The sequence below is a fragment of the Chionomys nivalis genome, chromosome 25, assembly GCF_950005125.1.
Source record: "Chionomys nivalis chromosome 25, mChiNiv1.1, whole genome shotgun sequence".
Lineage (NCBI taxonomy): Eukaryota > Metazoa > Chordata > Mammalia > Rodentia > Cricetidae > Chionomys > Chionomys nivalis.
Window position 1 is genome coordinate 41,073,356 of NC_080110.1, and position 72,089 is coordinate 41,145,444.

Sequence of the window (72,089 nt, forward strand, 5' to 3'; positions counted from 1 at the left end):
AGTTCAAACAGTGCTTTCACACGTAGCAAACCACTGCTTGTCTTTCCAAAGAAACCCATGTGCATTTCTTACTAAAGCTTTCGTGAAATTAATAAACTTTGGAAAGAACGCGATTATCTTTCAAAGTAAAGCTTGTACTGAGAACAGGAAATCTGATCTCAGTTCAAACAATGCTTTCACATGTAGCAAAACACTGCTTGTCTTTCCAATGAAGCCCATGTGCGTTTCTTACTAAAGCTTTCGTGAAATTAATATACTTTCGAAAGAACGCGATTATCTTTCAAAGTAAAGCTTGAACTGAGAAAAGGAACACTGATTGAAAGTCTAACAGTGCTTTCACACGTAGCAAACCACTGCTTTTCTTTCCAAAGAAATCCATGTGCATTTCTTACTAAAGCTTTAGTGAAATTAATAATCTTTAGAAAGAACGCGATTATCTTTCAAAGTAAAGCTTGTACTGAGAAAAAGAATACTGATCTCAGTTCTAACAGTGCTTTCACACGTAGGAAACCACTGCTTGCCTTTCCAAGAAAACGCATGTGCGTTTCTTACTAAAGCTTTCGTGAAATTAATAAACTTTCGAAAGAACAGGATTATCTTTCAAAGTAAAGCTTGTACTGAGAAAAGGAACACTGATTTCAATTCTAACAGTGGTTTCACACGTAGCAAACCACTGCTTGTCTTTACAAAGAAACCCATGTGCGTTTCTTACTAAAGCTTTCGTGAAATTAATAAACTTTCGAAAGAACGCCATTATCTTTCAAAGTAAAGCTTGTACTGAGAACAGGAACCCTGATCTCAGTTCTAACAGTGCTTTCAAACGTAGAATACCACTACTTGTCTTTCCACAGAAACGTATGTGCCTTTCTAACTAAAGCTTTCGTGAAATTAATAAACTTTCGAAAGAACGTGATTATCTTTCAAAGTAAAGCTTGTACTGAGAAAAGAAACACTGAACTCCGTTCAAACAGTGCTTTCACACGTAGCAAACCACTGCTTGTCGTTACAAAGAAACGCATGTGCCTTTCTTACTAAAGCTTTCGTGAAATTAATAAACTTTCGAAAGAACGCGATTATCTTTCAAAGTAAAGCTTGTACTGAGAACAGGAACACTGATCTCAGTTCAAACAGTGCTTTCAGACGTAACAAAACACTGCTTGTCTTTCCAAGAAAACGCATGTGCGTTTCTTACTAAAGCTTTCGTGAAATTAATAAACTTTCGAAAGAACGTGATCATCACTGAAAGTAAAGGTTGTACTGAGAAAACAAACACTGATCTCAGTTCAAACAGTGCTTTCACACGTAGAAAAGCACTGCTTGTATTTACAAAGAAACGCATGTGCGTATCTTACTAAAGCTTTCGTGAAATTAATAAACTTCGAAAGAACGCGATTATCTTTCAAAGTAAAGCTTGTACTGGGAAAAGGAACACTGATCTCAGTTCTAACAGTGCTTTCACACGTAGAGAACCACTGCTTGTTGTTACAAAGAAACGCAAGTGCATTTCTTACTAAAGCTTTCGTTAAATTAATAATCTTTAGAATGAATGCGATTATCTTTCAAAGTAAAGCTTGTACTGAGAACAGGAAATCTGATCTCAGTTCAAACAGTGCTTTCACATGTAGCAAAACACTGCTTGTCTTTCCAAGAAAACGAATGTGCGTTTCTTACTAAAGCTTTCGTGAAATTAATATACTTTCGAAAGAACGCGATTATCTTTCAAAGTAAAGCTTGAACTGAGAAAAGGAACACTGATTGAAAGTCTAAAGTGCTTTCACACGTAGCAAACCACTGCTTTTCTTTCCAAAGAAATCCATGTGCATTTCTTACTAAAGCTTTAGTGAAATTAATAATCTTTAGAAAGAACGCGATTATCTTTCAAAGTAAAGCTTGTACTGAGAAAAGGAACACTGATCTCAGTTCTAACAGTGCTTTCACACGTAGGAAACCACTGCTTGCCTTTCCAAGAAAACGCATGTGCGTTTCTTACTAAAGCTTTCGTGAAATTAATAAACTTTCGAAAGAACGCGATTATCTTGCAAAGTACAGCTTGTACTGAGGAAAGGAACACTGATCTCCGTTCTAACGGTGCTTTCACACGTAGCAAACCAGTGCTTGTCTTTCCAAAGAAACCCATGTGCGTTTTTTACTAAAGCTTTCCTGAAATTAATAAACTTTCGAAAGAACGTGATCATCACTGAAAGTAAAGGTTGTACTGAGAAAAGAAACACTGATCTCAGTTCAAACAGTGCTTTCACACGTAGAAAAGCACTGCTTGTCTTTACAAAGAAACGCATGTGCGTATCTTACCAAAGCTTTCGTGAAATTAATAAACTTTCGAAAGAACGCGATTATCTTTCAAAGTAAAGCTTGTTCTGAGAATAGGAACAGTGATCTCAGTTCAAACAGTGCTTTCACACGTAGCAAACCAATGCTTGTCTTTACAAAGAAACCCATGTGCGTTTCTTACTAAAGCTTTCGTGAAATTAATAATCTTTCGAAAGAACGCGATTATCTTTCAAAGTAAAGCTTGTACTGGGAAAAGGAACACTGATTTCAATTCTAACAGTGTTTCCACACGTAGCAAACCACTGCTTGTCTTTCCAAAGAAACGCATGTGCGTTTCTTACTAAAGCTTTAGTGAAATTAATAAACTTTGGAAAGAACGCGATTATCTTTCAAAGTAAAGCTTGTACTGAGAAACGGAACACTGATCTCAGTTCTAACAGTGCTTTCACAAGAAGAGAACCACTGCTTGTTGTTACAAAGAAACGCATGTGCATTTCCTACTAAAGCTTTCGTTAAATTAATAATCTTTAGAATGAATGCGATTATCTTTCAAAGTAAAGCTTGTACTGAGAACAGGAAATCTGATCTCAGTTCAAACAGTGCTTTCACATGTAGCAAAACACTGCTTGTCTTTCCAAAGAAGCCCATGTGCGTTTCTTACTAAAGCTTTCGTGAAATTAATATACTTTCGAAAGAACGCGATTATCTTTCAAAGTAAAGCTTGAACTGAGAAAAGGAACACTGATTGAAAGTCTAACAGTGCTTTCACACGAAGCAAACCACTGCTTTTCTTTCCAAAGAAATCCATGTGCATTTCTTACTAAAGCTTTAGTGAAATTAATAATCTTTAGAAAGAACGCGATTATCTTTCAAAGTAAAGCTTGTACTGAGAAAAAGAATACTGATCTCAGTTCTAACAGTGCTTTCACACGTAGGAAACCACTGCTTGCCTTTCCAAGAAAACGCATGTGCGTTTCTTACTAAAGCTTTCGTGAAATTAATAAACTTTCGAAAGAACAGGATTATCTTTCAAAGTAAAGCTTGTACTGAGAAAAGGAACACTGATTTCAATTCTAACAGTGCTTTCACACGTAGCAAACCACTGCTTGTCTTTACAAAGAAACCCATGTGCGTTTCTTACTAAAGCTTTCGTGAAATTAATAAACTTTCGAAAGAACGCCATTATCTTTCAAAGTAAAGCTTGTACTGAGAACAGGAACCCTGATCTCAGTTCTAACAGTGCTTTCAAACGTAGAATACCACTACTTGTCTTTCCACAGAAACGTATGTGCCTTTCTAACTAAAGCTTTCGTGAAATTAATAAACTTTCGAAAGAACGCGATCATCATTCAAAGTAAAGATTGTACTGAGAAAAGAAACACTGTTCTCAGTTCAAACAGTGTTTTCACACGTAGCAAACCACTGCTTGTCTTTACAAAGAAACGCATGTACGTTTCTTACTAAATCTTTCGTGAAATTAATAAACTTTCGAAAGAACGCGATTATCTTTCAAAGTAAAGCTTGTACTGAGAACAGGAACACTGATCTCAGTTCAAACAGTGCTTTCACATGTAACAAAACACTGCTTGTCTTTCCAAGAAAACGCATGTGCGTTTCTTACTAAAGCTTTCGTGAAATTAATAAACTTTCGAAAGAACGTGATCATCATTGAAAGTAAAGGTTGTACTGAGAAAAGAAACACTGATCTCAGTTCAAACAGTGCTTTTACACGTAGAAAAGCACTGCTTGTCTTTACAAAGAAACGCATGTGCGTATCTTACTAAAGCTTTCGTGAAATTAATAAACTTTAGAAAGAACGCGATTATCTTTCAAAGTAAAGCTTGTACTGAGAATAGGAACATTGATCTCAGTTCAAACAGTGCTTTCACACGTAGCAAACCACTGCTTGTCTTTACAAAGAAACCCATGTGCGTTTCTTACTATAGCTTTCGTGAAATTAATAAACTTTCAAAAGAACGCGATTATCTTTCAAAGTAAAGCTTGTACTGAGAAAAGGAACACTGATCTCAGTTCAAACAGTGCTTTCACACGTAGCAAACCACTGCTTGTCTTTCCAAGAAAACGCATGTGCGTTTCTTACTAAGGATTTCTTGAAATTAATAATCTTTGGAAAGAACGCGATTATCTTTCAAAGTAAAGCCTGCAATGAGAAAAGGAACACTAATCTCAGTTCTAACAGTGCTTTCACACGTAGCAAACAACTGCTTGTCTTTCCAAAGAAACGCATGTGCGTTTCTTACTAAAGCTTTCGTGAAATTAATAAACTTTCGAACGAACGGGATTATCTTTCAAAGTAAAGCTTGTACTGAGAAAGAAACACTGATCTCAGTTCTAACAGTGCTTTCACACGTAGCAAACAACTGCATGTCATTACAAAGAAAAACATGTGCGTTTCTTACTAAAGCTTTCGTGAAATTAATAAACTTTCGAAAGAACGCGATTATCTTGCAAAGTACAGCTTGTACTGAGGAAAGGAACACTGATATCCGTTCTAACGGTGCTTTCACACGTAGCAAACCAGTGCTTGTCTTTCCAAAGAAACCCATGTGCGTTTTTTACTAAAGCTTTCCTGAAATTAATAAACTTTCGAAAGAACGTGATCATCACTGAAAGTAAAGGTTGTACTGAGAAAAGAAACACTGATCTCAGTTCAAACAGTGCTTTCACACGTAGAAAAGCACTGCTTGTCTTTACAAAGAAACGCATGTGCGTATCTTACCAAAGCTTTCGTGAAATTAATAAACTTTCGAAAGAACGCGATTATCTTTCAAAGTAAAGCTTGTACTGAGAATAGGAACACTGATCTCAGTTCAAACAGTGCTTTCACACGTAGCAAACCAATGCTTGTCTTTACAAAGAAACCCATGTGCGTTTCTTACTAAAGCTTTCGTGAAATTAATAAACTTTCGAAAGAACGCGATTGTCTTTCAAAGTAAAGCTTGTACTGGGAAAAGGAACACTGATTTCAATTCTAACAGTGTTTCCACACGTAGCAAACCACTGCTTGTCTTTCCAAAGAAACGCATATGCGTTTCTTACTAAAGCTTTAGTGAAATTAATAAACTTTGGAAAGAACGCGATTATCTTTCAAAGTAAAGCTTGTACTGAGAAAAGGAACACTGATCTCAGTTCTAACAGTGCTTTCACACGAAGAGAACCACTGCTTGTTGTTACAAAGAAACGCATGTGCATTTCCTACTAAAGCTTTCGTTAAATTAATAATCTTTAGAATGAATGCGATTATCTTTCAAAGTAAAGCTTGTACTGAGAACAGGAAATCTGATCTCAGTTCTAACAGTGCTTTCACACGTAGGAAACCACTGCTTGCCTTTCCAAGAAAACGCATGTGCGTTTCTTACTAAAGCTTTCGTGAAATTAATAAACTTTCGAAAGAACAGGATTATCTTTCAAAGTAAAGCTTGTACTGAGAAAAGGAACACTGATTTCAATTCTAACAGTGGTTTCACACGTAGCAAACCACTGCTTGTCTTTACAAAGAAACCCATGTGCGTTTCTTACTAAAGCTTTCGTGAAATTAATAAACTTTCGAAAGAACGCCATTATCTTTCAAAGTAAAGCTTGTACTGAGAACAGGAACCCTGATCTCAGTTCTAACAGTGCTTTCAAACGTAGAATACCACTACTTGTCTTTCCACAGAAACGTATGTGCCTTTCTAACTAAAGCTTTCGTGAAATTAATAAACTTTCGAAAGAACGTGATTATCTTTCAAAGTAAAGCTTGTACTGAGAAAAGAAACACTGAACTCCGTTCAAACAGTGCTTTCACACGTAGCAAACCACTGCTTGTCGTTACAAAGAAACGCATGTGCCTTTCTTACTAAAGCTTTCGTGAAATTAATAAACTTTCGAAAGAACGCGATTATCTTTCAAAGTAAAGCTTGTACTGAGAAAAGAAACACTGATCTCAGTTCAAACAGTGCTTTCAACGTAGAAAACCACTGTTTTCTTTACAAAGAAACGCATGTGCGTTTCTTACTAAAGCTTTCGTGAAATTAATAAACTTTCGAAAGAACGCGATTATCTTTCAAAGTAAGGCTTGTACTGAGAAAAGGAACACTGACCTCAGTTTAAACAGTGCTTTCACACGTAGCAAACCACAGATTGTCTTTCCAAAGAAACGCATGTGCGTTTCTTACTAAAGCTTTCGTGAAATTAATAAACTTTTGAAAGAACGCGATTATCTTTCAAAGTAAAGCTTGTACTGAGAAAAGGAACACTGATCTCAGTTTAAACAGTGCTTTCACACGTAGCAAACCACTGCTTGCCTTTCCAAGAAAACGCATGTGCGTTTCTTTCTAAAGCTTTCGTGAAATTAATAAACTTTCGAAAGAACGGGATTATCTTTCAAAGTAAAGCTTGTACTGAGAAAAGGAACACTGATTTCAATTCTAACAGTGCTTTCACACGTAGCAAACCATTGCTTGTCTTCACAAAGAAACCCATGTGCGTTTCTTAGTAAAGCTTTGGTGAAATTAATAATCTTTGGAAAGAACGCGATTATCTTTCAAAGTAAAGCTTGTACTGAGAAAAGGAACACTGATCTCAGTTCTAACAGTGCTTTCACACGTAGCAAACCACTGCTTGTCATTCCAAAGAAACGCATGTGCGTTTCTTACTAAAGCTTTCGTGAAATTAATAAACTTTCGAAAGAGCGCGATTATCTTTCAAAGTAAAGCTTGCACTGGGAAAAGGTACACAGATTTCAATTCTAACAGTGTTTTTACACGTAGCAAACCACTGCTTGTCTTTCCAAAGAAACGCATGTGCGTTTCTTACTAAAGATTTCGTGAAATTAATAATCTTTGGAAAGAACGCGATTATCTTTCAAAGTAAAGCCTGCAATGAGAAAAGGAACACTGATCTCAGTTCTAACAGTGCCTTCACACGTAGCAAACCACTGCTTGTCTTTCCAAAGAAACGCATGTGCGTTTCTTACTAAAGCTTTCGTGAAATTAATAAACTTTCGAAAGAACGCGATTATCTTTCAAAGTACAGCTTGTACTGGGAAAAGGAACACTGATTTCAATTCTAAAAGTGTTTTCACACGTAGCAAACCACTGCTTGTCTTTCCAAAGAAACGCATGTGCGTTTCTTACTAAAGCGTTCGTGAAATTAATAAACTTTCGAACGAACGGGATTATCTTTCAAAGTAAAGCTTGTACTGAGAAAGAAACACTGATCTCAGTTCTAACAGTGCTTTCACACGTAGCAAACAACTGCATGTCTTTACAAAGAAAAACATGTGCGTTTATTACTAAAGCTTTCCTGAAATTAATAAACTGTCGATAGAACTCGATTATCTTTCAAATTTAAGCTTGTACTGAGAAAAAAAACAGTGATCTCAGTTCAAACAGTGCTTTCACACGTAGCAAACCACTGCTTGTCTTTCCAAAGAAACCCATGTGCATTTCTTACTAAAGCTTTCGTGAAATTAATAAACTTTGGAAAGAACGCGATTATCTTTCAAAGTAAAGCTTGTACTGAGAACAGGAAATCTGATCTCAGTTCAAACAATGCTTTCACATGTAGCAAAACACTGCTTGTCTTTCCAATGAAGCCCATGTGCGTTTCTTACTAAAGCTTTCGTGAAATTAATATACTTTCGAAAGAACGCGATTATCTTTCAAAGTAAAGCTTGAACTGAGAAAAGGAACACTGATTGAAAGTCTAACAGTGCTTTCACACGTAGCAAACCACTGCTTTTCTTTCCAAAGAAATCCATGTGCATTTCTTACTAAAGCTTTAGTGAAATTAATAATCTTTAGAAAGAACGCGATTATCTTTCAAAGTAAAGCTTGTACTGAGAAAAAGAATACTGATCTCAGTTCTAACAGTGCTTTCACACGTAGGAAACCACTGCTTGCCTTTCCAAGAAAACGCATGTGCGTTTCTTACTAAAGCTTTCGTGAAATTAATAAACTTTCGAAAGAACAGGATTATCTTTCAAAGTAAAGCTTGTACTGAGAAAAGGAACACTGATTTCAATTCTAACAGTGGTTTCACACGTAGCAAACCACTGCTTGTCTTTACAAAGAAACCCATGTGCGTTTCTTACTAAAGCTTTCGTGAAATTAATAAACTTTCGAAAGAACGCCATTATCTTTCAAAGTAAAGCTTGTACTGAGAACAGGAACCCTGATCTCAGTTCTAACAGTGCTTTCAAACGTAGAATACCACTACTTGTCTTTCCACAGAAACGTATGTGCCTTTCTAACTAAAGCTTTCGTGAAATTAATAAACTTTCGAAAGAACGTGATTATCTTTCAAAGTAAAGCTTGTACTGAGAAAAGAAACACTGAACTCCGTTCAAACAGTGCTTTCACACGTAGCAAACCACTGCTTGTCGTTACAAAGAAACGCATGTGCCTTTCTTACTAAAGCTTTCGTGAAATTAATAAACTTTCGAAAGAACGCGATTATCTTTCAAAGTAAAGCTTGTACTGAGAACAGGAACACTGATCTCAGTTCAAACAGTGCTTTCAGACGTAACAAAACACTGCTTGTCTTTCCAAGAAAACGCATGTGCGTTTCTTACTAAAGCTTTCGTGAAATTAATAAACTTTCGAAAGAACGTGATCATCACTGAAAGTAAAGGTTGTACTGAGAAAACAAACACTGATCTCAGTTCAAACAGTGCTTTCACACGTAGAAAAGCACTGCTTGTATTTACAAAGAAACGCATGTGCGTATCTTACTAAAGCTTTCGTGAAATTAATAAACTTCGAAAGAACGCGATTATCTTTCAAAGTAAAGCTTGTACTGAGAACAGGAAATCTGATCTCAGTTCAAACAGTGCTTTCACATGTAGCAAAACACTGCTTGTCTTTCCAAGAAAACGAATGTGCGTTTCTTACTAAAGCTTTCGTGAAATTAATATACTTTCGAAAGAACGCGATTATCTTTCAAAGTAAAGCTTGAACTGAGAAAAGGAACACTGATTGAAAGTCTAAAGTGCTTTCACACGTAGCAAACCACTGCTTTTCTTTCCAAAGAAATCCATGTGCATTTCTTACTAAAGCTTTAGTGAAATTAATAATCTTTAGAAAGAACGCGATTATCTTTCAAAGTAAAGCTTGTACTGAGAAAAGGAACACTGATCTCAGTTCTAACAGTGCTTTCACACGTAGGAAACCACTGCTTGCCTTTCCAAGAAAACGCATGTGCGTTTCTTACTAAAGCTTTCGTGAAATTAATAAACTTTCGAAAGAACGCGATTATCTTGCAAAGTACAGCTTGTACTGAGGAAAGGAACACTGATCTCCGTTCTAACGGTGCTTTCACACGTAGCAAACCAGTGCTTGTCTTTCCAAAGAAACCCATGTGCGTTTTTTACTAAAGCTTTCCTGAAATTAATAAACTTTCGAAAGAACGTGATCATCACTGAAAGTAAAGGTTGTACTGAGAAAAGAAACACTGATCTCAGTTCAAACAGTGCTTTCACACGTAGAAAAGCACTGCTTGTCTTTACAAAGAAACGCATGTGCGTATCTTACCAAAGCTTTCGTGAAATTAATAAACTTTCGAAAGAACGCGATTATCTTTCAAAGTAAAGCTTGTTCTGAGAATAGGAACAGTGATCTCAGTTCAAACAGTGCTTTTACACGTAGCAAACCAATGCTTGTCTTTACAAAGAAACCCATGTGCGTTTCTTACTAAAGCTTTCGTGAAATTAATAATCTTTCGAAAGAACGCGATTATCTTTCAAAGTAAAGCTTGTACTGGGAAAAGGAACACTGATTTCAATTCTAACAGTGTTTCCACACGTAGCAAACCACTGCTTGTCTTTCCAAAGAAACGCATGTGCGTTTCTTACTAAAGCTTTAGTGAAATTAATAAACTTTGGAAAGAACGCGATTATCTTTCAAAGTAAAGCTTGTACTGAGAAACGGAACACTGATCTCAGTTCTAACAGTGCTTTCACAAGAAGAGAACCACTGCTTGTTGTTACAAAGAAACGCATGTGCATTTCCTACTAAAGCTTTCGTTAAATTAATAATCTTTAGAATGAATGCGATTATCTTTCAAAGTAAAGCTTGTACTGAGAACAGGAAATCTGATCTCAGTTCAAACAGTGCTTTCACATGTAGCAAAACACTGCTTGTCTTTCCAAAGAAGCCCATGTGCGTTTCTTACTAAAGCTTTCGTGAAATTAATATACTTTCGAAAGAACGCGATTATCTTTCAAAGTAAAGCTTGAACTGAGAAAAGGAACACTGATTGAAAGTCTAACAGTGCTTTCACACGAAGCAAACCACTGCTTTTCTTTCCAAAGAAATCCATGTGCATTTCTTACTAAAGCTTTAGTGAAATTAATAATCTTTAGAAAGAACGCGATTATCTTTCAAAGTAAAGCTTGTACTGAGAAAAAGAATACTGATCTCAGTTCTAACAGTGCTTTCACACGTAGGAAACCACTGCTTGCCTTTCCAAGAAAACGCATGTGCGTTTCTTACTAAAGCTTTCGTGAAATTAATAAACTTTCGAAAGAACAGGATTATCTTTCAAAGTAAAGCTTGTACTGAGAAAAGGAACACTGATTTCAATTCTAACAGTGCTTTCACACGTAGCAAACCACTGCTTGTCTTTACAAAGAAACCCATGTGCGTTTCTTACTAAAGCTTTCGTGAAATTAATAAACTTTCGAAAGAACGCCATTATCTTTCAAAGTAAAGCTTGTACTGAGAACAGGAACCCTGATCTCAGTTCTAACAGTGCTTTCAAACGTAGAATACCACTACTTGTCTTTCCACAGAAACGTATGTGCCTTTCTAACTAAAGCTTTCGTGAAATTAATAAACTTTCGAAAGAACGCGATCATCATTCAAAGTAAAGATTGTACTGAGAAAAGAAACACTGTTCTCAGTTCAAACAGTGTTTTCACACGTAGAAAACCACTGCTTGTCTTTACAAAGAAACGCATGTACGTTTCTTACTAAATCTTTCGTGAAATTAATAAACTTTCGAAAGAACGCGATTATCTTTCAAAGTAAAGCTTGTACTGAGAACAGGAACACTGATCTCAGTTCAAACAGTGCTTTCACATGTAACAAAACACTGCTTGTCTTTCCAAGAAAACGCATGTGCGTTTCTTACTAAAGCTTTCGTGAAATTAATAAACTTTCGAAAGAACGTGATCATCATTGAAAGTAAAGGTTGTACTGAGAAAAGAAACACTGATCTCAGTTCAAACAGTGCTTTTACACATAGAAAAGCACTGCTTGTCTTTACAAAGAAACGCATGTGCGTATCTTACTAAAGCTTTCGTGAAATTAATAAACTTTAGAAAGAACGCGATTATCTTTCAAAGTAAAGCTTGTACTGAGAATAGGAACATTGATCTCAGTTCAAACAGTGCTTTCACACGTAGCAAACCACTGCTTGTCTTTACAAAGAAACCCATGTGCGTTTCTTACTATAGCTTTCGTGAAATTAATAAACTTTCAAAAGAACGCGATTATCTTTCAAAGTAAAGCTTGTACTGAGAAAAGGAACACTGATCTCAGTTCAAACAGTGCTTTCACACGTAGCAAACCACTGCTTGTCTTTCCAAGAAAACGCATGTGCGTTTCTTACTAAGGATTTCTTGAAATTAATAATCTTTGGAAAGAACGCGATTATCTTTCAAAGTAAAGCCTGCAATGAGAAAAGGAACACTAATCTCAGTTCTAACAGTGCTTTCACACGTAGCAAACAACTGCTTGTCTTTCCAAAGAAACGCATGTGCGTTTCTTACTAAAGCTTTCGTGAAATTAATAAACTTTCGAACGAACGGGATTATCTTTCAAAGTAAAGCTTGTACTGAGAAAGAAACACTGATCTCAGTTCTAACAGTGCTTTCACACGTAGCAAACAACTGCATGTCATTACAAAGAAAAACATGTGCGTTTCTTACTAAAGCTTTCGTGAAATTAATAAACTTTCGAAAGAACGCGATTATCTTGCAAAGTACAGCTTGTACTGAGGAAAGGAACACTGATATCCGTTCTAACGGTGCTTTCACACGTAGCAAACCAGTGCTTGTCTTTCCAAAGAAACCCATGTGCGTTTTTTACTAAAGCTTTCCTGAAATTAATAAACTTTCGAAAGAACGTGATCATCACTGAAAGTAAAGGTTGTACTGAGAAAAGAAACACTGATCTCAGTTCAAACAGTGCTTTCACACGTAGAAAAGCACTGCTTGTCTTTACAAAGAAACGCATGTGCGTATCTTACCAAAGCTTTCGTGAAATTAATAAACTTTCGAAAGAACGCGATTATCTTTCAAAGTAAAGCTTGTACTGAGAATAGGAACACTGATCTCAGTTCAAACAGTGCTTTCACACGTAGCAAACCAATGCTTGTCTTTACAAAGAAACCCATGTGCGTTTCTTACTAAAGCTTTCGTGAAATTAATAAACTTTCGAAAGAACGCGATTGTCTTTCAAAGTAAAGCTTGTACTGGGAAAAGGAACACTGATTTCAATTCTAACAGTGTTTCCACACGTAGCAAACCACTGCTTGTCTTTCCAAAGAAACGCATATGCGTTTCTTACTAAAGCTTTAGTGAAATTAATAAACTTTGGAAAGAACGCGATTATCTTTCAAAGTAAAGCTTGTACTGAGAAAAGGAACACTGATCTCAGTTCTAACAGTGCTTTCACACGAAGAGAACCACTGCTTGTTGTTACAAAGAAACGCATGTGCATTTCCTACTAAAGCTTTCGTTAAATTAATAATCTTTAGAATGAATGCGATTATCTTTCAAAGTAAAGCTTGTACTGAGAACAGGAAATCTGATCTCAGTTCTAACAGTGCTTTCACACGTAGGAAACCACTGCTTGCCTTTCCAAGAAAACGCATGTGCGTTTCTTACTAAAGCTTTCGTGAAATTAATAAACTTTCGAAAGAACAGGATTATCTTTCAAAGTAAAGCTTGTACTGAGAAAAGGAACACTGATTTCAATTCTAACAGTGCTTTCACACGTAGCAAACCACTGCTTGTCTTTACAAAGAAACCCATGTGCGTTTCTTACTAAAGCTTTCGTGAAATTAATAAACTTTCGAAAGAACGCCATTATCTTTCAAAGTAAAGCTTGTACTGAGAACAGGAACCCTGATCTCAGTTCTAACAGTGCTTTCAAACGTAGAATACCACTACTTGTCTTTCCACAGAAACGTATGTGCCTTTCTAACTAAAGCTTTCGTGAAATTAATAAACTTTCGAAAGAACGTGATTATCTTTCAAAGTAAAGCTTGTACTGAGAAAAGAAACACTGAACTCCGTTCAAACAGTGCTTTCACACGTAGCAAACCACTGCTTGTCGTTACAAAGAAACGCATGTGCCTTTCTTACTAAAGCTTTCGTGAAATTAATAAACTTTCGAAAGAACGCGATTATCTTTCAAAGTAAAGCTTGTACTGAGAAAAGAAACACTGATCTCAGTTCAAACAGTGCTTTCAACGTAGAAAACCACTGTTTTCTTTACAAAGAAACGCATGTGCGTTTCTTACTAAAGCTTTCGTGAAATTAATAAACTTTCGAAAGAACGCGATTATCTTTCAAAGTAAGGCTTGTACTGAGAAAAGGAACACTGACCTCAGTTTAAACAGTGCTTTCACACGTAGCAAACCACAGATTGTCTTTCCAAAGAAACGCATGTGCGTTTCTTACTAAAGCTTTCGTGAAATTAATAAACTTTTGAAAGAACGCGATTATCTTTCAAAGTAAAGCTTGTACTGAGAAAAGGAACACTGATCTCAGTTTAAACAGTGCTTTCACACGTAGCAAACCACTGCTTGCCTTTCCAAGAAAACGCATGTGCGTTTCTTTCTAAAGCTTTCGTGAAATTAATAAACTTTCGAAAGAACGGGATTATCTTTCAAAGTAAAGCTTGTACTGAGAAAAGGAACACTGATTTCAATTCTAACAGTGCTTTCACACGTAGCAAACCATTGCTTGTCTTCACAAAGAAACCCATGTGCGTTTCTTAGTAAAGCTTTGGTGAAATTAATAATCTTTGGAAAGAACGCGATTATCTTTCAAAGTAAAGCTTGTACTGAGAAAAGGAACACTGATCTCAGTTCTAACAGTGCTTTCACACGTAGCAAACCACTGCTTGTCATTCCAAAGAAACGCATGTGCGTTTCTTACTAAAGCTTTCGTGAAATTAATAAACTTTCGAAAGAGCGCGATTATCTTTCAAAGTAAAGCTTGCACTGGGAAAAGGTACACAGATTTCAATTCTAACAGTGTTTTTACACGTAGCAAACCACTGCTTGTCTTTCCAAAGAAACGCATGTGCGTTTCTTACTAAAGATTTCGTGAAATTAATAATCTTTGGAAAGAACGCGATTATCTTTCAAAGTAAAGCCTGCAATGAGAAAAGGAACACTGATCTCAGTTCTAACAGTGCCTTCACACGTAGCAAACCACTGCTTGTCTTTCCAAAGAAACGCATGTGCGTTTCTTACTAAAGCTTTCGTGAAATTAATAAACTTTCGAAAGAACGCGATTATCTTTCAAAGTACAGCTTGTACTGGGAAAAGGAACACTGATTTCAATTCTAAAAGTGTTTTCACACGTAGCAAACCACTGCTTGTCTTTCCAAAGAAACGCATGTGCGTTTCTTACTAAAGCGTTCGTGAAATTAATAAACTTTCGAACGAACGGGATTATCTTTCAAAGTAAAGCTTGTACTGAGAAAGAAACACTGATCTCAGTTCTAACAGTGCTTTCACACGTAGCAAACAACTGCATGTCTTTACAAAGAAAAACATGTGCGTTTATTACTAAAGCTTTCCTGAAATTAATAAACTGTCGATAGAACTCGATTATCTTTCAAATTTAAGCTTGTACTGAGAAAAAAAACAGTGATCTCAGTTCAAACAGTGCTTTCACACGTAGCAAACCACTGCTTGTCTTTCCAAAGAAACCCATGTGCATTTCTTACTAAAGCTTTCGTGAAATTAATAAACTTTGGAAAGAACGCGATTATCTTTCAAAGTAAAGCTTGTACTGAGAACAGGAAATCTGATCTCAGTTCAAACAATGCTTTCACATGTAGCAAAACACTGCTTGTCTTTCCAATGAAGCCCATGTGCGTTTCTTACTAAAGCTTTCGTGAAATTAATATACTTTCGAAAGAACGCGATTATCTTTCAAAGTAAAGCTTGAACTGAGAAAAGGAACACTGATTGAAAGTCTAACAGTGCTTTCACACGTAGCAAACCACTGCTTTTCTTTCCAAAGAAATCCATGTGCATTTCTTACTAAAGCTTTAGTGAAATTAATAATCTTTAGAAAGAACGCGATTATCTTTCAAAGTAAAGCTTGTACTGAGAAAAAGAATACTGATCTCAGTTCTAACAGTGCTTTCACACGTAGGAAACCACTGCTTGCCTTTCCAAGAAAACGCATGTGCGTTTCTTACTAAAGCTTTCGTGAAATTAATAAACTTTCGAAAGAACAGGATTATCTTTCAAAGTAAAGCTTGTACTGAGAAAAGGAACACTGATTTCAATTCTAACAGTGGTTTCACACGTAGCAAACCACTGCTTGTCTTTACAAAGAAACCCATGTGCGTTTCTTACTAAAGCTTTCGTGAAATTAATAAACTTTCGAAAGAACGCCATTATCTTTCAAAGTAAAGCTTGTACTGAGAACAGGAACCCTGATCTCAGTTCTAACAGTGCTTTCAAACGTAGAATACCACTACTTGTCTTTCCACAGAAACGTATGTGCCTTTCTAACTAAAGCTTTCGTGAAATTAATAAACTTTCGAAAGAACGTGATTATCTTTCAAAGTAAAGCTTGTACTGAGAAAAGAAACACTGAACTCCGTTCAAACAGTGCTTTCACACGTAGCAAACCACTGCTTGTCGTTACAAAGAAACGCATGTGCCTTTCTTACTAAAGCTTTCGTGAAATTAATAAACTTTCGAAAGAACGCGATTATCTTTCAAAGTAAAGCTTGTACTGAGAACAGGAACACTGATCTCAGTTCAAACAGTGCTTTCAGACGTAACAAAACACTGCTTGTCTTTCCAAGAAAACGCATGTGCGTTTCTTACTAAAGCTTTCGTGAAATTAATAAACTTTCGAAAGAACGTGATCATCACTGAAAGTAAAGGTTGTACTGAGAAAACAAACACTGATCTCAGTTCAAACAGTGCTTTCACACGTAGAAAAGCACTGCTTGTATTTACAAAGAAACGCATGTGCGTATCTTACTAAAGCTTTCGTGAAATTAATAAACTTCGAAAGAACGCGATTATCTTTCAAAGTAAAGCTTGTACTGGGAAAAGGAACACTGATCTCAGTTCTAACAGTGCTTTCACACGTAGAGAACCACTGCTTGTTGTTACAAAGAAACGCAAGTGCATTTCTTACTAAAGCTTTCGTTAAATTAATAATCTTTAGAATGAATGCGATTATCTTTCAAAGTAAAGCTTGTACTGAGAACAGGAAATCTGATCTCAGTTCAAACAGTGCTTTCACATGTAGCAAAACACTGCTTGTCTTTCCAAGAAAACGAATGTGCGTTTCTTACTAAAGCTTTCGTGAAATTAATATACTTTCGAAAGAACGCGATTATCTTTCAAAGTAAAGCTTGAACTGAGAAAAGGAACACTGATTGAAAGTCTAAAGTGCTTTCACACGTAGCAAACCACTGCTTTTCTTTCCAAAGAAATCCATGTGCATTTCTTACTAAAGCTTTAGTGAAATTAATAATCTTTAGAAAGAACGCGATTATCTTTCAAAGTAAAGCTTGTACTGAGAAAAGGAACACTGATCTCAGTTCTAACAGTGCTTTCACACGTAGGAAACCACTGCTTGCCTTTCCAAGAAAACGCATGTGCGTTTCTTACTAAAGCTTTCGTGAAATTAATAAACTTTCGAAAGAACGCGATTATCTTGCAAAGTACAGCTTGTACTGAGGAAAGGAACACTGATCTCCGTTCTAACGGTGCTTTCACACGTAGCAAACCAGTGCTTGTCTTTCCAAAGAAACCCATGTGCGTTTTTTACTAAAGCTTTCCTGAAATTAATAAACTTTCGAAAGAACGTGATCATCACTGAAAGTAAAGGTTGTACTGAGAAAAGAAACACTGATCTCAGTTCAAACAGTGCTTTCACACGTAGAAAAGCACTGCTTGTCTTTACAAAGAAACGCATGTGCGTATCTTACCAAAGCTTTCGTGAAATTAATAAACTTTCGAAAGAACGCGATTATCTTTCAAAGTAAAGCTTGTTCTGAGAATAGGAACAGTGATCTCAGTTCAAACAGTGCTTTCACACGTAGCAAACCAATGCTTGTCTTTACAAAGAAACCCATGTGCGTTTCTTACTAAAGCTTTCGTGAAATTAATAATCTTTCGAAAGAACGCGATTATCTTTCAAAGTAAAGCTTGTACTGGGAAAAGGAACACTGATTTCAATTCTAACAGTGTTTCCACACGTAGCAAACCACTGCTTGTCTTTCCAAAGAAACGCATGTGCGTTTCTTACTAAAGCTTTAGTGAAATTAATAAACTTTGGAAAGAACGCGATTATCTTTCAAAGTAAAGCTTGTACTGAGAAACGGAACACTGATCTCAGTTCTAACAGTGCTTTCACAAGAAGAGAACCACTGCTTGTTGTTACAAAGAAACGCATGTGCATTTCCTACTAAAGCTTTCGTTAAATTAATAATCTTTAGAATGAATGCGATTATCTTTCAAAGTAAAGCTTGTACTGAGATCAGGAAATCTGATCTCAGTTCAAACAGTGCTTTCACATGTAGCAAAACACTGCTTGTCTTTCCAAAGAAGCCCATGTGCGTTTCTTACTAAAGCTTTCGTGAAATTAATATACTTTCGAAAGAACGCGATTATCTTTCAAAGTAAAGCTTGAACTGAGAAAAGGAACACTGATTGAAAGTCTAACAGTGCTTTCACACGAAGCAAACCACTGCTTTTCTTTCCAAAGAAATCCATGTGCATTTCTTACTAAAGCTTTAGTGAAATTAATAATCTTTAGAAAGAACGCGATTATCTTTCAAAGTAAAGCTTGTACTGAGAAAAAGAATACTGATCTCAGTTCTAACAGTGCTTTCACACGTAGGAAACCACTGCTTGCCTTTCCAAGAAAACGCATGTGCGTTTCTTACTAAAGCTTTCGTGAAATTAATAAACTTTCGAAAGAACAGGATTATCTTTCAAAGTAAAGCTTGTACTGAGAAAAGGAACACTGATTTCAATTCTAACAGTGCTTTCACACGTAGCAAACCACTGCTTGTCTTTACAAAGAAACCCATGTGCGTTTCTTACTAAAGCTTTCGTGAAATTAATAAACTTTCGAAAGAACGCCATTATCTTTCAAAGTAAAGCTTGTACTGAGAACAGGAACCCTGATCTCAGTTCTAACAGTGCTTTCAAACGTAGAATACCACTACTTGTCTTTCCACAGAAACGTATGTGCCTTTCTAACTAAAGCTTTCGTGAAATTAATAAACTTTCGAAAGAACGCGATCATCATTCAAAGTAAAGATTGTACTGAGAAAAGAAACACTGTTCTCAGTTCAAACAGTGTTTTCACACGTAGAAAACCACTGCTTGTCTTTACAAAGAAACGCATGTACGTTTCTTACTAAATCTTTCGTGAAATTAATAAACTTTCGAAAGAACGCGATTATCTTTCAAAGTAAAGCTTGTACTGAGAACAGGAACACTGATCTCAGTTCAAACAGTGCTTTCACATGTAACAAAACACTGCTTGTCTTTCCAAGAAAACGCATGTGCGTTTCTTACTAAAGCTTTCGTGAAATTAATAAACTTTCGAAAGAACGTGATCATCATTGAAAGTAAAGGTTGTACTGAGAAAAGAAACACTGATCTCAGTTCAAACAGTGCTTTTACACGTAGAAAAGCACTGCTTGTCTTTACAAAGAAACGCATGTGCGTATCTTACTAAAGCTTTCGTGAAATTAATAAACTTTAGAAAGAACGCGATTATCTTTCAAAGTAAAGCTTGTACTGAGAATAGGAACATTGATCTCAGTTCAAACAGTGCTTTCACACGTAGCAAACCACTGCTTGTCTTTACAAAGAAACCCATGTGCGTTTCTTACTATAGCTTTCGTGAAATTAATAAACTTTCAAAAGAACGCGATTATCTTTCAAAGTAAAGCTTGTACTGAGAAAAGAAACACTGATTTCAGTTCAAACAGTGCTTTCACACGTAGAAAACCACTGCTTGTCTTTACAAAGAAACGCATGTGCGTTTCTTACTAAAGCTTTCGTGAAATTAATAAACTTTCGAAAGAACGCGATTATCTTTCAAAGTAAAGCTTGTACTGAGAAAAGGAACACTGATCTCAGTTCAAACAGTGCTTTCACACGTAGCAAACCACTGCTTGTCTTTCCAAGAAAACGCATGTGCGTTTCTTACTAAGGATTTCTTGAAATTAATAATCTTTGGAAAGAACGCGATTATCTTTCAAAGTAAAGCCTGCAATGAGAAAAGGAACACTAATCTCAGTTCTAACAGTGCTTTCACACGTAGCAAACAACTGCTTGTCTTTCCAAAGAAACGCATGTGCGTTTCTTACTAAAGCTTTCGTGAAATTAATAAACTTTCGAACGAACGGGATTATCTTTCAAAGTAAAGCTTGTACTGAGAAAGAAACACTGATCTCAGTTCTAACAGTGCTTTCACACGTAGCAAACAACTGCATGTCATTACAAAGAAAAACATGTGCGTTTCTTACTAAAGCTTTCGTGAAATTAATAAACTTTCGAAAGAACGCGATTATCTTGCAAAGTACAGCTTGTACTGAGGAAAGGAACACTGATATCCGTTCTAACGGTGCTTTCACACGTAGCAAACCAGTGCTTGTCTTTCCAAAGAAACCCATGTGCGTTTTTTACTAAAGCTTTCCTGAAATTAATAAACTTTCGAAAGAACGTGATCATCACTGAAAGTAAAGGTTGTACTGAGAAAAGAAACACTGATCTCAGTTCAAACAGTGCTTTCACACGTAGAAAAGCACTGCTTGTCTTTACAAAGAAACGCATGTGCGTATCTTACCAAAGCTTTCGTGAAATTAATAAACTTTCGAAAGAACGCGATTATCTTTCAAAGTAAAGCTTGTACTGAGAATAGGAACACTGATCTCAGTTCAAACAGTGCTTTCACACGTAGCAAACCAATGCTTGTCTTTACAAAGAAACCCATGTGCGTTTCTTACTAAAGCTTTCGTGAAATTAATAAACTTTCGAAAGAACGCGATTGTCTTTCAAAGTAAAGCTTGTACTGGGAAAAGGAACACTGATTTCAATTCTAACAGTGTTTCCACACGTAGCAAACCACTGCTTGTCTTTCCAAAGAAACGCATATGCGTTTCTTACTAAAGCTTTAGTGAAATTAATAAACTTTGGAAAGAACGCGATTATCTTTCAAAGTAAAGCTTGTACTGAGAAAAGGAACACTGATCTCAGTTCTAACAGTGCTTTCACACGAAGAGAACCACTGCTTGTTGTTACAAAGAAACGCATGTGCATTTCCTACTAAAGCTTTCGTTAAATTAATAATCTTTAGAATGAATGCGATTATCTTTCAAAGTAAAGCTTGTACTGAGAACAGGAAATCTGATCTCAGTTCTAACAGTGCTTTCACACGTAGGAAACCACTGCTTGCCTTTCCAAGAAAACGCATGTGCGTTTCTTACTAAAGCTTTCGTGAAATTAATAAACTTTCGAAAGAACAGGATTATCTTTCAAAGTAAAGCTTGTACTGAGAAAAGGAACACTGATTTCAATTCTAACAGTGCTTTCACACGTAGCAAACCACTGCTTGTCTTTACAAAGAAACCCATGTGCGTTTCTTACTAAAGCTTTCGTGAAATTAATAAACTTTCGAAAGAACGCCATTATCTTTCAAAGTAAAGCTTGTACTGAGAACAGGAACCCTGATCTCAGTTCTAACAGTGCTTTCAAACGTAGAATACCACTACTTGTCTTTCCACAGAAACGTATGTGCCTTTCTAACTAAAGCTTTCGTGAAATTAATAAACTTTCGAAAGAACGTGATTATCTTTCAAAGTAAAGCTTGTACTGAGAAAAGAAACACTGAACTCCGTTCAAACAGTGCTTTCACACGTAGCAAACCACTGCTTGTCGTTACAAAGAAACGCATGTGCCTTTCTTACTAAAGCTTTCGTGAAATTAATAAACTTTCGAAAGAACGCGATTATCTTTCAAAGTAAAGATGTACTGAGAACAGGAACACTGATCTCAGTTCAAACAGTGCTTTCACACGTAACAAAACACTGCTTGTCTTTCCAAGAAAACGCATGTGCGTTTCTTACTAAAGCTTTCGTGAAATTAATAAACTTTCGAAAGAACGCGATTATCTTTAAAAGTAAAGCTTGTACTGGGAAAAGGAACACTGATTTCAATTCTAACATTGTTTTCACACGTAGCAAACCACTGCTTGTCTTTCCAAAGAAACCCATGTGCGTTTCTTACTAAAGCTTTCGTGAAATTAATAAACTTTCCAAAGAACGGGATTATCTTTCAAAGTAAAGCTTGTACTGAGAAAGAAACACTGATCTCAGTTCTAACAGTGCTTTCACACGTAGCAAACAACTGCATGTCTTTACAAAGAAACACATGTGCGTTTCTTACTAAAGCTTTCGTGAAATTAATAAACTGTCTAAAGAACGCGCTTATCTTTCAAATTAAAGCTTGTACTGAGAAAAGAAACACTGATCTCAGTTCAAACAGTGCTTTCACACGTAGAAAACCACTGCTTGTCTTTACAAAGAAATGCATGTGCGTTTCTTACTAAAGCTTTGGTGAAATTAATAAACTTGCGAAAGAACGCGATTATCTTTCAAAGTAAAGCTTGTACTGAGAAAAGGAACACTGATCTCAGTTCTAACCGTTCTTTCACAAGAAGGAAAAAACTGCTCGTATTTACAAAGAAACCCATGTGCGTTTCTTACTAAAGCGTTCGTGAAATTAATAAACTTTCAAAAGAAAGCAATTATCTTTCAAAGTAAAGCTTGTACTGAGAAAAGAAACACTGATCTCAGTTCAAACAGTGCTTTCAACGTAGAAAACCACTGTTTTCTTTACAAAGAAACGCATGTGCGTTTCTTACTAAAGCTTTCGTGAAATTAATAAACTTTCGAAAGAACGCCATTATCTTTCAAAGTAAAGCTTGTACTGAGAAAAGAAACACTGTTCTCAGTTCAAACAGTGCTTTCACACGTAGAAAACCACTGCTTGTTTTTCCAAAAAACCCATGTTCGTTTCTTATTAAAGGTTTCGTGAAATTAATAAAATTTCGAAAGAACGCTATTATCTTTCAAAATAATGCTTGCACTGACAAAAGGAAAAATGATCTCAGTTCTAACTGTGCTTTCACATGTAGCATACAACTGCTTGTCTTTACAAAGACTAAAGCTTTCGTGAAATTAATAAAGTTTCGAAAGAACGTGATTATCTTTCAAAGTAAAGCTTGTACTGAGAACAGGAAATCTGATCTCAGTTCAAACAGTGCTTTCACATGTAGCAAAACACTGCTTGTCTTTCCAAAGAAGCCCATGTGCGTTTCTTACTAAAGCTTTCGTTAAATTAATAATCTTTAGAATGAATGCGATTATCTTTCAAAGTAAAGCTTGTACTGAGAAAGAAACACTGATCTCAGTTCTAACAGTGCTTTCACACGTAGAGAACCACTGCTTGTTGTTACAAAGAAACGCATGTGCATTTCTTACTAAAGCTTTCGTTAAATTAATAATCTTTAGAATGAATGCGATTATCTTTCAAAGTAAAGCTTGTACTGAGAACAGGAACACTGATCTCAGTACAAACAGTGCTTTCACATGTAGCAAAACACTGCTTGTCTTTCCAAGAAAACACATGTGCGTTTCTTACTAAAGCTTTCGTGAAATTAATATACTTTCGAAAGAACACGATTATCTTTCAAAGTAAAGCTTGAACTGAGAAAAGGAACACTGATTGAAAGTCTAACAGTGCTTTCACACGTAGCAAACCACTGCTTTTCTTTCCAAAGAAATCCATGTGCATTTCTTACTAAAGCTTTAGTGAAATTAATAATCTTTAGAAAGAACGCGATTATCTTTCAAAGTAAAGCTTGTACTGAGAAAAGGAACACTGATCTCAGTTCTAACAGTGCTTTCACACATAGGAAACCACTGCTTGCCTTTCCAAGAAAACGCATGTGCGTTTCTTACTAAAGCTTTCGTGAAATTAATAAACTTTCGAAAGAACAGGATTATCTTTCAAAGTAAAGATTGTACTGAGAAAAGGAACACTGATTTCAATTCTAACAGTGCTTTCACACGTAGCACACCACTGCTTGTCTTTACAAAGAAACCCATGTGCGTTTCTTAGTAAAGCTTTCGTGAAATTAATAATCTTTGGAAAGAACGCGATTATCTTTCAAAGTAAAGCTTGTACTGAGAAAAGGAACACTGATCTCAGTTCTAACAGTGCTTTCACACGTACTAAACAACTGCTTGTCTTTACAAAGAAACGCATGTGCGTTTCTTACTAAAGCTTTGGTGAAATTAATAATCTTTAGAAAGAACGCCATTATCTTTCAAAGTAAAGCTTGTACTGAGAACAGGAACCCTGATCTCAGTTCTAACAGTGCTTTCAAACGTAGAATACCACTACTTGTCTTTCCACAGAAACGTATGTGCCTTTTTAACTAAAGCTTTCGTGAAATTTATAAACTTTTGAAAGAACGTGATTATCTTTCAAAGTAAAGCTTGTACTGAGAAAAGAAACACTCAACTCCCTTCAAACAGTGCTTTCACACGTAGCAAACCACTGCTTGTCGTTACAAAGAAACGCATGAGCGTTTCTTACTAAAGCTTTCGTGAAATTAATAAACTTTCGAAAGAAGGCGATTATCTTTCAAAGTAAATCTTGTACTGAGAAAAAGAACACTGATCTCAATTCTAACAGTGCTTTCACACGTAGCAAACCATTGCTTGTCTTTCCAAAGAAAGGCATGTGCGTTTCTTGCTAAAGGTTTCGTGAAATTAATAAACTTTCGAAAGAACGCGATCTTCATTCAAAGTAAAGTTTGTACTGAGAAAAGAAACACTGATATCAGTTCAAACAGTGCTTTCACACGTAGAAAACCACTGCTTGTCTTAATAAAGAAACGCATGTGCATTTCTTACTAAACCTTTTGTGAAATTAATAAACTTTCGAAAGAACGCGATTATCTTTCAAAGTAAAGCTTGTACTGGGAAAAGGAACACTGATTTCAATTCTAACATTGTTTTCACACGTAGCAAACCACTGCTTGTCTTTCCAAAGAAACCCATATGCGTTTCTTACTAAAGATTTCGTGAAATTAATAAACTTTCCAAAGAACGGGATTATCTTTCAAAGTAAAGCTTGTACTGAGAAATAAACACTGATCTCAGTTCTAACAGTGCTTTCACACGTACCAAACAACTGCATGTCTTTACAAAGAAACACATGTGCGTTTCTTACTAAAGCTTTCGTGAAATTAATAATCCTTCGAAAGAACGCGATTATCTTTCAAAGTAGAGCTTGTACTGAGAAAAGGAAAACTGATCTCACTTCTAACCGTGCTTTCACAAGAAGTAAAAAACTGCTTGTCTTTACAAAGAAACGCATGTGCGTGTCTTACTAAAGCCTACGTGAAACAAATAAACTTTAGAAAGAACGCGATTATCTTACAAAGTAAAGCTTGTACTGAGAAAAGGAACACTGATCTCAGTTCTAACAGTGCTTTCCCACGTAACAAACAACTGCTTGTCTTTAGAAAGAAACGCATGTGCGTTTCTTACTAAAGCTTTCGTGAAATTAATAAACTTTCGATGGAACGCGATTATCCTTCAAAGTAAAGCTTGTACTGAGAAAAGAAACACTGATCTCAGTTCAAACAGTGCTTTCACACGTAGAAAACCACTGCTGGTCGTTCCAAAGTAACGCATGTGCGTTTCTTACTAAAGCTTTCGTGAAATTAATAAACTTTCGAAAGAAGGCGATTATCTTTCAAAGTAAATCTTGTACTGAGAAAAAGAACACTGATCTCAATTCTAACAGTGCTTTCACACGTAGCACACCACTGCTTGTCTTTACAAAGAAACCCATGTGCGTTTCTTAGTAAAGCTTTCGTGAAATTAATAATCTTTGGAAAGAACGCGATTATCTTTCAAAGTAAAGCTTGTACTGAGAAAAGGAACACTGATCTCAGTTCTAACAGTGCTTTCACACGTAGCAAACAACTGCTTGACTTTACAAAGAAACGCATGTGCGTTTCTTACTAAAGCTTTGGTGAAATTAATAATCTTTCGAAAGAACGCCATTATCTTTCAAAGTAAAGCTTGTACTGAGAACAGGAACCCTGATCTCAGTTCTAACAGTGCTTTCAAACGTAGAATACCACTACTTGTCTTTCCACAGAAACATATGTGCCTTTTTAAATAAAGCTTTCGTGAAATTAATAAACTTTTGAAAGAACGTGATTATCTTTCAAAGTAAAGCTTGTACTGAGAAAAGAAACACTGAACTCCCTTCAAACAGTGCTTTCACACGTAGCAAACCACTGCTTGTCGTTACAAAGAAACGCATGAGCTTTTCTTACTAAAGCTTTCGTGAAATTAATAAACTTTCGAAAGAAGGCGATTATCTTTCAAAGTAAATCTTGTACTGAGAAAAAGAACACTGATCTCAATTCTAACAGTGCTTTCACACGTAGCAAACCATTGCTTGTCTTTCCAAAGAAAGGCATGTGCGTTTCTTGCTAAAGGTTTCGTGAAATTAATAAACTTTCGAAAGAACGCGATCTTCATTCAAAGTAAAGTTTGTACTGAGAAAAGAAACACTGATATCAGTTCAAACAGTGCTTTCACACGTAGAAAACCACTGCTTGTCTTAATAAAGAAACGCATGTGCATTTCTTACTAAACCTTTTGTGAAATTAATAAACTTTCGAAAGAACGCGATTATCTTTCAAAGTAAAGCTTGTACTGGGAAAAGGAACACTCATTTCAATTCTAACATTGTTTTCACACGTAGCAAACCACTGCTTGTCTTTCCAAAGAAACCCATATGCGTTTCTTACTAGAGCTTTCGTGAAATTAATAAACTTTCCAAAGAACGGGATTATCTTTCAAAGTAAAGCTTGTACTGAGAAATAAACACTGATCTCAGTTCTAACAGTGTTTTCACACGTAGCAAACCTCTGCTTGTCTTTACAAAGAAACGCGTGTGCATTTCTTACTAAAGCTTTCGTGAAATTAATAAACTTTCCAAAAAACGCGATTATCTTTCAAAGTAAAGCTGGTACTGAGAAAAGGAACACTGATCTCACTTCTAACCTCGCTTTCACAAGAAGTAAAAAACTGTTTGTCTTTACAAAGGAATGCATGTGCGTGTCTTACTAAAGCTTACGTGAAATAAATAAACTTTAGAAAGAACGCGATTATCTTACAAAGTAAAGCTTGTACTGAGAAAAGGAACACTGATCTCAGTTCTAACAGTGCTTTCCCACGTAGCAAACAACTGCTTGTCTTTAGAAAGAAACACATGTGCGTTTCTTACTAAAGCTTTCGTGAAATTAATAAACTTTCGATGGAACGAGATTATCCTTCAAATTAAAGCTTGTACTGAGAAAAGAAACACTGATCTCAGTTCAAAGAGTGCTTTCACACGTAGAAAACCACTGCTTGTCGTTACAAAGAAACGCATGTGCGTTTCTTACTAAAGCTTTCGTGAAATTAATAATCTTTCGAAAGAAAGCGATTACCTTTCAAAGTAAAGCTTGTACTGAGAAAAGGAACATTGATCTCAGTTCTAACTGTGCTTTCACACGTAGCAAACCACTGCTTGTCTTTACAAAGATACGCATGTGCATTTCTTACTAAATCTTTCGTGAAATTAATATACTTTCAAAAGAACGCGATTATCTTTCAAAGTAAAGCTTGTACTGAGAAAAGGAACACTGATCTCAGTTCTAACCATCTTTGACACGTAGCAAACAACTGCTTGATTTACAAAGAAACGCATGTGCTTGTCTTACTAAAGCTTTCGTGAAATTAATAAACTTTCGAAAGAACGGGCTTATCTTTCAAAGTAAAGCTTGTACTGAGAAAAGGAACACTGATCTCAGTTCAAACAGTGCTTTCACACATAGCAAACCACTGCTTGTCTTTACAAAGAAACCCATGTGCGTTTCTTACTAAAGCTTTCGTGAAATTTATAAACTTTCGAAAGAACGCGATTATCTTTCAAAGTAAAGCTTTTACTGAGGAAAGGAACACTCATCTCAGTTGTAAGAGTGCTTTCACACGTAGCAAACAACTGCTTGTTTTTACAAAGAAATGCATTTGCGTTTCTTACTAAAGATTTCGTGAAATTAATAAACTTTCGAAAGAACGCGATTATCTTTCAAAGTAAAGCTTGTACTGAGAAAAGGAACACTGATCTCAGTTCAAACAGTGCTTTCACACGTAGCAAACCACTGCTTGTCTTTCCAAGAAAACGCATGTGCGTTTCTTACTATGGATTTCTTGAAATTAATAATCTTTGGAAAGAACGCGATTATCTTTCAAAGTAAAGCCTGCAATGAGAAAAGGAACACTAATCTCAGTTCTAACAGTTCTTTCACACGTAGCAAACAACTGCTTGTCTTTCCAAAGAAACGCATGTGCGTTTCTTACTAAAGCTTTCGTGAAATTAATAAACTTTCGAACGAACGGGATTATCTTTCAAAGTAAAGCTTGTACTGAGAAAGAAACACTGATCTCAGTTCTAACAGTGCTTTCACACGTAGCAAACAACTGCATGTCATTAGAAAGAAAAACATGTGCGTTTCTTACTAAAGCTTTCGTGAAATTAATAAACTTTCGAAAGAACGCGATTATCTTGCAAAGTACAGCTTGTACTGAGGAAAGGAACACTGATATCCGTTCTAACGGTGCTTTCACACGTAGCAAACCAGTGCTTGTCTTTCCAAAGAAACCCATGTGCGTTTTTTACTAAAGCTTTCGTGAAATTAATAAACTTTCGAAAGAACGTGATCATCACTGAAAGTAAAGGTTGTACTGAGAAAAGAAACACTGATCTCAGTTCAAACAGTGCTTTCACACGTAGAAAAGCACTGCTTGTCTTTACAAAGAAACGCATGTGCGTATCTTACCAAAGCTTTCGTGAAATTAATAAACTTTCGAAAGAACGCGATTATCTTTCAAAGTAAAGCTTGTACTGAGAATAGGAACACTGATCTCAGTTCAAACTGTGCTTTCACACGTAGCAAACCAATGCTTGTCTTTACAAAGAAACCCATGTGCGTTTCTTACTAAAGCTTTCGTGAAATTAGTAAACTTTCGAAAGAACGCGATTGTCTTTCAAATAAAGCTTGTACTGGGAAAAGGAACACTGATTTCAATTCTAACAGTGTTTCCACACGTAGCAAACCACTGCTTGTCTTTCCAAAGAAACGCATATGCGTTTCTTACTAAAGCTTTAGTGAAATTAATAAACTTTGGAAAGAACGCGATTATCTTTCAAAGTAAAGCTTGTACTGAGAAAAGGAACACTGATCTCAGTTCTAACAGTGCTTTCACACGAAGAGAACCACTGCTTGTTGTTACAAAGAAACGCATGTGCATTTCCTACTAAAGCTTTCGTTAAATTAATAATCTTTAGAATGAATGCGATTATCTTTCAAAGTAAAGCTTGTACTGAGAACAGGAAATCTGATCTCAGTTCTAACAGTGCTTTCACACGTAGGAAACCACTGCTTGCCTTTCCAAGAAAACGCATGTGCATTTCTTACTAAAGCTTTCGTGAAATTAATAAACTTTCGAAAGAACAGGATTATCTTTCAAAGTAAAGCTTGTACTGAGAAAAGGAACACTGATTTCAATTCTAACAGTGCTTTCACACGTAGCAAACCACTGCTTGTCTTTACAAAGAAACCCATGTGCGTTTCTTACTAAAGCTTTCGTGAAATTAATAAACTTTCGAAAGAACGCCATTATCTTTCAAAGTAAAGCTTGTACTGAGAACAGGAACCCTGATCTCAGTTCTAACAGTGCTTTCAAACGTAGAATACAACTACTTGTCTTTCCACAGAAACGTATGTGCCTTTCTAACTAAAGCTTTCGTGAAATTAATAAACTTTCGAAAGAACGTGATTATCTTTCAAAGTAAAGCTTGTACTGAGAAAAGAAACACTGAACTCCGTTCAAACAGTGCTTTCACACGTAGCAAACCACTGCTTGTCGTTACAAAGAAACGCATGTTCCTTTCTTACTAAAGCTTTCGTGAAATTAATAAACTTTCGAAAGAACGCGATTATCTTTCAAAGTAAAGCTTGTACTGGGAAAAGGAACACTGATCTCAGTTCTAACAGTGCTTTCACACGTAGAGAACCACTTCTTGTTGTTACGATGAAACGCAAGTGCATTTCTTACTAAAGCTTTCGTTAAATTAATAATCTTTAGAATGAATGCGATTATCTTTCAAAGTAAAGCTTGTACTGAGAACAGGAAATCTGATCTCAGTTCAAACAGTGCTTTCACATGTAGCAAAACACTGCTTGTCTTTCCAAGAAAACGCATGTGCGTTTCTTACTAAAGCTTTCGTGAAATTAATATACTTTCGAAAGAACGCGATTATCTTTCAAAGTAAAGCTTGAACTGAGAAAAGGAACACTGATTGAAAGTCTAAAGTGCTTTCACACGTAGCAAACCACTGCTTTTCTTTCCAAAGAAATCCATGTGCATTTCTTACTAAAGCTTTAGTGAAATTAATAATCTTTAGAAAGAACGCGATTATCTTTCAAAGTAAAGCTTGTACTGAGAAAAGGAACACTGATCTCAGTTCTAACAGTGCTTTCACACGTAGGAAACCACTGCTTGCCTTTCCAAGAAAACGCATGTGCGTTTCTTACTAAAGCTTACGTGAAATTAATAAACTTTCGAAAGAACAGGATTATCTTTCAAAATAAAGCTTGTACTGAGAAAAGGAACACTGATTTCAATTCTAACAGTGCTTTCACACGTAGCAAACCACTGCTTGTCTTTACAAAGAAACCCATGTGCGTTTCTTACTAAAGCTTTCGTGAAATTAATAAACTTTCGAAAGAACGCCTTTATCTTTCAAAGTAAAGCTTGTTCTGAGAACAGGAACCTTGATCTCAGTTCTAACAGTGCTTTCAAACGTAGAATACAACTACTTGTCTTTCCACAGAAACGTATGTGCCTTTCTAACTAAAGCTTTCGTGAAATTAATAAACTTTCAAAAGAACATGATTATCTTTCAAAGTAAAGCTTGTACTGAGAAAAGAAACACTGAACTCCTTTCAAACAGTGCTTTCACACGAAGCAAACCACTGCTTGTCGTTACAAAGAAACGCATGTGCCTTTCTTACTAAAGCTTTCGTGAAATTAATAAACTTTCGAACGAACGGGATTATCTTTCAAAGTAAAGCTTGTACTGAGAAAGAAACACTGATCTCAGTTCTTACAGTGCTTTCACACGTAGCAAACAACTGCATGTCATTACAAAGAAAAACATGTGCGTTTCTTACTAAAGCTTTCGTGAAATTAATAAACTTTCGAAAGAACGCGATTATCTTGCAAAGTACAGCTTGTACTGAGGAAAGGAACACTGATCTCCGTTCTAACGGTGCTTTCACACGTAGCAAACCAGTGCTTTTCTTTCCAAAGAAACCCATGTGCGTTTTTTACTAAAGCTTTCGTGAAATTAATAAACTTTCGAAAGAACGTGATCATCACTGAAAGTAAAGGTTGTACTGAGAAAAGAAACACTGATCTCAGTTCAAACAGTGCTTTCACACGTAGAAAAGCACTGCTTGTCTTTACAAAGAAACGCATGTGCGTATCTTACCAAAGCTTTCGTGAAATTAATAAACTTTCGAAAGAACGCGATTATCTTTCAAAGTAAAGCTTGTACTGAGAATAGGAACAGTGATCTCAGTTCAAACAGTGCTTTCACATGTAGCAAACCAATGCTTGTCTTTACAAAGAAACCCATGTGCGTTTCTTACTAAAGCTTTCGTGAAATTAATAATCTTTCGAAAGAACGCGATTATCTTTCAAAGTAAAGCTTGTACTGGGAAAAGGAACACTGATTTCAATTCTAACAGTGTTTCCACACGTAGCAAACCACTGCTTGTCTTTCCAAAGAAACGCATGTGCGTTTCTTACTAAAGCTTTAGTGAAATTAATAAACTTTGGAAAGAACGCGATTATCTTTCAAAGTAAAGCTTGTACTGAGAAAAGGAACACTGATCTCAGTTCTAACAGTGCTTTCACACGAAGAGAACCTCAGCTTGTTGTTACAAAGAAACGCATGTGCATTTCCTACTAAAGCTTTCGTTAAATTAATAATCTTTAGAATGAATGCGATTATCTTTCAAAGTAAAGCTTGTACTGAGAACAGGAAATCTGATCTCAGTTCAAACAGTGCTTTCACATGTAGCAAAGCACTGCTTGTCTTTCCAAAGAAGCCCATGTGCGTTTCTTACTAAAGCTTTCGTGAAATTAATATACTTTCGAAAGAACGCGATTATCTTTCAAAGTAAAGCTTGAACTGAGAAAAGGAACACTGATTGAAAGTCTAACAGTGCTTTCACACGAAGCAAACCACTGCTTTTCTTTCCAAAGAAATCCATGTGCATTTCTTACTAAAGCTTTAGTGAAATTAATAATCTTTAGAAAGAACGCGATTATCTTTCAAAGTAAAGCTTGTACTGAGAAAAAGAATACTGATCTCAGTTCTAACAGTGCTTTCACACGTAGGAAACCACTGCTTGCCTTTCCAAGAAAACGCATGTGCGTTTCTTACTAAAGCTTTCGTGAAATTAATAAACTTTCGAAAGAACAGGATTATCTTTCAAAGTAAAGCTTGTACTGAGAAAAGGAACACTGATTTCAATTCTAACAGTGGTTTCACACGTAGCAAACCACTGCTTGTCTTTACAAAGAAACCCATGTGCGTTTCTTACTAAAGCTTTCGTGAAATTAATAAACTTTCGAAAGAACGCCATTATCTTTAAAAGTAAAGCTTGTACTGAGAACAGGAACCCTGATCTCAGTTCTAACAGTGCTTTCAAACGTAGAATACCACTACTTGTCTTTCCACAGAAACGTATGTGCCTTTCTAACTAAAGCTTTCGTGAAATTAATAAACTTTCGAAAGAACGTGATTATCTTTCAAAGTAAAGCTTGTACTGAGAAAAGAAACACTGAACTCCGTTCAAACAGTGCTTTCACACGTAGCAAACCACTGCTTGTCGTTACAAAGAAACGCATGTGCCTTTCTTACTAAAGCTTTCGTGAAATTAATAAACTTTCGAAAGAACGCGATCATCATTCAAAGTAAAGATTGTACTGAGAAAAGAAACACTGTTCTCAGTTCAAACAGTGCTTTCACACGTAGAAAACCACTGCTTGTCTTTACAAAGAAACGCATGTACGTTTCTTACTAAATCTTTCTTGAAATTAATAAACTTTCGAAAGAACGCGATTATATTTCAAAGTAAAGCTTGTACTGAGAACAGGAACACTGATCTCAGTTCAAACAGTGCTTTCACACGTAACAAAACACTGCTTGTCTTTCCAAGAAAACGCATGTGCGTTTCTTACTAAAGCTTTCGTGAAATTAATAAACTTTCGAAAGAACGTGATCATCATTGAAAGTAAAGGTTGTACTGAGAAAAGAAACACTGATCTCAGTTCAAACAGTGCTTTTACACGTAGAAAAGCACTGCTTGTCTTTTCAAAGAAACGCATGTGCGTATCTTACTAAAGCTTTCGTGAAATTAATAAACTTTAGAAAGAACGCGATTATCTTTCAAAGTAAAGCTTGTACTGAGAATAGGAACATTGATCTCAGTTCAAACAGTGCTTTCACACGTAGCAAACCACTGCTTGTCTTTACAAAGAAACCCATGTGCGTTTCTTACTATAGCTTTCGTGAAATTAATAAACTTTCAAAAGAACGCGATTATCTTTCAAAGTAAAGCTTGTACTGAGAAAAGAAACACTGATTTCAGTTCAAACAGTGCTTTCACACGTAGAAAACCACTGCTTGTCTTTACAAAGAAACGCATGTGCGTTTCTTACTAAAGCTTTCGTGAAATTAATAAACTTTCGAAAGAACGCGATTATCTTTCAAAGTAAAGCTTGTACTGAGAAAAGGAACACTGATCTCAGTTCAAACAGTGCTTTCACACGTAGCAAACCACTGCTTGTCTTTCCAAGAAAACGCATGTGCGTTTCTTACTAAGGATTTCTTGAAATTAATAATCTTTGGAAAGAACGCGATTATCTTTCAAAGTAAAGCCTGCAATGAGAAAAGGAACACTAATCTCAGTTCTAACAGTGCTTTCACACGTAGCAAAGAACTGCTTGTCTTTACAAAGAAACGCATGTGCGTTTCTTACTAAAGCTTTCGTGAAATTAATAAACTTTCGAACGAACGGGATTATCTTTCAAAGTAAAGCTTGTACTGAGAAAGAAACACTGATCTCAGTTCTAACAGTGCTTTCACACGTAGCAAACAACTGCATGTCATTACAAAGAAAAACATGTGCGTTTCTTACTAAAGCTTTCGTGAAATTAATAAACTTTCGAAAGAACGCGATTATCTTGCAAAGTACAGCTTGTACTGAGGAAAGGAACACTGATATCCGTTCTAACGGTGCTTTCACACGTAGCAAACCAGTGCTTGTCTTTCCAAAGAAACCCATGTGCGTTTTTTACTAAAGCTTTCCTGAAATTAATAAACTTTTGAAAGAACGTGATCATCACTGAAAGTAAAGGTTGTACTGAGAAAAGAAACACTGATCTCAGTTCAAACAGTGCTTTCACACGTAGGAAACCACTGCTTGCCTTTACAAAGAAACGCATGTGCGTATCTTACCAAAGCTTTCGTGAAATTAATAAACTTTTGAAAGAACGCGATTATCTTTCAAAGTAAAGCTTGTACTGAGAATAGGAACACTGATCTCAGTTCAAACAGTGCTTTCACACGTAGCAAACCAATGCTTGTCTTTACAAATAAACCCATGTGCGTTTCTTACTAAAGCTTTCGTGAAATTAATAAACTTTCGAAAGAACGCGATTGTCTTTCAAAGTAAAGCTTGTACTGGGAAAAGGAACACTGATTTCAATTCTAACAGTGTTTCAACACGTAGCAAACCACTGCTTGTCTTTCCAAAGAAACGCATATGCGTTTCTTACTAAAGCTTTAGTGAAATTAATAAACTTTGGAAAGAACGCGATTATCTTTCAAAGTAAAGCTTGTACTGAGAAAAGGAACACTGATCTCAGTTCTAACAGTGCTTTCACACGAAGAGAACCACTGCTTGTTGTTACAAAGAAACACATGTGCATTTCCTACTAAAGCTTTCGTTAAATTAATAATCTTTAGAATGAATGCGATTATCTTTCAAAGTAAAGCTTGTACTGAGAACAGGAAATCTGATCTCAGTTCTAACAGTGCTTTCACACGTAGGAAACCACTGCTTGCCTTTCCAAGAAAACGCATGTGCGTTTCTTACTAAAGCTTTCGTGAAATTAATAAACTTTCGAAAGAACAGGATTATCTTTCAAAGTAAAGCTTGTACTGAGAAAAGGAACACTGATTTCAATTCTAACAGTGCTTTCACACGTAGCAAACCACTGCTTGTCTTTACAAAGAAACCCATGTGCGTTTCTTACTAAAGCTTTCGTGAAATTAATAAACTTTCGAAAGAACGCCATTATCTTTCAAAGTAAAGCTTGTACTGAGAACAGGAGCCCTGATCTCAGTTCTAACAGTGCTTTCAAACGTAGAATACCACTACTTGTCTTTCCACAGAAACGTATGTGCCTTTCTAACTAAAGCTTTCGTGAAATTAATAAACTTTCGAAAGAACGTGATTATCTTTCAAAGTAAAGCTTGTACTGAGAAAAGAAACACTGAACTCCGTTCAAACAGTGCTTTCACACGTAGCAAACCACTGCTTGTCGTTACAAAGAAACGCATGTGCCTTTCTTACTAAAGCTTTCGTGAAATTAATAAACTTTCGAAAGAACGCGATTATCTTTCAAAGTAAAGATGTACTGAGAACAGGAACACTGATCTCAGTTCAAACAGTGCTTTCACACGTAACAAAACACTGCTTGTCTTTCCAAGAAAACGCAAGTGCATTTCTTACTAAAGCTTTCGTGAAATTAATAAACTTTCGAAAGAACAGGATTATCTTTCAAAGTAAAGCTTGTACTGGGAAAAGGAACACTGATTTCAATTCTAACATTGTTTTCACACGTAGCAAACCACTGCTTGTCTTTCCAAAGAAACCCATGTGCGTTTCTTACTAAAGCTTTCGTGAAATTAATAATCTTTGGAAAGAACGCGATTATCTTTCAAAGTAAAGCTTGTACTGAGAAAAGGAACACTGATCTCAGTTCTAACAGTGCTTTAACACGTAGCAATACACTGCTTGTCTTTCCAAAGAAACACATTTGTGTTTCTTACTAAAGCTTTCGTGAAATTAATAAACTTTCCAAAGAACGGGATTATCTTTCAAAGTAAAGCTTGTACTGAGAAAGAAACACTGATCTCAGTTCTAACAGTGCTTTCACACGTAGCAAACAACTGCATGTCTTTACAAAGAAACACATGTGCGTTTCTTACTAAAGCTTTCGTGAAATTAATAAACTGTCGAAAGAACGCGCTTATCTTTCAAATTAAAGCTTGTACTGAGAAAAGAAACACTGATCTCAGTTCAAACAGTGCTTTCACACGTAGAAAACCACTGCTTGTCTTTACAAAGAAACGCATGTGCGTTTCTTACTAAAGCTTTGGTGAAATTAATAAACTTGCGAAAGAACGCGATTATCTTTCAAAGTAAAGCTTGTACTGAGAAAAGGAACACTGATCTCAGTTCTAACCGTTCTTTCACAAGAAGGAAAAAACTGCTTGTATTTACAAAGAAACCCATGTGCGTTTCTTACTAAAGCTTTCGTGAAATTAATAAACTTTCAAAAGAAAGCAATTATCTTTCAAAGTAAAGCTTGTACTGAGAAAAGAAACACTGATCTCAGTTCAAACAGTGCTTTCAACGTAGAAAACCACTGTTTTCTTTACAAAGAAACGCATGTGCGTTTCTTACTAAAGCTTTCGTGAAATTAATAAACTTTCGAAAGAACGCGATTATCTTTCAAAGTAAGGCTTGTACTGAGAAAAGGAACACTGACCTCAGTTTAAACAGTGCTTTCACACGTAGCAAACCACAGATTGTCTTTCCAAAGAAACGCATGTGCGTTTCTTACTAAAGCTTTCGTGAAATTAATAAACTTTTGAAAGAACGCGATTATCTTTCAAAGTAAAGCTTGTACTGAGAAAAGGAACACTGATCTCAGTTCAAACAGTGCTTTCACACGTAGCAAACCACTGCTTGCCTTTCCAAGAAAACGCATGTGCGTTTCTTTCTAAAGCTTTCGTGAAATTAATAAACTTTCGAAAGAACGGGATTATCTTTCAAAGTAAAGCTTGTACTGAGAAAAGGAACACTGATTTCAATTCTAACAGTGCTTTCACACGTAGCAAACCATTGCTTGTCTTCACAAAGAAACCCATGTGCGTTTCTTAGTAAAGCTTTGGTGAAATTAATAATCTTTGGAAAGAACGCGATTATCTTTCAAAGTAAAGCTTGTGCTGAGAAAAGGAACACTGATCTCAGTTCTAACAGTGCTTTCACACGTAGCAAACCACTGCTTGTCATTCCAAAGAAACGCATGTACGTTTCTTACTAAAGCTTTCGTGAAATTAATAAACTTCCGAAAGAGCGCGATTATCTTTCAAAGTAAAGCTTGCACTGGGAAAAGGAACACTGATTTCAATTCTAACAGTGTTTTTACACGTAGCAAACCACTGCTTGTCTTTCCAAAGAAACGCATGTGCGTTTCTTACTAAAGATTTCGTGAAATTAATAATCTTTGGAAAGAACGCGATTATCTTTCAAAGTAAAGCCTGCAATGAGAAAAGGAACACTGATCTCAGTTCTAACAGTGCTTTCACACATAGCAAACCACTGCTTGTCTTTCCAAAGAAACGCATGTGCGTTTCTTACTAAAGCTTTCGTGAAATTAATAAACTTTCGAAAGAACGCGATTATCTTTCAAAGTACAGCTTGTACTGGGAAAAGGAACACTGATTTCAATTCTAACAGTGTTTTCACACGTAGCAAACCACTGCTTGTCTTTCCAAAGAAACGCATGTGCGTTTCTTACTAAAGCTTTCGTGAAATTAATAAACTTTCGAACGAACGGGATTATCTTTCAAAGTAAAGCTTGTGCTGAGAAAGAAACACTGATCTCAGTTCTAACAGTGCTTTCACACGTAGCAAACAACTGCATGTCTTTACAAAGAAAAACATGTGCGTTTCTTACTAAAGCTTTCCTGAAATTAATAAACTGTCGATAGAACTCGATTATCTTTCAAATTTAAGCTTGTACTGAGAAAAAAAACAGTGATCTCAGTTCAAACAGTGCTTTCACACGTAGCAAACCACTGCTTGTCTTTCCAAAGAAACCCATGTGCATTTCTTACTAAAGCTTTCGTGAAATTAATAAACTTTGTAAAGAACGCGATTATCTTTCAAAGTAAAGCTTGTACTGAGAAAAGGAACACTGATCTCAGTTCTAACAGTGCTTTCACACGTAGAGAACCACAGCTTGTTGTTACAAAGAAACGCATGTGCATTTCTAACTAATGCTTTCGTTAAATTAATAATCTTTAGAATGAATGCGATTATCTTTCAAAGTAAAGCTTGTACTGAGAACAGGAAATCTGATCTCAGTTCAAACAGTGCTTTCACATGTAGCAAAACACTGCTTGTCTTTCCAATGAAGCCCATGTGCGTTTCTTACTAAAGCTTTCGTGAAATTAATATACTTTCGAAAGAACGCGATTATCTTTCAAAGTAAAGCTTGAACTGACAAAAGGAACACTGTTTGAAAGTCTAACAGTGCTTTCACCGTAGCAAACCACTGCTTTTCTTTCCAAAGAAACGCATGTGCATTTCTAACTAAAGCTTTCGTTAAATTAATAATCTTTAGAATGAATGCGATTATCTTTCAAAGTAAAGCTTGTACTGAGAACAGGAAATCTGATCTCAGTTCTAACAGTGCTTTCACACGTAGGAAACCACTGCTTGCTTTTCCAAGAAAACGCATGTGCGTTTCTTACTAAAGCTTTCGTGAAATTAATAAACTTTCGAAAGAACAGGATTATCTTTCAAAGTAAAGCTTGTACTGAGAAAAGGAACACTGATTTCAATTCTAACAGTGCTTTCACACGTAGCAAACCACTGCTTGTCTTTACAAAGAAACCCATGTGCGTTTCTTACTAAAGCTTTCGTGAAATTAATAAACTTTTGAAAGAACGCGATTATCTTTCAAAGTAAAGCTTGTACTGAGAAAAGAAACACTGATTTCAGTTCAAACAGTGCTTTCACACGTAGAAAACCACTGCTTGTCTTTACAAAGAAACGCATGTGCGTTTCTCACTAAAGCTTTCGTGAAATTAATAAACTTTCGAAAGAACGCGATTATCTTTCAAAGTAAAGCTTGTACTGAGAAAAGGAACACTGATCTCAGTTCAAGCAGTGCTTTCACACGTAGCAAACCACTGCTTGTCTTTCCAAGAAAACGCATGTGCGTTTCTTACTAAGGATTTCTTGAAATTAATAATCTTTGGAAAGAACGCGATTATCTTTCAAAGTAAAGCCTGCAATGAGAAAAGGAACACTAATCTCAGTTCTAACAGTGCTTTCACACGTAGCAAACAACTGCTTGTCTTTCCAAAGAAACGCATGTGCGTTTCTTACTAAAGCTTTCGTGAAATTAATAAACTTTCGAACGAACGGGATTATCTTTCAAAGTAAAGCTTGTACTGAGAAAGAAACACTGATCTCAGTTCTAACAGTGCTTTCACACGTAGCAAACCAGTGCTTGTCTTTCCAAAGAAACCCATGTGCGTTTTTTACTAAAGCTTTCCTGAAATTAATAAACTTTCGAAAGAACGTGATCATCACTGAAAGTAAAGGTTGTACTGAGAAAAGAAACACTGATCTCAGTTCAAACAGTGCTTTCACACGTAGAAAAGCACTGCTTGTCTTTACAAAGAAACACATATGCGTTTCTTACTAAAGCTTTAGTGAAATTAATAAACTTTGGAAAGAACGCGATTATCTTTCAAAGTAAAGCTTGTACTGAGAAAAGGAACACTGATTTCAGTTCTAACAGTGCTTTCACACGAAGAGAACCACTGCTTGTTGTTACAAAGAAACGCATGTGCATTTCCTACTAAAGCTTTCGTTAAATTAATAATCTTTAGAATGAATGCGATTATCTTTCAAAGTAAAGCTTGTACTGAGAACAGGAAATCTGATCTCAGTTCTAACAGTGCTTTCACACGTAGGAAACCACTGCTTGCCTTTCCAAGAAAACGCATGTGCGTTTCTTACTAAAGCTTTCGTGAAATTAATAAACTTTCGAAAGAACAGGATTATCTTTCAAAGTAAAGCTTGTACTGAGAAAAGGAACACTGATTTCAATTCTAACAGTGCTTTCACACGTAGCAAACCACTGCTTGTCTTTACAAAGAAACCCATGTGCGTTTCTTACTAAAGCTTTCGTGAAATTAATAAACTTTCGAAAGAACGCCATTATCTTTCAAAGTAAAGCTTGTACTGAGAACAGGAACCCTGATCTCAGTTCTAACAGTGCTTTCAAACGTAGAATACCACTACTTGTCTTTCCACAGAAACGTATGTGCCTTTCTAACTAAAGCTTTCGTGAAATTAATAAACTTTCGAAAGAACGTGATTATCTTTCAAAGTAAAGCTTGTACTGAGAAAAGAAACACTGAACTCCGTTCAAACAGTGCTTTCACACGTAGCAAACCACTGCTTGTCGTTACAAAGAAACGCATGTGCCTTTCTTACTAAAGCTTTCGTGAAATTAATAAACTTTCGAAAGAACGCGATTATCTTTCAAAGTAAAGATGTACTGAGAACAGGAACACTGATCTCAGTTCAAACAGTGCTTTCACACGTAACAAAACACTGCTTGTCTTTCCAAGAAAACGCATGTGCGTTTCTTACTAAAGCTTTCGTGAAATTAATAAACTTTCGAAAGAACGTGATTATCTTTAAAAGTAAAGCTTGTACTGGGAAAAGGAACACTGATTTCAATTCTAACATTGTTTTCACACGTAGCAAACCACTGCTTGTCTTTCCAAAGAAACCCATGTGCGTTTCTTACTAAAGCTTTCGTGAAATTAATAAACTTTCCAAAGAACGGGATTATCTTTCAAAGTAAAGCTTGTACTGAGAAAGAAACACTGATCTCAGTTCTAACAGTCCTTTCACACGTAGCAAACAACTGCATGTCTTTACAAAGAAACACATGTGCGTTTCTTACTAAAGCTTTCGTGAAATTAATAAACTGTCGAAAGAACGTGCTCATCTTTCAAATTAAAGCTTGTACTGAGAAAAGAAACACTGATCTCAGTTCAAACAGTGCTTTCACACGTAGAAAACCACTGCTTGTCTTTACAAAGAAATGCATGTGCGTTTCTTACTAAAGCTTTTGTGAAATTAATAAACTTGCGAAAGAACGCGATTATCTTTCAAAGTAAAGCTTGTACTGAGAAAAGGAACACTGATCTCAGTTCTAACCGTTCTTTCACAAGAAGGAAAAAACTGCTTGTATTTACAAAGAAACACATGTGCGTTTCTTACTAAAGCGTTCGTGAAATTAATAAACTTTCAAAAGAAAGCAATTATCTTTCAAAGTAAAGCTTGTACTGAGAAAAGAAACACTGATCTCAGTTCAAACAGTGCTTTCAACGTAGAAAACCACTGTTTTCTTTACAAAGAAACGCATGTGCGTTTCTTACTAAAGCTTTCGTGAAATTAATAAACTTTCGAAAGAACGCCATTATCTTTCAAAGTAAAGCTTGTACTGAGAAAAGAAACACTGTTCTCAGTTCAAACAGTGCTTTCACACGTAGAAAACCACTGCTTGTCTTTCCACAGAAACGTATGTGCCTTTCTAACTAAAGCTTTCGTGAAATTAATAAACTTTCGAACGAACGGGATTATGTTTCAAAGTAAAGCTTGTACTGAGAAAGAAACACTGATCTCAGTTCTAACAGTGCTTTCACACGTAGAGAACCACTGCTTGTTGTTACAAAGAAACACATGTGCGTTTCTTACTAAAGCTTTCGTGAAATTAATAATCTTTAGAATGAATGCGATTATCTTTCAAAGTAAAGCTTGTACTGAGAACAGGAACACTGATCTCAGTTCAAACAGTGCTTTCACATGTAGCAAAACACTTCTTGTCTTTCCAAGAAAACACATGTGCGTTTCTTACTAAAGCTTTCGTGAAATTAATATACTTTCGAAAGAACACGATTATCTTTCAAAGTAAAGCTTGTACTGAGAAAAGGAACACTGATCCCCGTTCTAACAGTGCTTTCCCACGTAACAAACAACTGCTTTTCTTTCCAAAGAAATCCATGTGCATTTCTTACTAAAGCTTTAGTGAAATTAATAATCTTTAGAAAGAACGCGATTATCTTTCAAAGTAAAGCTTGTACTGAGAAAAGGAACACTGATCTCAGTTCTAACAGTGCTTTCACACGTAGCAAACAACTGCTTGTCTTTACAAAGAAACGCATGTGCGTTTCTTACTAAAGCTTTGGTGAAATTAATAATCTTTCGAAAGAACGCCATTATCTTTCAAAGTAAAGCTTGTACTGAGAACAGGAACCCTGATCCTAGTTCTAACAGTGCTTTCAAACGTAGAATACCACTACTTGTCTTTCCACAGAAACGTATGTGCCTTTTTAACTAAAGCTTTCGTGAAATTAATAAACTTTTGAAAGAACGTGATTATCTTTCAAAGTAAAGCTTGTACTGAGAAAAGAAACACTGAACTCCCTTCAAACAGTGCTTTCACACGTAGCAAACCACTGCTTGTCGTTACAAAGAAACGCATGAGCGTTTCTTACTAAAGCTTTCGTGAAATTAATAAATTTTCGAAAGAACGCGATCTTCATTCAAAGTAAAGTTTGTACTGAGAAAAGAAACACTGATATCAGTTCAAACAGTGCTTTCACACGTAGAAAACCACTGCTTGTCTTAATAAAGAAACGCATGTGCATTTCTTACTAAACCTTTTGTGAAATTAATAAACTTTCGAAAGAACACGATTATCTTTCAAAGTATAGCTTGTACTGGGAAAAGGAACACTGATTTCAATTCTAACATTGTTTTCACACGTAGCAAACCACTGCTTGTCTTTCCAAAGAAACCCATATGCGTTTCTTACTAAAGCTTTCGTGAAATTAATAAACTTTCCAAAGAACGGGATTATCTTTCAAAGTAAAGCTTGTACTGAGAAATAAACACTGATCTCAGTTCTAACAGTGCTTTCACACGTACCAAACAACTGCATGTCTTTACAAAGAAACACATGTGCGTTTCTTACTAAAGCTTTCGTGAAATTAATAATCCTTCGAAAGAACGCGATTATCTTTCAAAGTAGAGCTTGTACTGAGAAAAGGAACACTGATCTCACTTCTAACCGTGCTTTCACAAGAAGTAAAAAACTGCTTGTCTTTACAAAGAAACGCATGTGCGTGTCTTACTAAAGCCTACGTGAAACAAATAAACTTTAGAAAGAACGCGATTATCTTACAAAGTAAAGCTTGTACTGAGAAAAGGAACACTGATCTCAGTTCTAACAGTGCTTTCCCACGTAACAAACAACTGCTTGTCTTTAGAAAGAAACGCATGTGCGTTTCTTACTAAAGCTTTGGTGAAATTAATAAACTTTCGATGGAACGCGATTATCCTTCAAAGTAAAGCTTGTACTGAGAAAAGAAACACTGATCTCAGTTCAAACAGTGCTTTCACACGTAGAAAACCACTGCTGGTCGTTCCAAAGTAACGCATGTGCGTTTCTTACTAAAGCTTTCGTGAAATTAATAAACTTTCGAAAGAAGGCGATTATCTTTCAAAGTAAATCTTGTACTGAGAAAAAGAACACTGATCTCAATTCTAACAGTGCTTTCACACGTAGCACACCACTGCTTGTCTTTACAAAGAAACCCATGTGCGTTTCTTAGTAAAGCTTTCGTGAAATTAATAATCTTTGGAAAGAACGCGATTATCTTTCAAAGTAAAGCTTGTACTGAGAAAAGAAACACTGAACTCCCTTCAAACAGTGCTTTCACACGTAGCAAACCACTGCTTGTCGTTACAAAGAAACGCATGAGCGTTTCTTACTAAAGATTTCGTGAAATTAATAAACTTTCGAAAGAAGGCGATTATCTTTCAAAGTAAATCTTGTACTGAGAAAAAGAACACTGATCTCAATTCTAACAGTGCTTTCACACGTAGCAAACCATTGCTTGTCTTTCCAAAGAAAGGCATGTGCGTTTCTTGCTAAAGGTTTCGTGAAATTAATAAACTTTCGAAAGAACGCGATCTTCATTCAAAGTAAAGTTTGTACTGAGAAAAGAAACACTGATATCAGTTCAAACAGTGCTTTCACACGTAGAAAACCACTGCTTGTCTTAATAAAGAAACGCATGTGCATTTCTTACTAAACCTTTTGTGAAATTAATAAACTTTCGAAAGAACGCGATTATCTTTCAAAGTAAAGCTTGTACTGGGAAAAGGAACACTGATTTCAATTCTAACATTGTTTTCACACGTAGCAAACCACTGCTTGTCTTTCCAAAGAAACCCATATGCGTTTCTTACTAAAGCTTTCGTGAAATTAATAAACTTTCCAAAGAACGGGATTATCTTTCAAAGTAAAGCTTGTACTGAGAAATAAACACTGATCTCAGTTCTAACAGTGCTTTCACACGTACCAAACAACTGCATGTCTTTACACAGAAACACATGTGCGTTTCTTACTAAAGCTTTCGTGAAATTAATAATCCTTCGAAAGAACGCGATTATCTTTCAAAGTAGAGCTTGTACTGAGAAAAGGAACACTGATCTCACTTCTAACCGTGCTTTCACAAGAAGTAAAAAACTGCTTGTCTTTACAAAGAAACGCATGTGCGTGTCTTACTAAAGCCTACTTGAAACAAATAAACTTTAGAAAGAACGCGATTATCTTACAAAGTAAAGCTTGTACTGAGAAAAGGAACACTGATCTCAGTTCTAACAGTGCTTTCCCACGTAACAAACAACTGCTTGTCTTTAGAAAGAAACGCATGTGCGTTTCTTACTAAAGCTTTGGTGAAATTAATAAACTTTCGATGGAACGCGATTATCCTTCAAAGTAAAGCTTGTACTGAGAAAAGAAACACTGATCTCAGTTCAAACAGTGCTTTCACACGTAGAAAACCACTGCTGGTCGTTCCGAAGTAACGCATGTGCGTTTCTTACTAAAGCTTTCGTGAAATTAATAAACTTTCGAAAGAAGGCGATTATCTTTCAAAGTAAATCTTGTACTGAGAAAAAGAACACTGATCTCAATTCTAACAGTGCTTTCACACGTAGCACACCACTGCTTGTCTTTACAAAGAAACCCATGTGCGTTTCTTAGTAAAGCTTTCGTGAAATTAATAATCTTTGGAAAGAACGCGATTATCTTTCAAAGTAAAGCTTGTACTGAGAAAAGGAACACTGATCTCAGTTCTAACAGTGCTTTCACACGTAGCAAACAACTGCTTGACTTTACAAAGAAACGCATGTGCGTTTCTTACTAAAGCTTTGGTGAAATTAATAATCTTTCGAAAGAACGCCATTATCTTTCAAAGTAAAGCTTGTACTGAGAACAGGAACCCTGATCTCAGTTCTAACAGTGCTTTCAAACGTAGAATACCACTACTTGTCTTTCCACAGAAACGTATGTGCCTTTTTAAATAAAGCTTTCGTGAAATTAATAAACTTTTGAAAGAACGTGATTATCTTTCAAAGTAAAGCTTGTACTGAGAAAAGAAACACTGAACTCCCTTCAAACAGTGCTTTCACACGTAGCAAACCACTGCTTGTCGTTACAAAGAAACGCATGAGCGTTTCTTACTAAAGCTTTCGTGAAATTAATAAACTTTCGAAAGAAGGCGATTATCTTTCAAAGTAAATCTTGTACTGAGAAAAAGAACACTGATCTCAATTCTAACAGTGCTTTCACACGTAGCACACCACTGCTTGTCTTTACAAAGAAACCCATGTGCGTTTCTTAGTAAAGCTTTCGTGAAATTAATAATCTTTGGAAAGAACGCGATTATCTTTCAAAGTAAAGCTTGTACTGAGAAAAGGAACACTGATCTCAGTTCTAACAGTGCTTTCCCACGTAACAAACAACTGCTTGTCTTTAGAAAGAAACGCATGTGCGTTTCTTACTAAAGCTTTGGTGAAATTAATAAACTTTCGATGGAACGCGATTATCCTTCAAAGTAAAGCTTGTACTGAGAAAAGAAACACTGATCTCAGTTCAAACAGTGCTTTCACACGTAGAAAACCACTGCTGGTCGTTCCAAAGTAACGCATGTGCGTTTCTTACTAAAGCTTTCGTGAAATTAATAAACTTTCGAAAGAAGGCGATTATCTTTCAAAGTAAATCTTGTACTGAGAAAAAGAACACTGATCTCAATTCTAACAGTGCTTTCACACGTAGCACACCACTGCTTGTCTTTACAAAGAAACCCATGTGCGTTTCTTAGTAAAGCTTTCGTGAAATTAATAATCTTTGGAAAGAACGCGATTATCTTTCAAAGTAAAGCTTGTACTGAGAAAAGGAACACTGATCTCAGTTCTAACAGTGCTTTCACACGTAGCAAACAACTGCTTGACTTTACAAAGAAACGCATGTGCGTTTCTTACTAAAGCTTTGGTGAAATTAATAATCTTTCGAAAGAACGCCATTATCTTTCAAAGTAAAGCTTGTACTGAGAACAGGAACCCTGATCTCAGTTCTAACAGTGCTTTCAAACGTAGAATACCACTACTTGTCTTTCCACAGAAACGTATGTGCCTTTTTAAATAAAGCTTTCGTGAAATTAATAAACTTTTGAAAGAACGTGATTATCTTTCAAAGTAAAGCTTGTACTGAGAAAAGAAACACTGAACTCCCTTCAAACAGTGCTTTCACACGTAGCAAACCACTGCTTGTCGTTACAAAGAAACGCATGAGCGTTTCTTACTAAAGCTTTCGTGAAATTAATAAACTTTCGAAAGAAGGCGATTATCTTTCAAAGTAAATCTTGTACTGAGAAAAAGAACACTGATCTCAATTCTAACAGTGCTTTCACACGTAGCACACCACTGCTTGTCTTTACAAAGAAACCCATGTGCGTTTCTTAGTAAAGCTTTCGTGAAATTAATAATCTTTGGAAAGAACGCGATTATCTTTCAAAGTAAAGCTTGTACTGAGAAAAGGAACACTGATCTCAGTTCTAACAGTGCTTTCACACGTAGCAAACAACTGCTTAACTTTACAAAGAAACGCATGTGCGTTTCTTACTAAAGCTTTGGTGAAATTAATAATCTTTCGAAAGAACGCCATTATCTTTCAAAGTAAAGCTTGTACTGAGAACAGGAACCCTGATCTCAGTTCTAACAGTGCTTTCAAACGTAGAATACCACTACTTGTCTTTCCACAGAAACGTATGTGCCTTTTTAAATAAAGCTTTCGTGAAATTAATAAACTTTTGAAAGAACGTGATTATCTTTCAAAGTAAAGCTTGTACTGAGAAAAGAAACACTGAACTCCCTTCAAACAGTGCTTTCACACGTAGCAAACCACTGCTTGTCGTTACAAAGAAACGCATGAGCGTTTCTTACTAAAGCTTTCGTGAAATTAATAAACTTTCGAAAGAAGGCGATTATCTTTCAAAGTAAATCTTGTACTGAGAAAAAGAACACTGATCTCAATTCTAACAGTGCTTTCACACGTAGCAAACCATTGCTTGTCTTTCCAAAGAAAGGCATGTGCGTTTCTTGCTAAAGGTTTCGTGAAATTAATAAACTTTCGAAAGAACGCGATCTTCATTCAAAGTAAAGTTTGTACTGAGAAAAGAAACACTGATATCAGTTCAAACAGTGCTTTCACACGTAGAAAACCACTGCTTGTCTTAATAAAGAAACGCATGTGCATTTCTTACTAAACCTTTTGTGAAATTAATAAACTTTCGAAAGAACGCGATTATCTTTCAAAGTAAAGCTTGTACTGGGAAAAGGAACACTGATTTCAATTCTAACATTGTTTTCACACGTAGCAAACCACTGCTTGTCTTTCCAAAGAAACCCATATGCGTTTCTTACTAAAGCTTTCGTGAAATTAATAAACTTTCCAAAGAACGGGATTATCTTTCAAAGTAAAGCTTGTACTGAGAAATAAACACTGATCTCAGTTCTAACAGTGCTTTCACACGTACCAAACAACTGCATGTCTTTACAAAGAAACACATGTGCGTTTCTTACTAAAGCTTTCGTGAAATTAATAATCCTTCGAAAGAACGCGATTATCTTTCAAAGTAGAGCTTGTACTGAGAAAAGGAACACTGATCTCACTTCTAACCGTGCTTTCACAAGAAGTAAAAAACTGCTTGTCTTTACAAAGAAACGCATGTGCGTGTCTTACTAAAGCCTACGTGAAACAAATAAACTTTAGAAAGAACGCGATTATCTTACAAAGTAAAGCTTGTACTGAGAAAAGGAACACTGATCTCAGTTCTAACAGTGCTTTCCCACGTAGCAAACAACTGCTTGTCTTTAGAAAGAAACGCATGTGCGTTTCTTACTAAAGCTTTCGTGAAATTAATAAACTTTCGATGGAACGCGATTATCCTTCAAAGTAAAGCTTGTACTGAGAAAAGAAACACTGATCTCAGTCAAACAGTGCTTTCACACGTAGAAAACCACTGCTGGTCGTTACAAAGTAACGCATGTGCGTTTCTTATTAAAGCTTTCGTGAAATTAATAATCTTTCGAAAGAAAGCGATTACTTTTCAAAGTAAAGCTTGTACTGAGAAAAGGAACACTGATCTCAGTTCTAACAGTGCTTTCACACCTAGCAAACCACTGCTTGTCTTTACAAAGATACGAATGTGCATTTCTTACTAAAGCTTTCGTGAAATTAATATACTTTCAAAAGAACAAGATTATCTTTCAAAGTAAAGCTTGTAATGAGAAAAGGAACACTGGTCTCAGTTCTAACAGTGCTTTCACACGTAGCAAACCTCTGCTTGTCTTTACAAAGAAACGCGTGTGCATTTCTTACTAAAGCTTTCGTGAAAATAATAAACTTTCGAACGAACGCGATTATCTTTTAAAATAAAGCTTGTACTGAGAAAAGGAACACTGATCTCAGTTCTAACAGTGCTTTCACACGTAGCAAACCTCTGCTTGTCTTTACAAAGAAACGCGTGTGCATTTCTTACTAAAGCTTTCGTGAAATTAATAAACTTTCCAAAAAACGCGATTATCTTTCAAAGTAAAGCTTGTACTGAGAAAAGGAACACTGATCTCACTTCTAACCTCGCTTTCACAAGAAGTAAAAAACTGTTTGTCTTTACAAAGGAATGCATGTGCGTGTCTTTCTAAAGCTTACGTGAAATAAATAAACTTTAGAAAGAACGCGATTATCTTACAAAGTAAAGCTTGTACTGAGAAAAGGAACACTGATCTCAGTTCTAACAGTGCTTTTCCACGTAGCAAACAACTGCTTGTCTTTAGAAAGAAACACATGTGCGTTTCTTACTAAAGCTTTCGTGAAATTAATAAACTTTCGATGGAACGAGATTATCCTTCAAAGTAAAGCTTGTACTGAGAAAAGAAACACTGATCTCAGTTCAAACAGTGCTTTCACACGTAGAAAACCACTGCTTGTCGTTACAAAGAAACGCATGTGCGTTTCTTACTAAAGCTTTCGTGAAATTAATAATCTTTTGAAAGAAAGCGATTACCTTTCAAAGTAAAGCTTGTACTGAGAAAAGGAACATTGATCTCAGTTCTAACTGTGCTTTCACACGTAGCAAACCACTGCTTGTCTTTACAAAGATACGCATGTGCATTTCTTACTAAATCTTTCGTGAAATTAATATACTTTCAAAAGAACGCGATTATCTTTCAAAGTAAAGCTTGTACTGAGAAAAGGAACACTGATCTCAGTTCTAACCATCTTTGACACGTAGCAAACAACTGCTTGATTTACAAAGAAACGCATGTGCTTGTCTTACTAAAGCTTTCGTGAAATTAATAAACTTTTGAATGAACGGGCTTATCTTTCAAAGTAAAGCTTGTACTGAGAAAAGGAACACTGATCTCAGTTCAAACAGTGCTTTCACACATAGCAAACCACTGCTTGTCTTTACAAAGAAACACATGTGCGTTTCTTACTAAAGCTTTCGTGAAATTTATAAACTTTCGAAAGAACGCGATTATCTTTCAAAGTAAAGCTTTTACTGAGGAAAGGAACACTCATCTCAGTTGTAAGAGTGCTTTCACACGTAGCAAACAACTGCTTGTTTTTACAAAGAAATGCATTTGCGTTTCTTACTAAAGATTTCGTGAAATTAATAAACTTTCGAAAGAACGCGATTATCTTTCAAAATAAAGCTTTTACTGAGAAAAGGAACACTGATCTCAGTTCTAACAGTGCTTTCACACGTAGCAAACCACTGCTTGTTTTTCCAAAAAACCCATGTTCGTTTCTTATTAAAGGTTTCGTGAAATTAATAAAATTTCGAAAGAACGCTATTATCTTTCAAAATAATGCTTGCACTGACAAAAGGAAAAATGATCTCAGTTCTAACTGTGCTTTCACATGTAGCATACAACTGCTTGTCTTTACAAAGACTAAAGCTTTCGTGAAATTAATAAAGTTTCGAAAGAACGCGATTATCTTTCAAAGTAAAGCTTGTACTGAGAAAAGAAACACTGGTCTCAGTTCTAACAGTGCTTTCACACGTAGCAAACCACTGCTTGTCTTACAAAGAAACACATGTGCGTTTCTTACTAAAGCTTTCGTGAAATTTATAAACTTACGAAAGAAAGCGATTATCTTTCAAAGTAAAGCTTGTACTGAGAAAAGGAACACTGATCTCAGTTCTAACCATCTTTCACCCGTAGCAAACAACTGCTTGTCTTTACAAAGAAACGCATGTGCATTTCTTACTAATGCTTTCGTGAAATTAATAATCTTTAGAAAGAACGCGATTATCTTTCAAAGTAGAGCTTGTACTGAGAAAAGGAACACTGATCTCACTTCTAACCGTGCTTTCACAAGAAGTAAAAAACTGCTTGTCTTTACAAAGAAACGCATGTGCGTGTCTTACTAAAGCCTACGTGAAATAAGTAAACTTTAGAAAGAACGCGATTATCTTACAAAGTAAAGCTTGTACTGAGAAAAGGAACACTGATCTCAGTTCTAACAGTGCTTTCCCACGTAGCAAACAACTGCTTGTCTTTAGAAAGAAACACATGTGCGTTTCTTACTAAAACTTTCGTGAAATTAATAAACTTTCGATGGAACGCGATTATCCTTCAAAGTAAAGATTGTACGGAGAAAAGAAACACTGATCTCAGTTCAAACAGTGCTTTCACACGTAGAAAACCACTCCTTGTCGTTACAAAGAAACGCATGTGCGTTTCTTACTAAAGCTATCGTGAAATTAATAATCTTTTGAAAGAAAGCGATTACATTTCAAAGTAAATCTTGTACTGAGAAAAGGAACACTGATCTCAGTTCTAACAGTGCTTTCAACACGTAGCAAACTACTGCTTGTCTTTACAAAGATACGCATGTGCGTTTCTTCCTTAAGCTTTCGTGAAATTAATATACTTTCAAAAGAACGCGATTATTTTTCAAACTAAAGCTTGTACTGAGAAAAGGAACACTGATCTCAGTTCTAACAGTGCTTTCACATGTAGCAAACCAATGCTTGTCTTTCCAAAGAAACCCATGTGCGTATCTTACTAAAGCTTTCGTGAAATTAATAAACTTTCGAAAGAACGCGATCATCATTCAAAGTAATGCTTGTACTGAGAAAAGGAACACTGATCTCAGTTCTAACACTGCTTTCACACGTAGCAAACCACGGCTTGTCGTTACAAAGAAACGCATGTGCGTTTCTTACTAAAGCTTTCGTGAAATTAATAAACTTTCGAAAGAACGGGCTTATCTTTCAAAGTAAAGCTTGTACTGAGAAAAGGAACACTGATCTCAGTTCAAACAGTGCTTTCACACATAGCAAACCACTGCTTGTCTTTACAAAGAAACCCATGTGCGTTTCTTACTAAAGCTTTGGTGAAATTTATAAACTTTCGAAAGAACGCGATTATCTTTCAAAGTAAAGCTTTTACTGAGAAAAGGAACACTGATCTCACTTCTAACCGTGCTTTCACAAGAAGTAAAAAACTGCTTGTCTTTACAAAGGAACGCATGTGCCTGTCTTACTAAAGCTTACGTGAAATAAATAAACTTTAGAAAGAACGCGATTATCTTTCAAAGTAAAGCTTGTACTGAGAAAAGGAACACTGATCTCATTTCTAACAGTGCTTTCCCACGTAGCAAATAACTGCTTGTCTTTAGAAAGAAACACATGTGCGTTTCTTACTAAAGCTTTCGTGAAATTAATAAACTTTCGATGGAACGCGATTATCCTTCAAAGTAAAGCTTGTACTGAGAAAAGAAACACTGATCTCAGTTCAAACAGTGCTTTCACACGTAGAAAACCACTGCTTGTCGTTACAAAGAAACGCATGTGCGTTTCTTACTAAAGCTTTCGTGAAATTAATAATCTTTCGAAAGAACGCGATCATCATTCAAAGTAAAGCTTTTACTGAGGAAAGAAACACTGATCTCAGTTCAAACAGTGCTTTCACACGTAGCAAACCACTGCTTGTCTTTACAAAGATACGCGTGTGCATTTCTTACTAAATCTTTCGTGAAATTAATATACTTTCAAAAGAACGCGATTATCTTTCAAAGTAAAGCTTGTACTGAGAAAAGGAACTCTGATCTCAGTTCTAACCATCTTTCACACGTAGCAAACAACTGCTTGTCTTTCCAAAGAAATGCATGTGCTTGTCTTACTAAAGCTTTCGTGAAAATAATAAACTTTCGAACGAACGCGATTATCTTTTAAAATAAAGCTTTTACTGAGAAAAGGAACACTGATCTCAGTTCTAACAGTGCTTTCACACGTAGCAAACCTCTGCTTGTCTTTACAAAGAAACGCGTGTGCATTTCTTACTAAAGCTTTCGTGAAATTAATAAACTTTCCAAAAAACGCGATTATCTTTCAAAGTAAAGCTTGTACTGAGAAAAGGAACACTGATCTCACTTCTAACCTCGCTTTCACAAGAAGTAAAAAACTGTTTGTCTTTACAAAGGAATGCATGTGCGTGTCTTACTAAAGCTTACGTGAAATAAATAAACTTTAGAAAGAACGCGATTATCTTACAAAGTAAAGCTTGTACTGAGAAAAGGAACACTGATCTCAGTTCTAACAGTGCTTTCCCACGTAGCAAACAACTGCTTGTCTTTAGAAAGAAACACATGTGCGTTTCTTACTAAAGCTTTCGTGAAATTAATAAACTTTCGATGGAACGAGATTATCCTTCAAAGTAAAGCTTGTACTGAGAAAAGAAACACTGATCTCAGTTCAAACAGTGCTTTCACACGTAGAAAACCACTGCTTGTCGTTACAAAGAAACGCATGTGCGTTTCTTACTAAAGCTTTCGTGAAATTAATAATCTTTCGAAAGAAAGCGATTACCTTTCAAAGTAAAGCTTGTACTGAGAAAAGGAACACTGATCTCAGTTCTAACCATCTTTGACACGTAGCAAACAACTGCTTGATTTACAAAGAAACGCATTTGCTTGTCTTACTAAAGCTTTCGTGAAATTAATAAACTTTCGAAAGAACGGGCTTTTCTTTCAAAGTAAAGCTTGTACTGAGAAAAGGAACACTGATCTCAGTTCAAACAGTGCTTTCACACATAGCAAACCACTGCTTGTCTTTACAAAGAAACCCATGTGCGTTTCTTACTAAAGCTTTCGTGAAATTTATAAACTTTCGAAAGAACGCGATTATCTTTCAAAGTAAAGCTTTTACTGAGGAAAGGAACACTCATCTCAGTTGTAAGAGTGCTTTCACACGTAGCAAACAACTGCTTGTTTTTACAAAGAAATGCATTTGCGTTTCTTACTAAAGATTTCGTGAAATTAATAAACTTTCGAAAGAACGCGATTATCTTTCAAAATAAAGCTTTTACTGAGAAAAGGAACACTGATCTCAGTTCTAACAGTGCTTTCACACGTAGCAAACCACTGCTTGTTTTTCCAAAAAACCCATGTTCGTTTCTTATTAAAGGTTTCGTGAAATTAATAAAATTTCGAAAGAACGCTATTATCTTTCAAAATAATGCTTGCACTGACAACAGGAACAATGATCTCAGTTCTAACTGTGCTTTCACATGTAGCATACAACTGCTTGTCTTTACAAAGACTAAAGCTTTCGTTAAATTAATAAAGTTTCGAAAGAACGCGATTATCTTTCAAAGTAAAGCTTGTACTGAGAAAAGAAACACTGGTCTCAGTTCTAACAGTGCTTTCACACGTAGCAAACCACTGCTTGTCTTATAAAGAAACACATATGCGTTTCTTACTAAAGCTTTCGTGAAATTTATAAACTTTCGAAAGAAAGCGATTATCTTTCAAAGTAAAGCTTGTACTGAGAAAAGGAACACTGATCTCAGTTCTAACCATCTTTCACCCGTAGCAAACAACTGCTTGTCTTTACAAAGAAACGCATGTGCATTTCTTACTAAAGCTTTCGTGAAATTAATAATCTTTCGAAAGAATGCGATTATCTTTCAAAGTAGAGCTTGTACTGAGAAAAGGAACACTGATCTCACTTCTAACCGTGCTTTCACAAGAAGTAAAAAACTGCTTGTCTTTACAAAGAAACGCATGTGCGTGTCTTACTAAAGCCTACGTGAAATAAATAAACTTTAGAAAGAACGCGATTATCTTACAAAGTAAAGCTTGTACTGAGAAAAGGAACACTGATCTCAGTTCTAACAGTGCTTTCACACTTAGCAAACTATTGAATGCCTTTACAAAGAAACGCATGTGCGTTTCTTACTAAAGGTTTCCTGAACTTAATAAACTTTCGAAAGAACGCGATTAATTTTCAAAGTAAAGCTTGTGCTGAGAAAAGGAACACTGATCTCAGTTCTAACAGTGCTTTCACACCTAGCAAACAAGTGCTTGTCTTTACAAAGAAACGCATGTGCGTTTCTTACTATAGCTTTCGTGAAATTAATAAACTTTCAAAAGAACGCGATTATCTTTCAAAGTAAAGCTTGTAGTTAGAAAAGGAACACTGATCTCAGTTCTAACAATGCTTTCACATGTAGCAAACCTCTGCTTGTCTTTACAAAGACTAAAGCTTTCGTGAAGTTAATAAACTTTCGAAAGAACGAGATTATCTTTCAAAGTAAAGCTTGTACTGAGAAAAGGAACTCTGTTATCAGTCTTAACAGTGCTTTCCGATGTAGCAAACAGTTGCTAGTCTTGACAAAGAAACGCATGTGCTTTTCTTACTAAAGCTTCTTGAAATTAATAAACTTTCGAAAAAACGCGATTATCGTTCAAATAAAACATGTACTGAGACAAGGAACACTGATCTCAGTTCTAACAGTGCTTTCACATGTAGCAAACTACTGCTTCTCTTTACCAAGAAACGCATGTGCGTTTCTTACTAAAGCTTTCGTGAAATTAATAATCTTTCGAAAGAACGCGATTATCTTTCAAAGTAGATTTTGTACTGAGAAAAGGAACACTGATCTCAGTTCTAAGAGTGCTCTCACAAATAGCAAACAACTGCTTGTCTTGACAAAGAAACGCATGTGCGTTTCTTATTAAAGATTTCGTGAAATTAATAAATTTTCGAAAGAACGTTATTATCTTTCAAAGTAAAGCTTGTACTGAGAAAGGAACACTGATCTCAGTTCTAACAGTGCTTTCACACGTAGCAAACCACTGCTTGTTTTAACAAAGAAACGCATGTGCGTTTCTTACTGCAGCCTTCGTGAAATTAATCAACTTTCGAAAGAACGCGATTTCTTACAAAGTAAAGCTTGTACTGAGAAAAAGAACACTGATCTCGGTTCTAACAGTGCTTTCACACTTAGCATACTATTGAATGCCTTTACAAAGAAACGCATGTGCGTTTCTTACTAAAGCTTTCCTGAACTTAATAAACTTTCGAAAAACGCGATTAATTTTCAAAGCAATGCTTGTACTGAGAAAAGGAACACTGATCTCAGTTCTAACAGTGCTTAAACACGAAGCAAACAACTGCTTGTTTTTACAAAGAAACGCATGTGCGTTTCTTACTAAAGCTTTTGTGAAATTAATAATATTTCCATAGAACGCGGTAATCTTTCAAAGTAAAGCTTGAACTGAGGAAAGGAACACTGATGTTGGTTCTAATAGTGCTTTCACACGTATCAACAACTGCTCGACTAGACAAAGAAATGCATGTGCGTTTCTTATTAAAGCTTTCGTGAAATTAGTAAACTTTCGAAAAACGCAATTATCTTTCAAAGTAAAGCTTGTACTGAGAAAAGGAACACTGATCTCAATTCTAACAGTGCTTTCCCACGTAGCAAAAAACTGCTTTTCTTGACAAAGAAATGCATGTGCGTTTCTTACTAAAGCTTTCGTGAAATTAGTAAACCTTTGAAAGAACGCGATTATCTTTCAAAGTAAAGCTTGTATTGAGGAAAGGACCACTGATCATAGTTCTAAGAGTGCTTACACACGATTCAAACCACTGCTTGTCTTGACAAAGAAACGCATGTGCGTTTCTTACTAAAGCTTTCGTGAAATTAATAAACTTTCGGAAGAACGTGATTATCTTTCAAAGTAAAGCTTTTACTGAGAAAAGGAACACTGATCTCAGTTCTAACCGTGCTTTCACACATAGCAAACCACTGCTTGTATTTACAAAGCAACGCTTGTGCGTTTCTTAGTAAAGCTTTCGTGAAATTAATAAACTTTCGAAAGAACGCGATTATCTTTCAAAGTAAAGCGTATACTGAGAAAAAGAACACCGATCTCATTTCTAACAGTGCTTTCACACATAGCAAACAACTGCATGCCTTTACAAAGAAACGCATGTGCGTTTCTTAATAAAGCTTTCATGAAATTAATAAACTTTAGAAAGAACACGATTATCTTTCAAAGTAAAGCTTGTACTGAGAAAAGGAACACTGATCTGAGTTCTAAGAATGCTTTCACACGTAGCACACAAATGCTTGTCATGACAAAAAAACGCATGTGCGTTTCTTACTAAAGCTTTCGTGAAATTAATAAACTTTCGAAAGAACGCAATTATCTTTCAAAGTAAAGCTTGTACTGAGAAAAGGAACACTGATGTTGGTTCTAACAGTCCTTTCAGACGTAGCAACAACTGCTTGTCTTGACAAAGAAATGCCTATGCGTTTCTTACTAAAGCTTTCGTGAAATTAGTAAACTTTCGAAAGAACGCGATTATCTTTCAAAGTAAAGCTTGTATTGAGAAAAGGAACACTGATCATAGTTCTAACAGTGCTTACACACGATTCAAACCACTGCTTGTCTTTACAAAAAAACGCATGTGTGTTTCTTACTAAACGTTTCGTGAAAATAATAAAATTTTGAAAGAACCCTTTTATCTTTCAAAATAATGCTTGTACTGAGAAAAGGAGCAATGATCTCAGTTCTAACAGTGCTTTCACACTTAGAAAACAACTACTTGTCTTTACAAAGGAACGCATGTGCATTTCTTACTAAAGCTTTTGTGAAATTAATAAACTTTCGAAAGAACGTGATTATCTTTCAAAGTTAAGCTTGGACTGAGAAAAGGAACACTGATCTCAGTTTTATCAGTCCTTTTACATGAAGGAATCAACTGCTTGTCTTTACTAAGAAACGCATGTGCGTTTCCTACTAAAGCTTTCTTGAAATTAATAAACTTTCGAAAGAACGCGATTATCTTTCAATATAATGGTTGTACTGAGAAAAGGAACAATGATCTCAGTTCTAACAGTGCTTTCACATGTAGCAAACAACTGCTTGTCTTGACAAAGAAACGCATGTGCTTTTCTTACTAAAGCTTTCGTGAAATTAGTAAACTTTCAAAAGAACGCGATTTTCTTTCATAGTAAAGCTTGTATTGAGAAAAGGAACACTGATCATAGTTCTAACAGTACTTTCACACGATTCAAACCACTGCTTGTCTTTACAAAGGAACGCATGTGCGTTTCTTACTAAAGCTTTTGTGAAATTAATAAAATTTCGAAAGAACGCTATTATCTTTCAAAATAATGATTGTACTGAGCAAAGGAACATTGATCTCAGTTCTAACAGTGCTTTCACACGTAGCAAACAACTGCTTGTCTTTAGAAAGAAACGCATGTGCGTTTCTTCCTAAAGCGTTCGTGAAATTAATAAACTTTCGCAAGAACGCGATTATCTTTCAAAGTAAACCTTGTGCTGAGAAAAGGAACACTGATCTCAGTTTTAACAGTGCTTTCACACGTAGCAGACAACTGCTTGTCTTGACAAAGAAACGCATGTGTGTTTCTTACTAAAGCTTTCGTGAAATTAATAACCTTTCAAAAGAACAGGATTATCTTTCCAAGTAAAGATTGTTCTGAGAAAAGGAACACTGATCTCAGTTCTAACAGTGCTTTCACATGTAGAAACAACTACTTGTCTTTACAAAGAAACGCATGTGCGTTTCTTAGTAAAGCTTTTGTGAAATTAATAAACTTTCGAAAGAACGCGATTATCTTTCAAAGTAAAGCTTGTTCTGAGAAAAGGAACACTGATCTCAGTTCTAACGGTGCTTTCACACGTAGCCAACCACTGCTTGTCTTTACAAAGAAACGCATGTCCGTTTCTTACTAAAGTTTTCGTGAAAATAATAAACTTTCGAAAGAACGCATTATCTTTCAAAGTAAAGCTTGTACTGAGAAAAGGTTTCTTTATTAAATGAAAGTAACTCCTCCATCATTTCCCCTTTTTTTGTTTAAACAAAAAAGAGAGTCTTTAAATTTAACGTGGCAAAATTACATATAACAAAATGGTTATCAAGCAAGAATTACAGTTATAATATTTATATCTATTTTATCACTTATCATAACTAAGGAAAACTATAACTATCTGTCCATTCTTCAACTCCATCAAAGACTCCAGAATGATATAATATTACCTAAGTAAACAAGAAATCCAAAACTCTAGAAATGACAGAGACATCTCACTGCCTGGACAGTCACCCAAAGTTTTTTTGTACCGTTGGGTCATCCATCTTCAGCCTTCAGGCCCATAGTTTTCGCAGATATTTCCATTAAGCAGGAAAATTCCAAAGACAGTTCAGTCATTTTCTGCTGTGTCCTGCAGAATGTCTCGTAGACTCTTTCGTGAATCAGGAACCCCGAAAGACCATCTCACCTTTAGGCAAGTTCAGCAGTTCTTTTTCTGTGGGTTCTTTGTGTCCAGTTTATGCAACAGTCTAGGCATGAGCAGTTTCATGCCCAAATGGTTTTCAAACTCCACAAGGAGCCTCTTCGATGCCCATCTTCCTCTTGAAGTAGCTTGGTGCTGCCATGAGCAGACGTGTTTCATTGTCATGAAAAGCCCTAAGTTATTAAAACATTAAATGCCATATTCTGCAGTCTTTGAAAGACATGAGGAATGCCTGTCTAAAATATATCTATACACATCTAGAAAATCTAAATAACATAACTACAAGCTTGACTATTATTGATGATTATCCATTAACAACCTATATATGTTACATTTTTAAATGAACGACACATTACCTTAATTAATATCAGAAATACATATACATATAACAAAATTGACCTTAAAATCCACACCAATGCAAATTATTCATATCTATATCAATTTTCTCCAAGAACCAGCCTTTCGTTTCATTGATTCTTTGGATTGTTTTCTGTTTTTCTATTTTGTTGATTTCAGCTCACAGTTTGATCATTTCCTGTCTTCTACTCCTTTCAGGTGAGTCTGCTTCTTTTTTTCTAGATCTTTGAGGTGTGCTGTTAAGTCTCCAATGTGTACTTTCTCCATTTTCTTTAAGTGGGTACTTAGTGCTATGAACTTTCCTCTTAGGACTGCTCTCATAGTATCCTATAGGTTTGAGTATGTTGTGTCTGTATTTTCATTAAATTCAAGGAAGACTTTAATTTCTTTCCTTATAAGTGATACCCTTAAATATTTATAATTTCTAGTATTTCTCTTCTGGATCTTTAGGAGACAGTAAAGTGACTTGAAATGTCCAGTGTCATTTCAGAATTAAAAGTAAGCATCTTTAAAATTTCAGACTGCTTGCTTGTGGAGGTGAGTGGAGATAGCGTGGGGGTGATCCTTCTAGAGAATAACCTGATTTTTTTTTCTTTCAATTTTAATTTTAGAAATTTAGGTCTTGCTTGTAGAGAATAAAAGATGGTTTTTAAGAACTGTTTGTGGAATGTGTTTGGAGGATTAATTCTAGAATCTTTGTATATTTAATAGTATTTTTAACGGTCATTTCTTTTTTTTTATTCTTTTTAAATTAAAATTTCCACCTTCTCCCCGTTTCCCATTTCCCTCCCCTCCTCCCAAATATTGCCCCTCCCCCCACTCCCCTCCCCCTATCCCCACTCCTCTTCTCCTCCCCCCACACCATTCCCCCTCCCTCTCGATACTGAAGAGCAGTCCAAATTCTCTGCCCTGCGGGAAGACGAAGGTCTTCTATCTATGTCCAGGAAGATGAGCGTCTAAACAGGCTAAGCACCCACAAAGCCAGTTCATGTATTAGGATCGAAACCTAGTGCCATTGTCCTTGGCTTCTCATCAGCCTTCATTGTCCGCCATGCTCAGAGAGTCCAGTTTCAACCCATGCTTATTCAGACCCAGACCAGCTGGCCTTGGTGGGCTCACAATAAATCAGTTCCACTGTCATAGTGGGTGGGTGCATCTTTCGTGGTCCTGGTTTCCTTGCTCACGTTCTCCCTCCTTCTGCTCCTCATTTGGACCTTAAGAGCTCAGACCGTTGCTCCAAACTGAGACTCTGTCTCTACCTCGATCCCTCGCCAGATGAAGGTTCTAAGGTGATATGCAAGATATTCATCAGTATAGGATAGAGTCATTTCAGGTTCCCTCTCCTTAGTTGCCCAAGGTACCAGCTGGGGACATCTCCCTGGACACCTGCTAACCCCTCTAGAGTCAAGTTTCTTGCCAACCCTAAGATGGCTCTCTTGGTTAGGATATATACTTCGCTGCTCCCATATCCTCCCTTCCTATATCCCAACCATCCTAATCCCCCGAGATCCTCCCATCCTCCCCTTCTCATGTTTCTCATCCCATTTCACATTTCATTGTCTTCAAGGAAGACTTTAATTTCTTTCTTTATTTCTTCCTTAATCCAGGTATGGTTCAGTAGTTGACTATTCAGTTTCCATGAGTTTGTAGACTTTCTGGGGGTAGCATTGTTGCTGAATTCTAGCTTTAGTCCATGGTGATCTGATAAGATACAGGTGGTTATTAATATTTTTTTGTAACTGTGAATGTTTTGTAACTGTGAATGAAAGCATTGTTAGAACTGAGATCAGTGTTTCATCTTTCAAAGTAAAGCTTGTACTGAGAAAAGGGACACTGATCTCAGTTCTAAGAATGCTTTCACATGTAGCAAACAAATGCTGGTCTTTACAAAGAAACACATGTGCCTTTGGTAATAAAGCTTTCGAGAAATTAATAAACTTTCAAAAGAACGCGATTATCTTTCAAAGTAAAGCTTGTACTGAGAAAAGGAACACTGATCTCAGTTCTAACAATGAATACAAACGTAGCAGACAATTTTTGTCTTTAGAAAGACACACATGAGCGTTTCTTACTAAACCTTTTGTGAAATTAATAAACTTTCAAAAGAACGTGATTATCTTTCAAAGTAAAGTTTGTACTGAGAAAAGGAAAACTGATCTAAGTTCTAACAATGCTTTCCCACGTATCAAACAACTTCTTATCTTTACACAGAAACACATGTCCGTTTCTAACTAAAGCTTTCGTGAAATTAATAAACTTTCCAAAGAACGTGATGATCTTCCAAAGTAAAGCTTGTACTGAGAAAAGGAATACTGATCTCAGTTCTAACAATGCTTTCACATGTAGCAAACAACTGCTTGTCTTTACAAAGAAACACATGTGCGTTTTTTACTAAAGCTTTCCTGAAATTAATAAACTTTCAAAAGAACGCGATTATCTTTCAAAGTAAAGCTTGTATTGACAAAAGGAACACTGATCTCAGTTGTAACAATGCTTTCACACGTAAAAAACGATTTTTGTCTATAGAAAGTCACACATGTGTGTTTCTCACTAAAACTTTTGTGAAATTAATAAACTTTCAAAAGAACATGATTATCTTTCAAAGTAAAACTTGTACTGAGAAAAGGAACACTGATCTCAGTTCTCAAGATGCCTTCGCACCTAGCAAATAACTGCTTGTCTTTACAAAGGAACACATGTGGGTTTGGTACTGGAGAATTCTTGATATTAATAAACTTTCAAAAGAAAGCGATTATCTTTCAAACTAAAGCTTGTACTGAGAAAAGGAACACTGCTCTCAGTGCTAACAATGCTTTCACACGTAGCAAACAACTGCTTGTCTTTACACAGACATAAATGTTCGTTTCTAACTAAAGCTTTCCAGAAATTAATGAACTTTCACAAGAACGCGATTATCTTTCAAAGTAAAGCTTGTACTGAGAAAAGGAACACTGATCTCAGTTCTAACAATGCTTTTCAACGAAGCAAAAAACTGCTTGCCTTTACAAAGAAACGCATTTGCATTTGTTAAAGCAAAAAGTGCTTGCCTTTACAAAGAAACGCATTTGCGTTTGTTACTGGAGCTTTCTTGAGATTAATAAACTTTCATAAGAACGGGATTAACTTTCAAAGTAAAGCTTGTACTGAGAAAAGGAACACTGATCTCAGTTCTAACAGCGCTTTCACACGTAGCAAACCACTGCTTGTCTATACAAAGAAACACATGTGCCTTTGGTAATAAAGCATTCGAGAAATTAATAAACTTTGAAAAGAAAGTGATTATCTTTCAAAGTAAAGCTTGCACTGAGAAAAGGAACACTGATCTCAGTTCTAACAATGATTTCACAAATAGCAAACAACTGCTTGTCTTTACAAAGGAACACATGTCGGTTTGGTACTTGAGAGTTCTTGAAATTAATTAACTTGCAAAAGATCGCGATTATCTTTCAAAGTAAAGCTTGTACTGAGAAAAGGGACACTGATCTCAGTTCTAACAATGCTTTCACACGTATAAAACAATTTTTGTCTATAGAAAGTCACACATGTGTGTTTCTCACTAAAGCTTGTGAAATTAATAAACTTTCAAAAGAACGTGATTATCTTTCAAAGTAAAGCATACTGAGAAAAGAAACACTGATCTCAGTTCTAACAATGCTTTCACAGGTAGCAAACAACTTCTTGTCTTTACAAAGAAACAAATGTGCGTTTCTTACTAAAACTTTCGTGAAATTAATAAACTTTCTAAAGAACGTGATTATCTTTCAAAGTAAAGCTTGTACTGTGAAAAGGAACACTGATCTCAGTTCAAACAATGCTTTCACATGTAGCAAACAACTGCTGGTCTTAACAAAGAAACACATGTGCCTTTGGTAATAAAGCTTTCGAGAAATTAATAAACTTTGAAAAGTACGTGATTATCTTTCAAAGTAAAGCTTGCACTGATAAAAGGAACACTAATCTCAGTTCTAACAATGATTTCACATGTAGCAAACAACTGCTTGTCTTTACAAAGGAACACATGTGGGTTTGGTACTTGAGAATTCTTGAAATTAATAAACTTTCAAAAGAACGTGATTATCTTTCAAAATAAAGCTTGTACTGAGAAAAGGAACACTGATCTCAGTTCTCATGATGCCTTAACACATAGCAAACAACTGCTTGTCTTTACAGAGAAACACATGTGCGTTTCTTACTAAAGCTTTCATGAAATTAATAAACTTGCAAAAGAACACGATTATCTCTCAAAGTAAAGCTTGCACTGAGAATAGGAACACTGATCTCAGTGCTAACAGTGATTTTACACGTAGCAATACACTGCTTGTCCTTACAAAGGAACACATGTGGGTTTGGTATTGGAGAATTCTTAATATTAATAAACTTTCAAAAGAACGTGATTATCTTTCGAGGTAAAGCTTGTACTGAGAAAAGGAGTATTGATCTTAGTTCCAAAAAAGCTTTAACATGTAGCAAACAATTGCTTGTCTTTACATAGAAACACATATCCGTTTATTACTAAAGCTTTCGTGAAATTAATAAACGTTCAAAAGAACGCGATTATCATTCAAAGTAAAGCTTGTACTGAGAAAAGGACCACTGATCTCAGTTCTAACTCCTTTCACACGTAGCAAACAACTGCTGGACTTTACAAAGAAATACATGTGCCTTTGGTAAAAAAGCTTTCAAGAAATTAATAAACTTTGAAAAGAAAGTGATTATCTTTCAAAGTAAAGCTTGCACTGAGAAAAGGAACACTGATCTCAGTTCTAACAATGATTTCACACATAGCAAACAACTGCTTGTCATTACAAAGGAACACATGTCGGTTTGGTACTTGAGAATTCTTGAAATTAATTAACTTTCAAAAGATCACGATTATCTTTCAAATAAAGCTTGCACTGAGAAAAGGAACACTGATCTCAGTTCTAACAATGCTTTCACAGGTAGCAAACAACTTCTTGTCTTTATAAAGAAACAAATATGTGTTTCTGACTAAAACTTTCGTGAAATTAATAAACTTTCTAAAGAACGTGATTATCTTTCAAAGTAAAGCTTGTACTGTGAAAAGGAACACTGATCTCAGTTCAAACAATGCTTTCACATGTAGCAAACAACTGCTGGTCTTTACAAAGAAACACATGTGCCTTTGGTAATAAAGCTTTCGAGAAATTAATAAACTTTCAAAAGAACGCGATTATCTTTCAAAGTAAAGCTTGTACTGAGAAAAGGAACACTGATCTCAGTTCTAACAATGAATACAAACGTAGCAAACAATTTTTGTCTTTAGAAAGACACACATGTGCGTTTCTTACTAAACCTTTTGTGAAATTAATAAACTTTCAAAAGAACGTGATTATCTTACAAAGTAAAGTTTGTACTGAGAAAAGGAAAACTGATCTCAGTTCTAACAATGCTTTCCCACATATCAAACAACTGCTTATCTTTACACAGAAACACATGTGCGTTTCTAACTAAAGCTTTCGTGAAATTAATAAACTTTCAAAAGAACGTGATGATCTTCCAAAGCAAAGCTTGTACTGAGAAAAGAAAAAACTGATCTCAGTTCTAACAATGCTTTCACATGTAGCAAACAACTGCTTGTCTTTACAAAGAAACACATGTGTGTTTTTTACTAAAGCTTTCCTGAAATTAATAAACTTTCAAAAGAACGCGATTATCTTTCAAAGTAAAGCTTGTATTGACAAAAGGAACACTGATCTCTGTTCTAACAATGCTTTCACACGTAGCAAACAACTACTTGTCTTTACAAAGAAAGACATGTGCGTTTCTTACTAAATGATGCATGGAATTAATAAACTTTCAAAAGAATGCGATTATCTTTTAAATAAAGCTTGCACTGAGAAAAGGAACACTGATCTCAGTTCTAACAATGCTTTCTCAGATAGCAAACAACTGCTTGTCTTTACACAGAAACACATGTGCGTTACTAACTAAAGCTTTCGTGAAATTAATAAACTTTCAAAAGAACGCGATTATCTTTCAAAATAAAGCTTGTAATGAGAAAAGGAACACTGATCTCAGTTCTAAGAATGCCTTCACACGTAGCAAACAACTGCTGGTCTTTAGAAAGAAACATATGTGCCTTTGGTAATAAAGCTTTCGAGAAATTAATTAACTTTGAAAAGAACATGATTATCTTTCAATGTAAAGCTTGCACTGAGAAAAGGAACACTGATCTCAGTTCTAACAATGATTTCACACATAACAAACAACTGCTTGTCTTTACAAAGGAACACATGTGGGTTTGGTACTTGAGAATTCTTGATATTAATAAACTTTCAAAAGAAAGCGATTATCTTTCAAACTAAAGCTTGTACTGAGAAAGGGAACACTGATCTCAGTTCTCATGATGCTTTCACACATAGCAAACAACTGCTTGTCTTTACAGAGAAACACATGTGCGTTTCTTACTAAAGCTTTCGTGAAATTAATAAACTTGCAAAAGAACGCGATTATCTTTCATAGTAAAGCTTGCACTGAGAAAAGGAACACTGATCTCAGTTATAACAGTGATTTTACACGTAGCAAAAAACTGCTTGTCCTTACAAAGGAACACATGTGGGTTTGGTATTGGAGAATTCTTAAAATTAATAAACTTTCAAAAGAACGTGATTATCTTTCGAGGTAAAGCTTGTACTGGGAAAAGGAATATTGATCTTAGTTCTAACAATACCTTAAAATTTAGCAAACAACTGCTTGTCTTTACATAGAAACACATATCCGTTTCTTACTAAAGCTTTCGTGAAATTAATAAACATTCAAAAGAACGCGATTATCTTTCAAAGTAAAGCTTGTATTGAGAAAAGGAACACTGATCTCAGTTCTAACAATGCTTTCACTCCTGGCAAACAACTGCTTGTCTTAACAAAGAAACACATGTGCGTTTCATACTAAAGCTTTCGTGAAATTAATAAAATTTCAATAGAACGTGATGATCTTCCAAAGTAAAGCCTGTACTGAGAAAAGGAAAACTGATCTCAGTTCTAACAAAGCTTTCACATGTAGCAAACAACTGCTTGTCTTTACAAAGGAACACATATGCCTTTGGTACTGGAGAATTCTTAAAATTAATAAACTTTCAAAAGAACGAGATTATCTTTCGAGGTAAACCTTGTACTGAGAAAAGGAATATTGATCTTCGTTCTAACCATGCTTTAATATGTAGCAAATAACTGCTTGTCTTTACACAGAAACACATATCCTTTTCTTACTAAAGCTTTCGTGAAATTAATAAACGTTCAAAAGAGTGCTTTTATCTTTCAAAGTAAAGCTTGTACTGAGAAAAGGAACACTGATCTCAGTTCTAACTATGCTTTCACTCCTGGCAAACAACTGCTTGTCTTAACAAAGAAACACATGTGCGTTTCATACTGAAGCTTTCGTGAAATTAATACACTTTCAAAAGAACGTGATGATCTTCCAAAGTAAAGCTTGTACTGAGAAAAGGAAAACTCATCTCAGTTCTAACAATGCTTTTACATGTAGGAAACCACTGCTTGTCTTTACAAAGAAACACATGTGCGATTTTTACTAAAGCTTTCCTGAAATTAATAAACTTTCAAAAGAACGCGATTATCTTTCAAAGTAAAGCTTGTAGTGACAAAAGGAACACTGATCTCAGTTCTAACAATGCTTTCACAGGTAGCAAACAACTTCTTGTCTTTATAAAGAAACAAATATGTGTTTCTGACTAAAACTTTCGTGAAATTAATAAACTTTCTAAAGAACGTGATTATCTTTCAAAGTAAAGCTTGTACTGTGAAAAGGAACACTGATCTCAGTTCAAACAATGCTTTCACATGTAGCAAACAACTGCTGGTCTTTACAAAGAAACACATGTGCCTTTGGTAATAAAGCTTTCGAGAAATTAATAAACTTTCAAAAGAACGCGATTATCTTTCAAAGTAAAGCTTGTACTGAGAAAAGGAACACTGATCTCAGTTCTAACAATGAATACAAACGTAGCAAACAATTTTTGTCTTTAGAAAGACACACATGTGCGTTTCTTACTAAACCTTTTGTGAAATTAATAAACTTTCAAAAGAACGTGATTATCTTACAAAGTAAAGTTTGTACTGAGAAAAGGAAAACTGATCTCAGTTCTAACAATGCTTTCCCACATATCAAACAACTGCTTATCTTTACACAGAAACACATGTGCGTTTCTAACTAAAGCTTTCGTGAAATTAATAAACTTTCAAAAGAACGTGATGATCTTCCAAAGCAAAGCTTGTACTGAGAAAAGAAAAAACTGATCTCAGTTCTAACAATGCTTTCACATGTAGCAAACAACTGCTTGTCTTTACAAAGAAACACATGTGTGTTTTTTACTAAAGCTTTCCTGAAATTAATAAACTTTCAAAAGAACGCGATTATCTTTCAAAGTAAAGCTTGTATTGACAAAAGGAACACTGATCTCTGTTCTAACAATGCTTTCACACGTAGCAAACAACTACTTGTCTTTACAAAGAAAGACATGTGCGTTTCTTACTAAATGATGCATGGAATTAATAAACTTTCAAAAGAATGCGATTATCTTTTAAATAAAGCTTGCACTGAGAAAAGGAACACTGATCTCAGTTCTAACAATGCTTTCTCAGATAGCAAACAACTGCTTGTCTTTACACAGAAACACATGTGCGTTACTAACTAAAGCTTTCGTGAAATTAATAAACTTTCAAAAGAACGCGATTATCTTTCAAAATAAAGCTTGTAATGAGAAAAGGAACACTGATCTCAGTTCTAAGAATGCCTTCACACGTAGCAAACAACTGCTGGTCTTTAGAAAGAAACATATGTGCCTTTGGTAATAAAGCTTTCGAGAAATTAATTAACTTTGAAAAGAACATGATTATCTTTCAATGTAAAGCTTGCACTGAGAAAAGGAACACTGATCTCAGTTCTAACAATGATTTCACACATAACAAACAACTGCTTGTCTTTACAAAGGAACACATGTGGGTTTGGTACTTGAGAATTCTTGATATTAATAAACTTTCAAAAGAAAGCGATTATCTTTCAAACTAAAGCTTGTACTGAGAAAGGGAACACTGATCTCAGTTCTCATGATGCTTTCACACATAGCAAACAACTGCTTGTCTTTACAGAGAAACACATGTGCGTTTCTTACTAAAGCTTTCGTGAAATTAATAAACTTGCAAAAGAACGCGATTATCTTTCATAGTAAAGCTTGCACTGAGAAAAGGAACACTGATCTCAGTTATAACAGTGATTTTACACGTAGCAAAAAACTGCTTGTCCTTACAAAGGAACACATGTGGGTTTGGTATTGGAGAATTCTTAAAATTAATAAACTTTCAAAAGAACGTGATTATCTTTCGAGGTAAAGCTTGTACTGGGAAAAGGAATATTGATCTTAGTTCTAACAATACCTTAAAATTTAGCAAACAACTGCTTGTCTTTACATAGAAACACATATCCGTTTCTTACTAAAGCTTTCGTGAAATTAATAAACATTCAAAAGAACGCGATTATCTTTCAAAGTAAAGCTTGTATTGAGAAAAGGAACACTGATCTCAGTTCTAACAATGCTTTCACTCCTGGCAAACAACTGCTTGTCTTAACAAAGAAACACATGTGCGTTTCATACTAAAGCTTTCGTGAAATTAATAAAATTTCAATAGAACGTGATGATCTTCCAAAGTAAAGCCTGTACTGAGAAAAGGAAAACTGATCTCAGTTCTAACAAAGCTTTCACATGTAGCAAACAACTGCTTGTCTTTACAAAGGAACACATATGCCTTTGGTACTGGAGAATTCTTAAAATTAATAAACTTTCAAAAGAACGAGATTATCTTTCGAGGTAAACCTTGTACTGAGAAAAGGAATATTGATCTTCGTTCTAACCATGCTTTAATATGTAGCAAATAACTGCTTGTCTTTACACAGAAACACATATCCTTTTCTTACTAAAGCTTTCGTGAAATTAATAAACGTTCAAAAGAGTGCTTTTATCTTTCAAAGTAAAGCTTGTACTGAGAAAAGGAACACTGATCTCAGTTCTAACTATGCTTTCACTCCTGGCAAACAACTGCTTGTCTTAACAAAGAAACACATGTGCGTTTCATACTGAAGCTTTCGTGAAATTAATACACTTTCAAAAGAACGTGATGATCTTCCAAAGTAAAGCTTGTACTGAGAAAAGGAAAACTCATCTCAGTTCTAACAATGCTTTTACATGTAGGAAACCACTGCTTGTCTTTACAAAGAAACACATGTGCGATTTTTACTAAAGCTTTCCTGAAATTAATAAACTTTCAAAAGAACGCGATTATCTTTCAAAGTAAAGCTTGTAGTGACAAAAGGAACACTGATCTCAGTTCTAACAATGCTTTCACATGTAGCACACAACTACCTGTCTTTACAAAGAAAGACATGTGCCTTTCTTACTAAATGTTTCATGGAATTAATAAACTTTCAAAAGAATGCGATTATCTTTTAAAAAAAAGCTTGTACTGAGAAAAGGAACACTGATCTCAGTTCTAACAATGCTTTCTCTCGTAGCAAACAACTGCTTGTCTTTACAAAGAAACACATGTGCGTTTCTTACTAAAGCTTTCGTGAAATTAATAAACTTTCCAAAGAATGCGATTAGCTTTCAAATGAAACATAGTACTGAGAAAAGGGGACTGATCTCACTTCTAACAGTGCTTTCCAACGAAGCAAAAAACTGCTTGCCTTTACAAAGAAACACATTTGCGTTTGTTACTGGAGCTTTTTTGAGATTAATAAACTTTCAAAAGAACGCGATTATCTTTCAAAGTAAAGCTTGTACTGAGAAAAGGGACACTGATCTCAGTTCTAACAATGCTTTCACATGTAGCAAACAAATGCTGGTCTTTACAAAGAAACACATGTGCCTTTGGTAATAAAGCTTTCGAGAAATTAATAAACTTTCAAAAGAACGCGATTATCTTTCAAAGTAAAGCTTGTACTGAGAAAAGGAACACTGATCTCAGTTCTAACAATGAATACAAACGTAGCAAACAATTTTTGTCTTTAGAAAGACACACATGTGCGTTTCTTACTAAACCTTTTGTGAAATTAATAAACTTTCAAAAGAACGTGATTATCTTACAAAGTAAAGTTTGTACTGAGAAAAGGAAAACTGATCTCAGTTCTAACAATGCTTTCCCACATATCAAACAACTGCTTATCTTTACACAGAAACACATGTGCGTTTCTAACTAAAGCTTTCGTGAAATTAATAAACTTTCAAAAGAACGTGATGATCTTCCAAAGCAAAGCTTGTACTGAGAAAAGAAAAAACTGATCTCAGTTCTAACAATGCTTTCACATGTAGCAAACAACTGCTTGTCTTTACAAAGAAACACATGTGTGTTTTTTACTAAAGCTTCCCTGAAATTAATAAACTTTCAAAAGAACGCGATTATCTTTCAAAGTAAAGCTTGTATTGACAAAAGGAACACTGATCTCTGTTCTAACAATGCTTTCACACGTAGCAAACAACTACTTGTCTTTACGAAGAAAGACATGTGCGTTTCTTACTAAATGATGCATGGAATTAATAAACTTTCAAAAGAATGCGATTATCTTTTAAATAAAGCTTGCACTGAGAAAAGGAACACTGATCTCAGTTCTAACAATGCTTTCTCAGATAGCAAACAACTGCTTGTCTTTACACAGAAACACATGTGCGTTACTAACTAAAGCTTTCGTGAAATTAATAAACTTTCAAAAGAACGCGATTATCTTTCAAAATAAAGCTTGTAATGAGAAAAGGAACACTGATCTCAGTTCTAAGAATGCCTTCACACGTAGCAAACAACTGCTGGTCTTTAGAAAGAAACATATGTGCCTTTGGTAATAAAGCTTTCGAGAAATTAATTAACTTTGAAAAGAACATGATTATCTTTCAATGTAAAGCTTGCACTGAGAAAAGGAACACTGATCTCAGTTCTAACAATGATTTCACACATAACAAACAACTGCTTGTCTTTACAAAGGAACACATGTGGGTTTGGTACTTGAGAATTCTTGATATTAATAAACTTTCAAAAGAAAGCGATTATCTTTCAAACTAAAGCTTGTACTGAGAAAGGGAACACTGATCTCAGTTCTCATGATGCTTTCACACATAGCAAACAACTGCTTGTCTTTACAGAGAAACACATGTGCGTTTCTTACTAAAGCTTTCGTGAAATTAATAAACTTGCAAAAGAACGCGATTATCTTTCATAGTAAAGCTTGCACTGAGAAAAGGAACACTGATCTCAGTTATAACAGTGATTTTACACGTAGCAAAAAACTGCTTGTCCTTACAAAGGAACACATGTGGGTTTGGTATTGGAGAATTCTTAAAATTAATAAACTTTCAAAAGAACGTGATTATCTTTCGAGGTAAAGCTTGTACTGGGAAAAGGAATATTGATCTTAGTTCTAACAATACCTTAAAATTTAGCAAACAACTGCTTGTCTTTACATAGAAACACATATCCGTTTCTTACTAAAGCTTTCGTGAAATTAATAAACATTCAAAAGAACGCGATTATCTTTCAAAGTAAAGCTTGTATTGAGAAAAGGAACACTGATCTCAGTTCTAACAATGCTTTCACTCCTGGCAAACAACTGCTTGTCTTAACAAAGAAACACATGTGCGTTTCATACTAAAGCTTTCGTGAAATTAATAAAATTTCAATAGAACGTGATGATCTTCCAAAGTAAAGCCTGTACTGAGAAAAGGAAAACTGATCTCAGTTCTAACAAAGCTTTCACATGTAGCAAATAACTGCTTGTCTTTACAAAGGAACACATATGCCTTTGGTACTGGAGAATTCTTAA